This window comes from Nuphar pumila, chromosome 17 (assembly GCF_984573655.1).
Source record: "Nuphar pumila chromosome 17, dmNupPumi1.hap1.1, whole genome shotgun sequence".
Classification (NCBI taxonomy): Eukaryota; Viridiplantae; Streptophyta; class Magnoliopsida; order Nymphaeales; family Nymphaeaceae; genus Nuphar; species Nuphar pumila.
The window spans coordinates 82889158-82943828 of NC_143265.1; the positions used below are offsets into that span (position 1 = coordinate 82889158).

The 54671-nt window shown below is 37.9% G+C and overlaps 3 protein-coding genes across 3 annotated transcripts; 1 reads left to right on the forward strand and 2 right to left on the reverse strand.

Annotated features, from left to right (window-relative positions):
- Window positions 1-17407: 17407 nt before the first annotated feature.
- On the reverse strand, window positions 17408-17917 carry LOC149812527 (uncharacterized). Its single transcript, XM_089993070.1, has one exon. It carries the CDS (start codon window positions 17915-17917, stop codon window positions 17408-17410), a length of 510 nt encoding a protein of 169 aa, XP_089849196.1.
- A 3743-nt stretch (window positions 17918-21660) lies between these two features.
- On the forward strand, window positions 21661-24194 carry LOC149812528 (DELLA protein GAI-like). The gene has a single exon (XM_089992525.1). The coding sequence runs from the start codon at window positions 22218-22220 to the stop codon at window positions 23991-23993; it is 1776 nt and encodes a 591-aa protein (XP_089848651.1). The 5' UTR covers window positions 21661-22217; the 3' UTR covers window positions 23994-24194.
- A 7718-nt stretch (window positions 24195-31912) lies between these two features.
- Window positions 31913-46461, reverse strand: LOC149812529 (outer envelope protein 64, chloroplastic-like). Its single transcript, XM_089992745.1, has 13 exons — window positions 46145-46461; window positions 44706-44858; window positions 44243-44367; window positions 43177-43302; window positions 40280-40462; window positions 40040-40184; window positions 38581-38749; window positions 38326-38460; window positions 37806-38006; window positions 34197-34324; window positions 34065-34116; window positions 32667-32736; window positions 31913-32409 (listed from the first exon to the last, which is right to left on the reverse strand). The coding sequence occupies exons 1-13, from the start codon at window positions 46339-46341 to the stop codon at window positions 32330-32332; spliced, it is 1764 nt and encodes a 587-aa protein (XP_089848871.1). The 5' UTR covers window positions 46342-46461; the 3' UTR covers window positions 31913-32329.
- Window positions 46462-54671: the final 8210 nt, after the last annotated feature.

A 54671-nucleotide genomic window follows, 5' to 3' on the forward strand; every position in this document is an offset into this window, starting at 1 on the left:
ATCAGGCCTTCTGCTAGCACCTTAAAATTGGTACCCATCTGGGTGCAGTGCAAATCTGACCCAGTGACAACCCAGCCCTAAGAGAACGACACCGTTTTTACTTCTCTGAAAAAGGGAATCCTCAAAATTCTATGGGGAAAGAAAATTCAGCATTTTCCAATTCCCTCCTTTCAAATGGGTTGGATTCAGGATGGGGGTTTTGAAATTTTTGGTTGTTCCGGATCCGATTCCAATCCAAATCCCCATGTATTAAGTTGTTCTAGATCTGAATCGTTTGCATCTCTCCTTTCATTTGATGTCAAGTCCTTCATTCACTCCTTAGAACTAGGGGTGTCAATGGGTCGGGTTTGACCAGAACCGACCCAAAGCAAACCCTATAGGGTCATGGTTTGGTGATAAATAAGAAGGTCTGGTTAGAATCAGGGTCAGACCCAGAGGGTCCAATTAATATATGGTTTCTGAAATTTCATACCATACCCAGACCTGACTCGAGTTCCAATTAAGATCCACAATTTTTCAATGCAAAAATGATAAAAAATATTATTTTAATGGATATGGTCCAGGTCTGGTTAATGTAATCCTTATAGGATCTAGGTATGGTTTCTCTTATGGTGGGCCCGATTAGACCTGAGTCCAGACCCAGTACCATAATCTCAAATCAGGTTTGGGTCTGGTTCCACCTGGATTCGAATCAAACCCTACCCATTGACACCCTTAATTAGAACTAAGGCCCCTCAACAACAAAGTGAGTCACTACGATCGTCCAATTCCCCTTTATGACGAACAGAATGGGTAGCTAATGGCTTCTTGCCCAGGTTGGCATGTTTAGTACCTCAGACCCAACCTTATAACTTGAAGCTTCAAACCCATTTCAACTGAATTAAATAAAAGAGTAATTGAGAGAGAGAGAGAGGAGGTAAAATACTAATTCTCACCAACTAGTTCACGAATAAGAATGACTAGGGATGGCAGTGGACAAGGTCTCCACCCCCGCCCTGTTTCAAAATCTGAACCTTCATCCCCGCCTTCATCCCTGCACGGGGATGGACTTTAACCTCCACCCCCGCCTCCATCCCTGTTTCATGTCCTCCATCCCCGGTCCAAACGGGGGTGAGGTGGGGCGAGGCCCTGTTTCCCCTCGGTCTATAGTCATTCCTTAAAGGATTGGGGACGGGGCGGGGCAGGGAAAGGCAGAGATTGAGACGGGGATAGGGCGGGGCAGGGGGAAGCGTAAGTCCGTCCCTGCATGGAGATAGATTTTAACCTTCATCCCCGCCTCCATCTCCATTTCATGCCCTTCATCCCCGGTCCAAACGGCGGGGGCCGTTGTCCCAAAGTCCACTGCCATCCCTAAGAATGACAGAAAGAAAAATGTGAACAATGGATTTCACTTTATGCACAACAACCACTGGTGAGAAGGCTATTACAAGCATTATAGTGTGCATGTTGCAACGATGGGACTTCCTACCTAAAATGCGACAATGCATCATAATGCACTTCTCTTATTTTAATATTATGATGCATTATGCATCACAACACACATCCATTGGCTATAAAATTGTGCGTCAAAAAGGGGTCCAGTGTAACTACTACATAGAAATTTAGATGTGATCTGCAGTCCATTCTATTAGACTATTACTACTCAACTTAGTCCATGTACTTGCGGGAATGAATCAGCTCATGCACCATCCTACATGAATGTATGTGTTTGTACTGGCCCAAGGCAGGAAAGCAACATATCCAATTATGGTGTCTATTCGGTTTGCTATTAACACGCATATTAGCTGTTGCTTACAGCAAAATAATCTTGATTGACAGTTTTTTTTTAGAAGTGGCAAATATTCATATTTTATAGTTGACGTGAGGAAAAACTATTTTATTATAATCAAACAGTCTGTCGCAAAAGGGACATTTGTGATTGAGAGGTGCCTGTTTTTGCTGGTTAACACTTGTTATTTAATTCCTATTATGCGAAATTATCTGGTTTAATAATCCTGACCATGATCGAAAACCTAATCAAGTGCAATTGCATGTTCATTGATAGCTTCAAGACCTTTACTTTCAAGGGACAATTAACAGCATAATCCATGTGCAATGTCACTAATATCACGTGATCCGAGATCCAATTTCCTCTCTTTATTACCCCCAACCAGTGATTAGCGGTTCTATACTAGTTCTGCAGCAAAGTGGCTTATGTTGTGGGTGCCTCACGTCAGCCATTTGGTCAGGCCTCATAAAACTACAGATTATATCGATGGACTCACCGTGGAAACTTGTGTGGTGCTCAAGCTATTCAGTCTCTTAGTGTGTTTTAGCTCCAAATTGCTTGCATTGTGTCATGACAGAAACAAGGTCATTTATAATAAATTCCAAAGTCTCCTTTCAGGTATCTGAATAAAGGAAGATACTTAAAGAGCACTTGCAGGTTTACCAGGCTCCATGCATGACTGGCCGAACAAGAATAGTTGCAAACTCAGAAACAGTGATTCATTTATTTTTTTTGAAAGGCAAGCTGAGGTTAGGCAGAACCCATCAATTATTATTCAACGTACCACTGGGTTTTGAACCTCCAACGTCCCACCACAAGGAGACGTGCACGGACAGCTCCTACCCACCACGCGGAGCCCCCGTTGGTAACAGTGATTTACTTTTAGGTTTTGCAAACCAGGGTCATTGATTGGTGCAATGGTAAAGTGCTGGAACTGTTAGCGAGGAATCACAAGTATGAGTCTTGAAAGCGACCACTTTTTGCAAAAGGCAGAAGGTTAGGTCTATCTCCAGCAGGCCTCTTTCCATCAACCAGGAATATGAGATCGCACTGTGTATGACAACTTTTCTTATGTTTCATAAAGTTTTTTTTTCCTCTTCATGAAGTGAAAATCTGAAAGATACAGCAAGATGAAGATGGCTTGAAGCATTAAAATCACATATTTCATATCCACAACTTAATTATTACTCTTGGACCACTTGTAGCTGCAATATCTTAAACTGCACATGACGACCTGGAGAATTCACAAATTCGTATGTATTATTTGTTCAAGTTACTAGAAATTTCTTAGCGTACGTGGTGTTCAAACTTCAAAATCCAAAATTGTAGGATGCCTAGCAACATAGGACCCTGAATGCTCAAGGTTCAGTTTGTGACAAATTTACCAAAATCAATCAATTCTTATGGTTAAAATTCAATATAATTGCATTCAATATCCATGGCATCAATCAACCAGCCAATAGACGCGACACCTTACCTGAAAAGTTTTGCCTTTATTTATTTTCAATCAATCATTGCATAATGCGCAATATTCAAAAGAAAGAAATTGCAGAGGTTTTGAAGAAAATGAAATCAAGAAGGGCAGTTGGCCCAGATGGTATACCTATCGAGGCTTGGAAATGCTTGGGAGAGAAAGGTTTAGAATGGTTGACAAATCTTTTTAACTTGATTTGGCGAACAAATAAGATGCCTAATGAGTGGAGGAAGAGTACTTTGGTGCCTTTATATAAGAATAAGGGTGATATACAAGATTGCACAAACTATCGTGGTATAAAACTCATGAGTCATACTATGAAACTTTGGGAGAGGGTGATTGAGTCTAGGTTGAGGAAGGTTGTCATGATATCGGAGAATCAATTTGGTTTTATGCCTGGAAGATCAACTATGGAAGCTATACATCTTCTTAGACAACTTATTGAAAGATATAGAGAGAGGAACAAAGATTTGCATATGGTTTTTATTGATTTAGAGAAGGCATACGATAGAGTACCTAGGGACGTTCTCTGGTGGACAATGATGAAGAAAGGTGTTTCTCTCAAGTACATTAGTATAATTAAAGATATGTATGAAGGAGTAGTAACCAATGTCCGCACTTGTGGAGGGGTGACAACCAATTTTCCGATAACGGTTGGGTTACATCAAGGATCTGCTTTAAGCCCTTTCCTATTTGCGATAGTGATGGATGAGCTTACGAGATCAATTCAAGAAAATGTACCGTGGTGTATGTTGTTTGCTGATGATATTGTTTTGATTGATGAGTCTAGAGCTGGGGTTAATGCTAAGTTAGAATTATGGAGACAGACATTGGAAGCTAGAGGTTTTAAGTTGAGTAAGAGTAAGACTGAATATATGGAATGTCGGTTTAGTAAGCAACGAAGTAGGGATGGGAGTGTAGTGAAGCTTGGTGAGCAAGATATACTGGTGAATGATTATTTCAAATATTTGGGATCCATCATTCAAAAGTATGGAGAAATTGATGGAGATGTAAATCATAGGATAAAGGTTGGGTGGATGAAATGGAAAAGTGCTACTGGAGTGCTGTGCGATCGTAGAATGCCATTGCGGTTGAAGGAAAAGTTTTATAGGACGACTATTAGACCTGCTTTACTATATGGTACGGAATGTTGGGCTGCCAAGAGACATCATATTCAAAAAATGAGTGTAGCTGAGATGCGGATGCTTAGATGGATGTGTGGAAATACAATAAAAGATAAGATTCGGAACGAAGAGATACGTAAGAAGGTAGGTGTTGCACCCATTGAAAATAAGATGCGAGAGAATCGTTTACGGTGGTTTGGACATATTCGGCGAAGGCCTAATGATGCTCCAGTTAGAAGGTTGGAGAAATGGGAAAATATATTAGTTAAAAGAGGTCGGGGTAGGCCTAGGAAGACTTGGATGGAGATGATAGGAAAGGATATGAATGCTTTGAACCTCACCGAGGACATGGCGTTGGATAGAAATGATTGGAGGAAAAGGATTCATGTGAAAGACCCAAAATGAATTTCTTTTTTGGTTCATATCGCTGACCCCAATTGTTTGGGGATGAAGGCGTAGTTGTTGTTGTTGTTGTTGTAATCATTGCATAATGCATTTCTATAATTTGAAACTTTTCTTTTTCTTTTCTTTTTTTGTTTTGGGGGAGGGGGGGGTCTAACTTTTTCTGGAAGAAGGGTTTTTTCTAATAAGCCAATTGTTATTCATGTTAAGGTATAGAGCTCTCTATAAGAATTGCTAATGGAGGAATTGATAATCTTTTATCAAAGTTTTAAACATCAAAATCTAACATCTTTTTGGGCTTTTTTGTTATCTCTCTCTCTCTCATCAAACTAGGGTTCGTCCTATAAAACCATGGGCTTTTTTTTTCATTGAGAAAATGTGCCTAGGGCGTCATAGGAACGGTCCGTGAACCATCCTCTTATTAGGATAAAAAAACTCAAGATTGCTCCATTTCCCACTTAGGTAGATGCTCCCAGCACTTTAACATGGGTTAAAGCATGGGGAGCATCTTTTTACTGGGCAAAAAAATACCGTTATTCTAGGGTTAGTATGGTTATATTTCAAAAAAGAGAAAACCACTTGCTATAAACTGTTTTTTACGACAAAGAAAACCGTCACAAAGAACTGGCCCACTTAAGGAGCTCGCCTCCCTGTAGGGTAAAACTCCAAGTTGAAGACACGATCACCCAACCATCATAAAGCAACGCAGCCCCCATGCGACCAGCACGCAATCCAGGTTGTGGCGATGTTCAGGAAGGAAAAAGTAGAAGAATGAATGAAAGGAAGATCAAAACCCTCATAGTGTCAAAATTGAAATCAATCTAATGATTAGGACTCTCATTGCTCTTCATCTTTTAAGCAGTATCTTCTCAAAGTAACTCCCCGACCGCCCAAGATACCATTACTTTGCCTGTCACACCTATCTACTTTGTTTATATAAAACATCACGCAATCTGCACTAGTTTCTTTTTCAACAGCACAAATTACTAATGGCGTCCTCATAAAAGCTCAGATATGATAACTTTAAATATGCAAAGATATGACCATTTTACAATTTTCAAATCTGGGAAAGGCTGCAAACTATTCAAGAACGCCAAAACTATCAGAAATGATTTGGTAGAAAATTGATAAATGCATCTAGTATCATAAAAATTCCACAGTGAATGGAGGGGCTGGTAGGTAGAGAATGACACGATGCTCAACAAATTAATTTCATTTCATTGCAAAGTGCAATGGCTTCCAGCCAAAGCATTTTGGGACCAGGCCTACCCAATCCGCAGATTCATCACCTCATGTGCTCAAATTAAAGGCAGGGCTTTTACCTGCTGAGTAAGGAGAAATTGGTGATACACTTGTTAGTGAACGACCCTTCGACCTATCGATGGATCAAAGAAACAAACACAAAAAAAGCAAAAAGACAAAATAACCATACACGAAAAACAAGAATTTTATGTGGTTCAACAAAAACTATTTATGTCTAGCACCCCACTGAATCTTCTTTTATTGATTGGGATACCTTAAATAGGAGTCCACTAATTTTACAATGAGACTATTAGTGTTGTTGGATACAACAAAGAGTCTAAGGTAAAATTACATAACTACCTTAAAAAAAAATTTGCCTGAAGGCTCACTCTCCCGAATTCCCACCTTATGGGCAGGGGAGTCCACCCCCATCCAACTTACCGCGAAGTTGGATCCGCGGAGAAACATGTTCCACACTCCACCAACAACACTTTGGGAGTGCACCTCTACAAAAGCCTGTACTTCAATTAAATTTGGCGCCCAACAGACTTTCTTTGGGATAAAGCTCTCGATCTAAGGGCAGTCATAATTAAGTCACACATCCAACATCGGAGGCAGAAACACACTTTTCTGTGGCGTTGCTGGGTTCTTATACTGTGATGCCTAATCTGGCTCCAACAGAATGGACGCATTCATAAGAAAACGCAGCAGGACCCACTCACTGTTGCAAACACTGCACGTCATGAACTGATTGCGAGAATGAGGTTCAAATGGGCGGACACGTCTCTCCCCCATCTTTAGCACTTTTGGCCTCTTATTTAGTCTTTAATGAGTGACCTCTCGTCACTCGTATCCTAAATCTTAATGTAATTCTTCCATATATATATATATATATATATATATATATATATATATATATATATATATATATATATATATATATACACACACCATATTTTCCCTTAAGAAAATAAATCAATTCCATTGAATGGCTTCAATGAACCTACTAACCAAAATTATGCCTCTACTAGTCTTATGATAGCCTTGCTAAAAAGTAAGCTAATTATGACTGTTTTTTGAGAATTTCATTTCCAGAATTGCCCACTACACGTTTGCTTTGGGTACAGGTGGGATGAAAAATCACAGATGACAATCCTAAAAGTTGCCATTGTTGGTCACAACATTAATCGGGTGACCAACTTTCACAAGACAAGGAAGAAGTGCTCCCAAGTGAGAATCACAATCATCACTTTCTCACGTTTCACTAAACTTAATAAAGCGGCATAATTGTGGTTTGTAACTAGCTGAAAAAAAATCCAAGAATAACAAGGCACTGCAAATCTGCACACATATATTTTTAAGTTTGGTAGAAAACAATGGATATCCACGATACGGCATTTATCATAGTGTTAAAAGTTTAAAATAGCAAAATATATAAGCTAAAACTTGGTAAAATATGTAAGAAAAAAAATAAAAGAAGTATAAAAGTACAAAAAAAAAAAAGACCATTTTCTCGAGACATATATAGCTGGTAATTAAAAACATGAACACCCGAAGAAAACCATGATGTTTAAAGAAAATGAAATGTCAGATATATATTGGACGTCTTAAACAATTGACAAAATACTGTAATACTTCATGATATTTTCCAAAAAACCTCAATATTTGTCGCAAGGGGGTTTATCTGCTCAAAGGCCAAAGGAGATTGTTGGATGTTTGGGTTGCACTGTCAAAACCAAGGATATGGGTTTGAATCTCACTTAGGTTATAGTGTTCGGGTCAAACACTTTATAAGTCAAGTGCTCAAAGCAAACAGTATTTAAGTGTTCGCCCCAGCAGGCAAGGGGCCCCCTTTTTAATAGGGGCAGCCATTACATGGCGCCAGTCGCTTGGGCCTTAACACCTTGTTAAGGTGTTCGGCTCCGAACACAGGATCTGTCTTGAGTTATCCCCAAGTTTGCCAATCAAAAACATTTTAAAAAGAAGGAACAACCAACTTTAGCAGGCCGCGAATCAGGACTAGGGCTCCCACATTATATAATGAAATCTTGTATGAACTATGAAACAAAAAAAACGCAACTGTTCTCGATAATATTATGCTTTATGCGGACTCAAATGATGAACCGGCAACTCCCATCGGGGCCAATACTTTGTGTAACCCGAGTGTCCCCTGACTATCACTTGTTGAGGAACTGGAAAACCCATGATTAGGATCTTGTTCTCATCCAAACATTGGATGGTTGGTAAGCGCAATCATTTTTCTACAAGAGGGAGCCCACACACCACTTTTATATGTGGCCACTTTAGCTTTCACAGCAATCGTGCATATAATGGAAGCCATGACAATAATTGCATGGCGCCTATTCCGTTTTGGGAGACTTCAAGATTTTTATGACTTTCCAAGACTTAATAAAGGATTAGCATAGGTGACCAAGAGCTTACGACTCCATGTTATCCACCCCCTTCAGCGGCCTTCACTTCCTCAAGACCCTGGCTGATCTCTATGTTCTCCTATTTTTATGTTTGCTTTCGTGCTTTCGGCCCTTTGTTTTGGGTCTGTTGTTGTTTTTTTGTTTTCGTGGGCTCAACTTTTTTGCTGATCTCCTGCCTTAGTAACGTTGATATTTCTCTCTCTCTCTCTCTCTCTCTCTCTCTCTCTATATATATATATATATATATATATATATATATATATGTGTGTGTGTGTGTGTTTGCTTAATTTTTTAATATTTTATGTACATTTAATCCTCTATATGTGCTCTACATGTTTGGGTTAATAAAACACAGTACTTGGATCATGTTATTCTAATACGTACTTGAGATTTTTTCAAGGAATTAAAAAAATAGCGTTACACAATGTACTGAATTTTTAACCCTTATAAAAGTATATTTTTGTGTTATCTAAAATTAGGATCAAGGAGTTGATTCCTGCTATTTTGACTATATTTAACACATCAATGATGTTAAATTTGGTCAATGATCTCCTACTATGAGTTCCAACTAGGGTGGATTAATAAATAGTTGGGATTAGCATTAAATGGATTCAACCTTATGAAAATAACTAAAATACCCTTAAAATAATAGTATTTTTAAAATAAAATATTACTTTTTGGGGGCATTATAGGTCTTTTGAACTTGCACGGAATTGAAAAGTCAAGAAGCTATCAAAGTTACATTTTTTACCTCAAAAAGTAACATTGTATTTTTTAAAATATCACTATTTTAAAGGTATTTTAATCATTTTTATTAGATTGAATTCTACTAATGTTAAACTCAACTAATTTAATGTTAGATTAATTCCTTAAGTTTTGGTGTGCCAATGGGGTCAAGAACATCTCAATGTAACTCTATAAATGTATTAGGCATGATTTGTTTGCTAAGAGTTATACCCTTGATAGTATTTTCTTCAAAGCAAAATCAAATTTTGTATGCGTTTTGTGAGCCATTGATTTTTTACTCTCATTAAAATCCTCCTGCATATAACAATAATATCATTCAAAATGTGTTTTTTATTAAAAAAAGAAACATGCACGTCACATTTAGATGACTTTTTTTACCATTCCATTTGATTGTATACATCCAACCTCTCTCTCTCTCTCTCTCTCTCTCTCTCTCTCTCTCTCTCTCTCTCTCTCTCTCTCTCTCTCTCTCTCTCTCTCTATATATATATATATATATATATATATATATATATATATATATAATGTTGTAGCTACCTACCACTTTTTCAACCTATCACCAGCCTACCATCAGCAAATAGGTATGTCTAGGTTATTTTTCGCAAATATGACTGCAGATGTGTTTGGCATGGTCTATTTGCTAGGAAATAACACTTGAATAGTGTTTTTTTGATAAAAACATGATTTTTTAAGCATTGAATATTTATAAAAAGTATAGACCATTAAATCCTATAAAAACCTACATGATGATTTAAAAGCTGATTTCTATAAAATCAAGCATGTAAATCACATGTCTGTTTAAAAAAAAAAACTTCAAAGCTTAGAAAAGTTAAAAACGTGGTACAGCTACCACCCATACTCTCTTTCTCTCTTGATATATATATATATATATGGTAATTGTCATCATTACTTTAATCATTATTATTATTATTATGTTGTGCAAGGCATGTCAGGTGCACATTGGATTGATTGCCTAGCTAGTCTACTTACATATGAGAGAGAGATTGTTTTTGTCCAGGAATCGGAACTAAACCAGTAATCGAGCGCCATGCACCAGTAAAAACTATAAAATGTTTGTGTGGTAAGTGGTGATATGAGGAGACCACATGGTGGTGCATGAAAGGTTACCGTTTTAGTCATGAAAAAGAAATATGTTGAAGCCATTTAAAATCCATAACCCATTAATTTAAGTAAAGGGCTTAGGAAGGCATGAGGTCCATGCATGAGACCGAGAGGGACCCGCATGCTGCAGGTCTTCTCACTTGGTGTCGTCATTACTAAAGGGCGCATGGCTTGCAAAGACGCAGCGTATAGAGATGATCTCATACTCAACCTAGCAAGCATGCCTTGTCCTAACCATTTCTTTGTTTTTTTTAAACACCAAGTGGAAATACAATATGGTTTCTTCCGTAGTTTTGTCATTCTGAAACCAAGAGAAATATATATTCCACAATATTCAATGCCATTATCTTATCTTCTCCCGGTACCTAAATTTGGTTCCTCACGTAATAATGTATAAATACTCAACGGGGATGATTTTATTATATTAGTGGCCAGCAGCTGGTGACTATCAAATACCATTAGTGAAATTGAAAAAAGAATATTGCTAGCAACTGTATCTACTTTTTTGTTTTGATGGAGACAAATGTGGCCTTCCAAGGAGGTCATCCAGACATGGGGGATCCACCTGCTGGAAATTCAGAACTTTTCTATAGTAGTAGGTGAGACTGAAGCTCGGAGGCACGCAGCAATGGCATCTTCTTAAAAGCGACAATTATCCCACCATGGTTGAACCTGAGTGAAATAGGATTGAACACAACCTCGCTTTTAGGATACAACCAAGCTTGCATATCACCTACAATACTAGCTACTTCTAAAACTAAGTAGGCTAGTCACCATGACACATATACCCTAAACAGCCTCGCAAGAAAAAGAGAGAGAAGATGAAATTGACCTAAGACAGTTGGGGTTTATATAGATTCCAGTATGCATGAGTTTATAAAAGCCCATTATGGGCCAAACGGATAGCATGCACCCATTATAGTTCAAACGGGTAGCATATACCCATTAAGGCTCAAACGGTCACCTACAGCAGGCTGCCTATGCCCACTAACATCTCAACGTTCTTGGGCATGTTGAGGCTAGTAGTTAAAACCAGGTGGCACCTCCTAAAAAGGTCATAATGACCTTTGACTACCTTGGTCAACCATCAAATATTTAAGAAAAATAAAATCTTATTAAGTGGTTTTATAATGTATAAATTTGTCGAAAATAAGTAATAAAAAGTTGGTAAAAGTTAAACCAGACAAAGCCCAATCCAAAACCAATGCCAAATCTAAATCCAAGTCCAATGTATAAAGTTTAATTGACAAGCCCCTTGAGAGCCTTGCCCTCTAAAGTACCTTCACATATTTTAAAGTCAATGTGTTTTTCAAAAATGATCAATGTGAGACTAAACACTTCTCATAAAGTGGGTTTTCTCTTTCAAAATGCATTCCCAAAAAACTATGCAAAGGGAGAGTTATTTTGCCAAAGACCTTAGTTAAAAAAGTTTATAATTTTGAACCAAATAATAAGAATCTCATGTTCTTGTCTACGTATGCCATGTGATAAAATTATGAGACAAATATTCTCTACCTCCATATGATCTTATTAAAGCATTTTTGCAATTGTGAAAATTCTCAACTTCAGTATTAAAAACTTTGAATTTTTCAAATGACTCATCTTTACTTTTTATAAAATAAACATAAGAAAACTTTACAAATCCATCAACGAAAGTTATGAAATACAGATTACTCATCAGATTTGAAAATCTATCTAGGGAACTCATCAGATCTTGCAATTTCTTTAATTTTTTTTTTATTTAGTTTATATTAAATGCCTTCTCTAAGGCCTATATAAAGGGCTTGTAGCCACTTTGTGTGGGATATAAAATTAGTTGAATAAAATTGCACACCCTCTCTCTCTCTCTCTCTCATTTGTCTCCCTTTCCCTACTATCTCTCTCTCTCTCTCCATCTTCTTTCTCTTCTATCCTTTGGCCCCTAGGCCATTGTCTATTTTTAAGTAGGCTTCCTCCTTTGATCCTAAACCTCTTGAAGGTCGACTCCAACCGGACTTGGTGCAAGCCAAATTATGGATCATGCCTCACATCAAGCAAAATTAGTGGAACCAACTCGCATCACCTAAGTCGACTTTCTTACCATATCCAAGTTGTGGACCCTTAGAAGACCATCTAACCAACCTCTTAAATCCCTGGTAAGTCATATAAATACAACCCTCAACTCTGATTCAGTATTAGACTCCCTAAGCCCATTAACCCAGCAACAAGTTTAGCATTTTGTTGTTGTTAATTGTTAAAACTGTCATGATTTCACTCGAACGTTTCTCCCAAACCTGACTTAGTCCAAACATGAAAATTTAATCATAAACTAACCTACTTGTCCTTACTCTACCTACCAATAATAAGATCAAAACGCATTCACATTGAAGAGAAATCAGCCAAATCTCAGTCTAGACTTAAACTTATTTTTTGTGCTCTCTTATTTTTATCTTGCTGACCTTCAAGACTCTAAACCTCAAATTTTAACTGAAGTTTCTCCAGCCTATCTTAAGCTTACCTTGAATTTTTCATAATTTTTTTATTAGTATTTTTGAGAAGAATAAATTAATTTCTCATGGTTTGTAAGAATCCAAATAGAACCTTGTCCCCAAAAAATCTTAAAACTTGCAAGAATTTTATCTTCCAAACGACAACTCTCAAAAAATTTAAATTTTTATCCAAGTTTTCTTAACGTGTCCCAAAGCCCCTTCTAAATTTTCATCATTTTATCTGATGTGAATTGAAAGAAGTGATTTTTTTTATTAAATCTTGTCTTAACTCAAACTGAAACTGAACTTATTTTAGCCTAATTGACCTAACCTAGACTTAAGTTCATAAGTAACCTACCTGTGGGCTTAGGAACGAAACAGGTTCCTGTTACTGAGTGGAGTAATTGTTGATAACATTAACTCTGATCATGTGTTTATGCTACAATATTGCCTTTTCCCTTGTAGGTCCAAAATTATGTGGTGTAGGTTGTTTCAACTTTACAGGTTCATTCCCAGGAGAAGGATCAATTGATATGGAGGAACAATGTGTAGTTTTGTGCGAAGGAAGCCTGGGATGTGGTGCGGAAACATGGTTTGGGTTATCCATTGCATAAGCATATATGGATGGCAAATCATTTTTCAAGCGTAGCATACTCTTTGCGTCTAGCTTTGGATCGAAAATTGCTTTTGTGGGATGGATTAAAGTGTATGGGTAGTAGGCATATGCCTAACAGTGCTCCCTATGTCGGGGGTGGAAGAAGATAATAATCATTTATTCCTACAACATGGTGTGAGATAAGGTGGGGGAGTTGCTTGGTATTTGGTGGGCTCTTAGAGAGAACCTCAAGTTGTCATTAGGAAGAGTTGGATTTTAACTTTCCAACTTGTGGTGTGATTCATATGGGAAGCTCGCAACAGGGTCACGTTTCAGGAAGAACAAGTTCAAGGCGATGAGCAAGTGATGGGTATTATGAATAGCATTTGTAAAATGGAAAAAGGATGCAAGATACATAGAGAAGGATCATTCAATTTCACCCTTACACAAAACCACAAGCATACGTCGCATGATATACAGCATTAGAATCAGAAAAGCAGTTACAACAGAAATTACTTTACAACAAATAAAGAAAAAAAAGCTTCACATATCACGTAAGAGATAGGCTTTAATCAACATCACTTCCGATAATCTCTGAACTGAAAATACGATATTCAACACTCCCCCTCAAGTTGGTGCTTCTAAATTAACCAGTCCCAACTTGCCAATCAAGTATTTGAAGGTCTCTTTTGCAAGAGCTTTGGTAAACACATCTGCACGTTGATCTTTGCTTGGTATATACTGCGTGCAAACACTTCCGGCTAGGATTTTTTCATGAACAATGTAACAATCTAGTTCAATGTGCTTTGTCCGTTCATGAAAAACAGGATTTGCTGCAATGTGCATCGCAGCTTGGTTATCACAATACACATAGGTTGTGCTTTCTTGTTTACAACCAAGATCTGCTAATAAATACCTCAACCATATTACTTCACTTGTTCCTGCTGCCAAACTTCTATATTCAGCTTCAACTGGCGACCTTGAAACAACAGCTTGTTTTTTTTATTTCCATGAAATAATGTTTTCTCCAAGGAATAAACAATATCCTGTTGTTGATTTTCTACTTAGTGGACAACTTGCCCAATCAGAGTCAACATAACACTTTAAAATAAGATCACTATCTGATCTTAGCAATATTCCTTGACCAAGTGAACCTTTCAAATACCTTAAGAGTCTAGTTACTGCCCCCCAATGTTCTTCACATGGTTCATGCATGAATCGGCTAAGAGTGTGAACAGTATAGGTAATGTCTGGCCTCGTGATGGTCAGGTATATCAGTCATTCCACAAGTCTTCTGTATTGAGCTCCATCCTTAAGTTTTTTACTACTGTTATCCCACTTCTTTTGTTGCTCCATATGCGTGTTGCATGGTTTTGCCCTCAAAAACCTTGTTTCCTTCAACAAATCTATAGTGTATTTTCTTTGATTCAAGAAAATTCCATGTTTTGAGCTAGCCACTTCAATGCCTAGGAAATATTTTAACTCTCCTAGATCCTTGATACGAAATTTTTCATGTAAAAATGTTTTCAGTTGATCAATGGCTATAGTATCGTCCCCAGTGATAATAACATCATCGACATAGACTAACACAAAAAACTTGTCTTGTCCCATTAAATTTAAAAAATAATGAATAATCTGCGTGAGACTGAGTATATCCAGCTTGAATAAGAGTGTTAGAAAATTTGGCGTACCATTGTCGTGATGCTTGCTTAAGACCATATAGAGATTTATTAAGACGACATACTCGTGTCTCTCCCTATCGTCCATATCCTGGAGGCAACTTCATATAAATTTCTTCATCTAAATCACCATGAAGAAACACATTGTTGATGTCTAATTGATGTAATCACCATTGATGCGTGATTGCAAGTGAAAGTAAATAACGCATGGTGACCAATTTGGTGACTGGGGCAAAGGTGTCGTGATAATTCAACCCCTCCTGTTGTGTGTAACCTTGGGCAACCAAGCGTGCCTTATAACATTCCACACTGCCATCAGAGCAAAATTTGGCTTTATATACCCATTTTGAGCCAATTGCATGTTTCTCAGCAGGAAGAGGGATGAGCTCCCATGTATTATTATCTTCTAATGCTCGCAATTCAGCATCCATAGCATCAAGCCAATGTTTGTCGTGTTCGACAGTAAGATAATCACTTGGTTCTTCATGGGCAAATATGGAAGCTAAAAAGGCTTGATGGTGTGGAGTGATGCAAGAAAAATCAAGAGAATGAGTTAAGGGGTGTGATGTAGAAACGATAGAGTGAGGGATCGGGTGACCATAAAGAGTGGCTTGATGGCACTCATAATCAGACAGATAGGCTGGCTTGGATCTGGTTAATTCGTCCAGATCTTCTTAAACCCATTTCAGCATGATTAGGATCATTTTCAACATTGTCAAGACCTTGACCATGTACAGGATTCAGGATTCAGATTAATTTCTAAAGGACTAACTTGAGAATCATCTTCAATTGGTTTAGGCAAGACAATTTTATTGGTTTGAGCATCAAATTGTTTAAAAAAAATAAATCTTTGAAGGGAAAAATTTCCTCATGAAAAACAACATCACGACTGACAAATATCTCTTTGAACTCGAGATCAAATACTTTGTAACCTTTTTTATCAAATGGATACCCGACAAAAACACCTTTTCTTACACGGGGATCAAATTTATCATGAGAAACATGTCGTGCAAAACAAAGGCATCCAAACACTTTCAAGCGTGTGTATTGGGCTTGGGTATGATACAAAATTTCATGAGGAACTTGACTTTTTTTCATGCTCAAATTAGGTGTGGGTGTGCGATTGATCAAGTATATCGTGGTAAGAATGCACTCGCCCCAAAATTGAATTGGCATATTGGCTTGAAACCAAAGTGTGTGGGCCACTTCTAAAAGATGATGGTGCTTCCTTTCAACTATTCCATTCTGTTGGGGGGGTCCTAACGCATGAATGTTGACGAAGAATCCCGTTGTTACGCAAGAAATTTTGAACATCATTTGAAAAGAATTCAGACCCATTGTCAGATCTGATTTGTTTAATATCATATCCAAATTGCCTTTTAATAAGTTTGACAAAAGATTTCAATATCTCTTGAGTTTGTGCCCTATGGCGCATAAGGTAGATCCAAGTGGCCTTATTGTAGTCATCAACAATAGTTAAAAAAAACTGAGCTCTAGTAAAAGAAGGTACAGCATATCCCTCCCAAATATCGAAATGAACCAAATCAAAAACTTGTTTTGAGACTCTTTCACTTAAAGGGAAAGGTAAACAAGTGAATTTGGCAAGAGAACAATCATCGCATTGACACTTTTCAAGCTTTCCTAAACTATAATTTTGTAATAAAAAATTAATACGTGAATATGACACATGGCCTAAGCGCCAATGCCAAATGTTTATTTTATGACCCTGATCAGCTGAAACGGTGACCGCCACCCTATCATGAAAGGTGTAGAGGCTGGAGAAAATTTCACTTGATCTAATCATATCCTTCGTCTCCAGGTCCTGAATGGAACATGATGAGGAATCAAAAATTACTTTACAATGAAAGGACTGAGTTAATTTGTGAACTGAGATTAAGTTAAAACTGAATGAAGGAACAAACAACGCGTTGTTAAGAGTGATGGTGGGAGACAGGACGACTTGACCGATATGAGAAATAGCAGTGGTTGTGCCATTGAGTAACCTAATAGGTTTGGATTCAGTGTTTTTTTGAACATTTTGCATTAAGGACATGGAGGAACAAATATGATATGTGGCACCAGTGTCTAATATCCAAGTATGGAAAGCCAAAGAAGTTGGTAAAAATTTTACCAACCATGTTGACCTTGGGATCCTCTTTACCTGACCCGAGAAGAGGCAAAAGTTGATTATACTGCCCAATGGTTAACTGTAGTGCAGCATTTGGCTTCTCATGTTCAGCATAGACATTAGCAGTTACTTTGGAATTGCCTCCTCTTAAAGGAAAACCATGCAATTCGTAGCATTTCTCCTTAATGTGACCTAATTTCTCACAGTGGTCACACTTTGGTCTTTCTCAAATTTTAAAGCATCCATCACGTGCAGTTTTTGCATTGCGAGCAAACTTTTCAGCTGCTGTCGCCATATTATCTTCCATGTTGGAGGAGATACGCAGGTCCCTTTGGCGCTCTTCTTGCAACAAAAGACTATATGCCTTGTTGACTGATGGCATGGGATCCATAATGATAATCTGACTTCGGACGCCTGTGTATGACTCGTTCAGCCCCATGAGAAACTGGATGAGCTTTTCTTGTTGCTGATAATCAGAAAGTGCCTTTGATTCACCTCCAGAGCAAGAAGGTAAGGAGATGTGGGAGCTTAACTCGTCCCATAAAAGTTTGATCTTAGTATAATAGGCTGATATGGATAAATTATCATGTCGGAGAGTGACGATGGACCTTTGAATCTGAAATATCTGTGGACCATTTGATTGAGCAAACCGCTCCTGAAGATCAGACCAAATTTTTGCTTTCGTGCGTGCATATATAACACTCTCTGCAACTTCTTTGGTGAGAGCATTATACATCCAAGATATAATCATATTATTGCAATGCAATATGTAAGGTGTGATTTGGAGAAGATGCAGTGGGTTCAGGTAGCGATCCATCAACAAATGTCATTTTATTTTTGGCGGATAAAGCAACTCTCATTGCGCGGCTCCATGATGCATAGTTTTCTCCTGTGAGGGAACTAGAAGCAGAACATGACCATACAAGAATAAGGGGATGTTGGTATTGATCTCAGATGAAGTGCTTTCAGACGTCTGAGTTGTTGTTGTTCCACTCATGTTTAAAACAGAGGATGATCAATACCATAATGATCACAATGAGAATACTCAGCAGTAGGAAAAACTGCTGCACCTTCTTAAATAGGAAGTTGACGACTTGAACAAGAGAAGGGTAACACTTAGAATTTGAACCAGCTCTGATCATGTAAAATGAAAAAAGGATGCAAGATACATAGAGAAGGATCATTCCAGTTTGGAGAGTGGGGTTTGCAGTGAGCAATGAAAAAGGTGAGTTTCTGAAAGTTGGGTGGATGGTTTGTTAGGCCAGTAGTGAGAAGAGAGATCTAGTGGGCTTGGTGGAAGGAGATCCTTGAGGATTTGAGGATAAGAATCTCATGATAGAGAGCACCAGAAAAGACGTGATTCACATGGTGAAAAATGCTTTGAAAGGAAGAATAAATCGGCTCTCGATGGACAGAAGCATAGTTGTTTTTTAATGAGATTTGATAGGATCAAATGTGGTTGGACTTGTAGGGAGTGTATCGCTAATGTGATGAACCTTGAACAACTTGGGTCATTGGATTGGATCGGTGTTGGAAGGGTAAACCTTAGGATTAGTTTTCTTAATAGGGTGCAATGTAATTGATTCTCGATGTAACTGGTAAGAGTCTGCCTAACCCTAGTTTGTGTATAAAAAAGAAAAAAGAAATTAAAAAATGTTGCCATGCCGAGGAAATTTTATGCTGTCAAGGAAACGCCTCGTGATAAATTCCCACGGATTGGATTCTTTCCCTGAGAGACGAGGACCGATGGGTAGCTGCAAAAGCCTTTTGGCAAATGGGTCATGTTGATCGCTTCAGGTTTTACTCAGAAAGGCGTGAATGGTATCCACCAGTGACAGAGATGGCCCTTTGTTCGAAATTACTGACTCCTCCCTCTTCCCATCTCGCCCTTTTCTTGTGAGAGACTTAGAGAGAGATCTGAGGTATGCAGAGAGCTCAAACAAGTTGAAGGGGATAGAGTGGTCATTTCATTAAAAAAGTAAAAAAAAAAATTACATTGAAGTTTATCTTTTGGTGTGATTTGGCATTCATAATTGGTAAAAAGTACCCTCCCTCTCTATCCCAATTAACCTCCCACCTGGCTTTCTCTCTCTCTCTCTCTTATCTCGACCTTATCACATGCTCGTCAATTGTCATGATGTGTCCTATCGTACGGTCTCGACAATGTGTGCAAATGGGGGTCTCTTCCCGCACCTTTCTCAGTTTCCCCTTGTAATTTTTGCCCAACTGATTTGACGCCATGATGCTTTTTTTTTTATCTCACCGACCCTTCTTTTTACCAATGAATTGGCCGGTTACTGCTGCTATAGCTAAGATGTATTGGCCAGTTAATGCTTCTTGACTTGAGGAGCTTCAGATACGATCGCTCATGTTCTAAAACTTCTTTGATCGAAGAGCTTCAGATTCTAGCCACAGGGCCTACACCAATCAAGCCAACGAATTGCTAGTCTTGATCTTGGTTGCTCTCTACTTTTCCTCAACAAATAGTTGATATTGATTCGAGAAAGAGTTAAACAAGGGGGTGTCACTTGTGTAATGCAAAGTTGCCTTATTAAGAACTTCATGGTTTTTCTTTTTATAACACATTTGGTTTAGACATCCCCTTTGTTGATCAAGCCGTTTCAGCACTCATGCTCATTGCAGAGAGTTTTTCATTGGTTTTCAGCCTTTTCGCAAGACAAGGAAACTCGATCTTCCAACTCTGGACAACCTTCAACTTGAACCACTTAAGCCAACCTACCAATCCAGGTTTGTGAAGCTCTTCTAGATTAAAACTTAGAACAACTTTATATTATGATACGATATGCATGGGATCGTTATTCGAAAGGCCAAGACCAAGTTGGTTCAGCGGGTTTTACATGTGCAAACCAAACTCTAGTGTAGTGGGGCAGGAGCCATGAATTTGGTGCAATTAAGTGTGGTTTACTTTTATTGGTAATGGTCTGCTTTTCACAATATCGAATATACTATTTAAAAAAAAAACAAGGGCCATGGTCACTTAAGTTTTAACTCAATAAGTGGTACAACTGCGATTATACCATAATAGGAATTTAGGGCACCAACGAGAAAGCAAGAAATTTTATTTAAAAAAAAAAAAAAAGTATAATACAGATGAAGATGAACAATTATGGCCTGCTGTCATGGCAGTTCCACATAGGTGCACGTGGCAATACAGGATAATGGAAGGAGGGTACATTGTACCTCAACTATTTTCCCCCACATTATTTTAGTCTAACATAAATATTTTATTTTTTTGGGGAATAACAGAACCAATTGAATTACAAGTTTTTTTTTCCTTTTCCTATCGATTGAAATGGCCTTTGCCAGGTACCCGGGATTCCGCATCGACGGTGCTAACTCACTTGGTTCAGAATCAGGGCCTCCTGACAAAGAAAAATATATAATATTATAATAAAAGGGATTTTTTATTATCAAGGCCTAAAAAATCGAGAGGGAAAAAAAAAACTTTTCATGGGTGGGAAAAGTTGATGTACGGACACTCATGCCTGCGTTTCCAGCTAAAATCTTTGGAAGAACCCTCTCCGGGTTCGAGAAATGCCGGACGCAACCCTTTGCTTCTCTCTCTCTCTCTCTCTCTCTCAGCTTTTTAATTATTATCATTGTTTCAGATGAAATTGATAACGCTCATTGACTTGGTTTTGACCGTTGTTGAGAACAACTTACTTAAAGGTTTTTAACGTAACAACAAATCGGTTTCACGCGATAAAAAAAGCTTCCGTCTTATTACGCGAGAAAATAGCAAAAAACTGTGATTTAACTTCATTTTCTGCCATTCAAGTATTTTGATTAATGGTAACGATACTTTTATTTCTGGTATTTTTAAAGTTTATAAGTTATTAAGAAGAACATTAGTAGGTAAGCTCATACCTAAATTAGCTTTCCTTTTTTAACCAAAAAAGTTTTTCTTGATTTATCCACTGGGGCCAATTCAGCATAAACGGGGTTCTGTGCTAAGCTGAAATTCAGGTTCGAATCCCTCTGCCACATGGAGCTTAAGAGATATCTGGTAGGGGTTTTCCTAACGCAGCCCCAACCTGCCTTTAAAAAAAAAATCAGCATAAGCTGAAAAAGACAGAAAGGTTATGAAATAAATTGAAAGGTTGAAAGAGAAAAATGAAATGTGGAAAAAAATTTTACTCTTGCAACGGCCTCCACAGGTGAAGGTGGGGGGACTACACGCCCACGATAGACACCAACGATGTCCCACTCACATGACCTTGTCAGCGTTACGTCTCGGGTTAGAGAGAGAGGTAATAATGCAGACGTCACGTCCGGATGTGGATGGGCTTTATGAAAAGAAGGCTAAGCCGTTGGCGTTCCGTCACCCTTAACGGAGGGAGAGAGATGGGTCTTGGTAATCAGTGTGTGAGAGTGAGCAGACGACGTTGACGTTCTTGGGCTGCTTCTGTCAGAGAAAAAGAGAGAGAAAAGAAAGAGAGGTCTCACTCGTGTGGGGGCGCCCGCCGGCCCTCTCTCTTTGCAAAAATCATAAAGAGAAGATTTTACCGAAAGTTGCGGTTGTGTTACGGAACTAGCTAGACCTTCACTCTCTCTCTCTCTCTCTCTCTCTCTCTCTCGTGTTTGCATATTTGGGTGCCCCAACGCAAAGCAAACAGGGCGGAATCTCTCTCTGCAGCTTCGTCGCTTGTTGGAGGTAGTAGAAGGACGATCGACCTTGCAGGAAACGGAATAGGAGTGGCGCCCTTTCATTTGTAGTGATATTAAAACCCTTCCCCCCCTCCTCTTCCTCTCTATCCCGATCTTTCTCTGTTTTTCTCTTTCATGTTCATTTGTTTATTAAAATAGATTATTTTGTAATTTCTTATCATTGGGGAGTGAGCCCTTCACGAGTGGTTCTTACGGCAGACCATCAGATTACCGGATCTGGAAGATAGAGGGAGAGGAGACAAGCTCCATGGAGGTACTGGAGTCCATCGTCTTCGTTGTTAGGAGGGCCAAATAAAAGGGTTCCCGGAAAAAAAAAACAGACAGGAGGAGAATAAGGAGGGAGAGAGATGAAGAGGGAGCATCAGCAGCATCGTCCCCAACACCAACACCAGCCTCAAGGAGGAGGAGGAGGAGGAGGGGAAGAAGGGTACCCGGGGATGGCTGCTAGCGGGAAGAGCAAAATGCAGGAGCCCGACGCAGGGGTGGACGAGCTGCTAGCGGCCTTGGGGTACAACGTCCGGTCGTCGGACATGGCGGAGGTGGCCCAGAAGCTGGAGCAATTGGAGATGGTGATGGGCAACGCCCAGGAGGACGGCATCTCCCACCTCTCCTCCGAGACCGTCCACTACAACCCCTCCGATATAGCGACGTGGATCGAGACTATGCTCACAGAGCTCAACCCCCCTTCCCCCAATTTGGGGGGTGCCGCTTCCAATCTCTCCACCATCACTACCACCCGTCCGGTTTGGAATTCCGACCACCGTGTTAGTATCCAGCCAGCAGAGTCCTCGTCCAGCGCCAGCGTCAAAGAAACCACCCTTCCACCACCACCGCAAGATTTCGACGATGATATCTCAGGCATCGAGAGTGTTGTGTACGGGCGTGAGGGTGTCAGAGAGAAGAAACGGCTGAAATCAGAGCCGGTGGTAGCGGCACCGTCACCGGCGGAAGCGAGGCCGGTGGTGGTGGTCGACTCGCAGGAGACAGGCATCCGGCTGGTTCACACCCTGATGGCCTGCGCGGAGGCGGTCCAGCAGGACAATCTCAAGGTGGCGGAGGCCCTCGTGAAGCAGATCGGCATCCTGGCCACCTCTCAAGCGGGCGCCATGAGGAAAGTGGCCACCTTCTTCGCCGAGGCGCTCGCCCGCCGGATCTACCGCCTCTACCCGCCGGATTCCCTCGTCGACCCCATCTCCGACCTGCTCCAGATGCACTTCTACGAGGCGTGCCCCTACCTCAAGTTCGCCCACTTCACCGCCAACCAGGCCATCCTGGAGGCCTTCTCTGGCCGCTCCCGCGTCCACGTCATCGACTTCAGCATGAAGCAGGGGATGCAGTGGCCGGCGCTCATGCAGGCACTAGCCCTCCGGCCGGGGGGTCCTCCGGCCTTCCGCCTGACGGGCATCGGCCCGCCCCAGCATGACAACTCCGACCCCTTGCAGGAGGTGGGCTGGAAACTGGCGCAGCTCGCCGAGACCATTAATGTCGAGTTCGAGTACCGCGGGTTCGTGGCGAGCAGCCTGGCGGACATCGAAGCGTACATGCTCGACCTCCACCCCTCCGACGTCGAGGCGGTGGCCGTCAACTCCATCTTCGGGCTTCACAGGCTCCTGGCTCAGCCCGGCGCCGTCGACAAGGTGCTCTCCCTGGTGCGCGACCTCCGGCCCCAGATCGTGACGGTGGTGGAGCAGGAGGCCAACCACAACGGGCCCGTCTTCCTGGACCGCTTCACCGAGGCTCTCCACTACTACTCGTCGCTCTTCGACTCGCTGGAGGGGTGCGCCGGCGGGGCGTCCCCCGCCACCAGCCAGGACCAGCTGATGTCGGAGGTCTACCTGGGCCGTCAGATCTGCAACATCGTGGCGTGCGAGGGACCTGAGCGGGTCGAGCGCCACGAGACGCTGGCGCAGTGGAGGTCGCGCATGGCCGCCGCCGGCTTCGCCTCCGTCCACCTTGGCTCCAACGCCTTCAAGCAGGCCAGCATGCTGCTTGCCCTCTTCGCCGGCGGCGACGGTTACAGGGTCGAGGAGAACAACGGCTGCCTCATGCTCGGCTGGCACACCCGCCCCCTCATCGCCACCTCCGCCTGGAACCTCCTCCCATCCTCCTCCTCATCACAGTGAGCCCACTGCTCTCTCTCTCTCTCTCTCTCTCTCTTTCTCTCTCTCTCTCTCTCTCAGAATCCATCCCGGTTACGCTACCCACCTTTTTTTCTTTCTTTTTTCTGGACCCCCTTGTTTATTTTGCCATGTATTTCGGTGTTCCTTTTCGCTTCTTGGAAATGTGTATTCAATAACAAGAAAGTAATATTTTTGTATTGAGCATATAGTTTTTCGTTGTTGGTTGGGTTCATGAATTTTGATCATCATACCAATGCCATCATGGAATCCATAGACAGGGGATCATCCTACCCTTTTTTTCTCATTAGGATCTTTATAAAAATTGCTGTTTTAGGTATATTTTGCTCAATCTGAACACTGAAAAACAAGCTTTGTCTCTCAAAAAAGAAAGCTTGGTTTCAAATCAATATTATGTAAAAACAAAGGTGAATATTTTGTTTCATATTTCAGTGACATATCAGCCATCCAATTTTTATCTCTAGAAGAAAACACACCTGACATAAAGAATACCTAATCAAATACATGTTCTCTATCGAGTAAACAATGAAAAACATATTTAAGGGTTTAGATGTACCAAAAAACATCTACAACTATAATCTTTACAGGGTCTTTGTTTTCCTTTTTACAAAAGAAAACTCTCACTGAGAACCGGGTCACTGAATGGGCCGTAGAACTCAGGGTTGAAGACGCGACCACTCAGCCTTACCTTATGTGCCTCACGTGCCCCAACTGTGATTTTTGCAGGGTCTTAATAGTGACCTAACTAAAAAATGAGTAGGATGATCCCCTGTCTGTAAATCTGTCATTAGGTTTTATCTTTGACCAGAGAGAGAGAGAGAGAGAGGGGGAGAGTGCATTGTCGAGTCACATCGCAACTCTTGCTTTTTATTATGTAACAATAGAAACTTTGAAGGTAAATATGGTTTTAAAATGGATCCACTCGGCCTTTCTTTATGCTGCTAGGAATGGAGGGGAGGCGTATTTGGTGATCAGGATTAATGTATTCAATATTCCACCCTGGTATTAAAGTATCCACGTAAAATTGATGAAGCTGGCCCCGTGATCAACGACTTAGTAGGAGAAGGGCGGTGTTTATTATTATGGCTAAGCCAACACAATTAGTCGTATTCCAAACCGGATCTTTTATCCTTTTTCTTTACTTTCAGGATGCTAGAGTCACAATGGTGCCTCTGCTTCTTTTTTTTACTGTAGTATAGCAGATAGAGTCATAGGCCCTACACTCTCTTTTGAAATGAAATGATTTGAGTAGCGGTGGAGGTGATGGGTCCACGCGGATGTGTTGACTCAAGAGTGTGCTGCTTTGGTTGCTGTTTGACTTTGCCTGCCTTGGGTCATTTGTTGTGCTTGGTTGCAGTCCATGGTCAGCACTTTTCCGTCTAAAATGGCCTTGCAAGTTGCAAGTAGACTGTGGGGTTGAGAACACTACTTGTGGGGTGCTAGTGAAGTCTATTCCTAAACGCAACAACATATTTGGTCTTTTCAGAAGAAAAAGCATTTATTAGCTGTTGTTGGTGATTGCCATGTTGACCTAGTTTGTGCCCACAACAGCTCAGCTCATCTGGTAGAGGCAACTTGTTAATGTCATCAAGCTGAAGGGGATCTGTCATGAGTTCGATACCCAAGGTAAGCATCCATTTGCCACAATGTTTAAATTGGGTGTACTCCCTTATGTGCAGGAGATCTCAAGGTTTTACCAACCAGATGCCTGCCAATGTGTAGAAGAGTTTTCCCTTACCTTAGCAAAAAAAAAGGTTTTGAGTTTAATTGTCAGGTTCACATGTTAGAAATCTGGTCTAAGCAAGTTAGGTTCACTAGCTTTTTTTGTATAGGATCATCCGATTGAACATTTGTAGATGGTGATTCCTAACATCGCAAGGAAAGGAGATAAATAGGGCTGCAAACAATTAATTAATTGCGCTCTCTCTCTCTCTCTCTCTCTCTCTCTCTCTCTCTCTATATATATATATATATATATATATATATATATATATATATATAGGGAAGGGGGACCATCCAAATAAAGGAAGATCCTAAATCTATTACCAAGGAGGACCTCCAATATTTGTTTATAATTTATTTAGTAATAAATATGCTTTACACGAAGACTTTACCAGATATAGGCATGTTTTTAGAAACTTAAAAAAATTGACAGCTCACAATGAATTTAAAACTTTACAATACAAAGTATTGTAGGCCATTGATTTTTAGCACTTAAAAAAAATGCATCGAAAATTCATAATCCAATACATGTATCTCATTAAATGAATGATAAAAATCCAATATGTAAGGTTCGATCCATGAAAAAGTCTATCATTAGAGAAGAAACGGCATCATTACCATCAGTTGTAGATTTTAGGCCTTTGATCCGACGATCTCTCTCTCTCTCTCTCTCTCTCTCTCTCTCTCTCTCTCTCTCTCTCTCTATATGCACTTTGTGGCATTTTAGCTGTGACAAATGGCAATTACTTTTGCAGAATAAGAGCCAACCACAATTTTCATGGACAATAAAGGGTTTATGGCAAAGAATACCTAACCTACCCATCCCTCTATGCTTCGCCTTTTTCGGCAGACTATTCCTAGCGTTGTCATATAAAAATTTATGCCCCTTAATAATTTCAATGCTTTATATGGTACTCACCTTCAGATACAACCCACGTGCATTCTGTTCATCAAAATGCCTTCAATTACTCTGCTTTAATTAGTGTAGGTTGACACAGACCCGAGCCATTAAAATGAAGCTCTGTTCATGAAATGTGCATTACACCGGATTTGGTAAATTGGCAACAGTGTAAGTATGTTGACAACCTGTCACTTCAACAAAATGAGCAGCGGCCAATTTTATAAAAGTGGTTCTAGTTTTTGAAAGGGACTTGGGATAAACCCACTAGATTACAGTGTGAAGGAAGAAAATAAATTGTGATTACTGAATGCAGACTGATTACAGTTCTCCACATTCATGTCTATCATTTTAAACATATAAACTCTGAAATATAAAATGCTAAGTAGGAAGCAGACTGTAGGATATGCACATTGAAGGACTTGCATCATTTCTGCTTAAAGTGCCGGAATCATCAAAGACTGCTAAGTGAGAGACTGGGATAACTTACTGCTTCGTCAACTTCTTAATATGTTCCAGACTTTTACTGTGTTTTGGTCATTGAGAGCCTGGTAAAAGTTATGGAGCTTCTCCAGCTGCCAAGGACAGCTCTATAAGATGCAGCCATACTAGTACTTACAGATGGGGACCAAAATTTACCCGGAGTTATATCGTATTTGCAAGAAGAGGCAGAGTGGCAGACTAGGAGGACCACATGGTCTGTTTTTAACTCCATTAAGAGGTTCATGCTTCACTTGTCAACAACGTATAGACAAGAATACATATGATCCAAGGGAGTTTCTTCATTTGAACTATTCTCCAAAGGATGCAGCTGACGCATCACCATGATCCATAAAGGGGACTGCGTACCAGTGACCAATGTCACAGATATAGTTTTAGGGATTTTCTCTGAAAGGGAATTTATTCTCAAAAATTTTGAAAATTTTTGTTTTCCAAGAAAATTCTTGGGAAAATATTGGCATATGTAACATTAAGGGAAAAAAATACAAAATATACAATTTTATAAAGAAAAATATAAAAACATAAAAAGTTGAGAAGAAAAGTGCTACGATCCCAAAAAATAGTTGTGAATGGGTGATATCTTGAAAATATATATCATGATTTTTTCGTAGTTGTATTGGCATTGGTAATTATTGTGATCAAATTGCAATATTTTCAAAGTATCACTGATATTTGTTGCATAGATGTGGACCATGACTTGGGAGGTACTCTGAATATACTCTTACCTATGTGAAAGGTAGAATGCAGGCTACAATTAAGTCATCCGGTCCGAGCTAGCTAGGTGCAAGACTTCACAACTATCACAGAAACGCGTTAAAGGATTTGATACCAAGACTTGTATCAATTGTAGTTCCCAAAGAATTTGTATCATTGACTATCAAGCTTTAAATCCATTCAAGAATTCCGATCAAGTGGCTTATGTAGATTAGGACCAATCACTCACAGTGGGAAGCTGGGCTACAACTGTTGCTGTTTTCTCTGGAATGTTTCTTCCTACTTGGGCAATGGCGCATTGCTTGCAAGCCCATGTGCCACTTTCGCATCTGAAAAAGTAGTTGGCGAATGGTTTCCCTGTAAGGGAAGGGTGGGGAAGAACTTTCACAGAAAAAACGCTTTCCACTGTAAAAAAAAAAAAATTTGTCTTTTTACGCTTGCAATCCTTATCAAACACCTTATCACCTTGGAAATAGGACGGCCTTTATTTTACTCCATGTCAGAGTGTGCCCCATAGAATTACAAAACGTGTGCCTGATTTCGTAATATTTTCTGTATCATGGTCTATCACCCATGCGATTTGCGCTAGTCTGATGAGGCAACCAGATCAACTAAACAAAATATTTATGCATCATAGGTATGGTTTATCATTACTGACTTTGTTTAATTAAGAAATTAATTGTGGATTATAAGGCTCCACGTTTATCATTGTGCGCTTCCATTAAAGAATAAGCAATAGCGCCTCTACGTGTGGCGTATAGGTTGGTCAAGGAGACAACATTTATCGTGTATTCCAAAACTAATTTTTTAAAAACAACCTAATTTATAGATTAGCTTGTAGGAGCCAGGGATGCCTGCAACCACCCAAGGCAAATGAAGAGCTGGTGGTCCTGTATTCTAAACTATATTCCTTTTTGGTATGATCAAAATGCCCCTTCCCATGTAGTGGAGAGAGAGGTTTAAGGTCCATGGTAATTGGGTAAAGAGCCTCCCCACACCTGGTCAGGTGGGTTGTGTTTAAGGCACTCAAATTATAGGACGTCAAGAGTTCAATGCTTAGGGGCGTAAACTGCAGCAATGCCCCAAGGGGTTTGGCACAGTGGGAGGTATACTTGGCTGGTAGGCGGGCGGTCAAGGTTCTATTCTCACGGGAATCACCCCCTTCGCAGCATTACGACGAAGCAACACGACTCCATGGGGTGAGAGGTGTGCCAACTATTTACTATCCCCAGTGGGTATGGTGAAAGCACTTGTAGAGGAGCTTCGCACTGTGAACACAAAAACAAGGGTCACATCAACATAGAACCTTTTTACCCCTAATAAGATGCCCAAACCAAAGCAGTTGTTTCTCCCCGAGTCCCTGTTATCGGGGAAAAAACGAAGAAGAATAAAGAAGTAAAGAACTGATGAATTCATTCCCAACCATAAAGTCCACATCTGGATAAAGTTGGCTATTGGTAATTTTATTCCTTTACCTGTAGGAAAAGGTTTGCACCTTTCGGTGTATTCAAGCTTTCACCTATAGTGTGTGGCCACCCATGATCCAATGCAAGTCAAACAAGGAATCCCGGTTGATCGATCTGGAACTTCTTACCATGCAATAGTCAAGGAATCACTTCTTTGTTAACTCATAAATGCTCCTTAACATTTGGCCTTCAATACCCTTGTGCAAATTTTATCAACAAAATGAGAGGGCTAGGAGTTTTGCTTTCTCTTTTCTCTTTATTCCCTCTTCTTTTGGGGGTGATGTTAATCCCCACCCATGGACTTCCCTCATCCATAAATGAGCTTAGGTCCACTGCATCTTTGCAAGGGACATCAGTCCCTTGCGTCTCTGTGAGTTCACATGCTTGTGACTATATTCTTCCTGGACCAATCACCAGAAGTTTATGACAATGGTGGGACCCATATGATCCCAGCTATCGGATCATATAACACATCTCAGTGAGCCCCATGTGGTGCTCTGTAATTAGGTGCGCCCACCAATGAATGATAGGACCTGCCGATATGAGTGGAGTGTCGATCTCCGCGATCAAGTGGTCAAGTACATCCCAGCATCCTGATAAATCGTAAAGCTTGATTTGGCAGTCGGATCTTTTACTGAGCAAATTCATGCTGGTGAGATCTTATGTGTTCATGGCCACCACAAGATACTACAAGCAGTATGAAACTCTGCTAGCAAGCTTTGGGAACACCTGTTGCTGCAGTAACCAACATTATTATAGACAAACCTGACCTACACATGGCCTGCCCATGTGCCCACAGGTAGCCCACGAAACAGGATCCACTCATCCACATCTTCATATCTTAATGTTGTAACCATCGTGAGATCCCTTTGTTGCAAGTTGTTTTCATCAAATCTGAAACCGCAGATGAATTCAGCAGGTTAATTTGATAGGAATCAACCCTCGGAATGTACATTTTAACAAAAAATAATAATTTTTGAATTATTAATTTTTTAGTGTTTTTACAGCCGTTGATTATTGAATCGCTGACAAATCCTGAAGACAATTCCAGTGTTTAAAATGGGGACCTTCACTAAATGGAGCACATAGATCACATCTACAGGATCAGATTTGATGAAAATCACCACAGCTGGGTCGGATTCAGTATGGAGCTTTTGCAAAATTTGGCTGTCCTAAATCCAATCCGATCAGACTCCACCAATGGATTTTCTGACCCAAAATCCAAACGGTTTGCACCCCTAATAGCAGGGTGGGCACGAGAGTGTTCAGATGAAGACACTAGATCAAGATTCACTGGTGCGCCGGTGTGTCCATAGCTTTTAAAGGTGGATCACGTAAGTTCAGGATGATTGTGGACCCTACCCTAGGTTTACCTCGCAGGAGGGCAGGCCCATTAAGTAACTTGGTTATCGGTGGGGGTTCCTCATCATCAACAAAAGATTTGATGAAAACCTGCAAAAATGAAATCTCACAAAAGCTGTGTTATTAAGGTATGAAGATAAGGGTGAGTGGATCGCATTCTGGTAGCCCACGGAGTCACAGTGTTAGCTTCTGATTTAGTGAGCCATGACTAGTTGTTGTGTGGGGTAGGTGAGATTCTATAGTCAAGCTGAGGATAACCCCCGTGAGCTTAGAAGCATAGATGAAACGTGACCTAACCATCCAGCAGACTCTAAATTCTTGAGAATGCCTAATACATGCACCCTGATTCATTCAAATCAAATTTTAGCTCGAAAATTTACCAGTCGTTTTCTAGGGTGTTTTTTGGCCATTCTCATTGAAGGGGGTTTACATCTAGAAATTATTTTTAGCTTCTAGTATATTAACGACTTTGATATAGGATTTATGTTTGCAAAGTCGAGTCTTTCTCAGCTCAGATGTGGCCATGATCCAAGGGCAATCTATAGTTTATTAACCAAAGGGCCCATAAGGTGGCCGACAGGAGCGAGCTACCAACCAACCATCGAGCCATTGAAAGTATCATGAAAAACAGACAATTAACTAAATTACGGCCCCATCCAAGTCGGATGAGGTTGAACTCATGTCATTGTTATTCAACCATGAGATGCATAGGGGCGAAGTATCCAAAAGAATAAAAATACACAACTTTCTTGACCATCTTATTTTATTGCCCAAAAAGAGACGCAAGTTGTACTGCATCTGAAAGGAACCTATCATGGCAGTTTAATATGTCTACCAAATCATTTCCTTGGAAAGAATGACCCATTTCCCACAGATTGATTCCCCACAGAACCAGCTAGGGAATAGCATTATGCAGTAGTCAGAAATTCTCAGCTGGCATAACACAGAAGCTCAGTTTACCCAGTTTTTCAGGATAAGTAGGTGCGTCCGAACACACCCTAGGTGCAAACTCTTCTTGACCCAGTTTTCCCTGATAAGCTAAGTATGATGACAACAGTGGTTTCACATGACCTTCATGTTTGTACCATAGATTGAAGAACATACCAGCCAAGTTTGTACCAATCTTATTATAGAATCGAATCAGTTTCCTCCACACAAAAAAGAGAGAAAACTATGAAATCTAGTTCTGGAAGTGATCGTAATAGACACAAAATTGTAGCTTTGAATGAAACTGCACAGCATTGAGAAAGCCAATTAGCAGCCTAGCAATTTAAAGATACCTCAAAACAGTTAAAAGGAATCAACCAATATGTCTTGTGCAATTAATAAACTAACAAAAATAACTACGGTGAGAAGAATCGTAAGCCTCAGTTAAGTACAACAATGAAAGCCGGAAGACCACTTTTGATTTGAATATGGAAAAAATGACAAAACTGAACTTCCCTGATTGCTGAATGCAAATCAAAGTATCGGTGGGAGCCAATTTGTACAATCTTCAGACGTCCCTCAGTGCTGCACAAGCAATGATAGATTTAAGGATTGAACCTCTCAGCAATCTAGCCCTTGCCCCATCAAGAGTAGAACGTGAGTCCGCTGGAACCCCCAAGAAAAAATATGTAGGCTGTCGAAACCTTGAATGTTTATTGTTGGTGGCACTACTAAAATAATTTCTTCAATCTATTGACAGCAAGTTGTGCAGTCTTATTTGTGGGTTCAAGAACAAGAGCATGTCTAAAATCTGCAAAACAATGAAACAAATATATTGAACCATAATGCTTTTTAGGTGTATCATCAGCAGAGGAGGCAACTATAAAAACGGATAGCAGTGTGTATGAATCGACTACTACACGGCCAATCAAAAGCAGAAAATTTATGGAATTTTGATGATATACAGGAGCCACTACAGTATCTGGCACTTGCAATGAACAAAATGGCTAATCAAAAGTCTATCACAAAGCTTAAAAATGGTTTTAAAATTTTATCATGCAAGATTACCTTCAATGGATTCTTTATAATAACCAAGCATCTCCCGTGCAGTTCCCCTTCTCAAATAGGCCTTCACATTCTGTAAAAAAAAGCAAAAAAGAAGTCAAGGAGACTTTTCACTACATTCCACAACCAATAGTAAGCTGCAGAAATTTACAAAAGCTTAAGCAGTAGAGATTTAAAAACATATGAATCCAATTGTGAAAAAGGTGAAACCTTGACTAAGATCAAGCCATCAAGGTATAAACCAAAGTTACCGGAAGCGCCTATACCATAGGGGAAGCGCCCCGATACACGTTTCAGAAGCGGGAAACGTCGCGCTTCCAAAATGTGCGGGGAAGCGTCCCTTTTTCTTGGGAAGCATGCTTCCCCCTCACTTCCATCTTTTTTCATTTTTTATTTTTTTATTTTTATTCTCTTCTTTTTCCGCTTCCTAGGTCGCTTCCGGTTCGCTTCCTAGGTCACTTTTGAGATGGTTCGTGATTCGCTTCTAAGTCTGCCCACGCTTCCCGCTTCCTAAAATTTTGAAAGTGCCTCGCTTCCCGCTCCCGCTTCCCGTATCGCTTCCTCGACTGGCAACCATGGTATAAACCAAATACAGATCCAGTTTAATATCCTCCATTGTCTGCCCAAGATCTGTGTTGGCCTATCCAAGACTATAAGATAAAGTGGAGACGGCCCCATAAGAGAGCCATCAGCTAAAAACTCTCCCAGTCTCACTTGACGTCTATGCTTTGTAAGAAGCTTGATCTTCATTTCTCGAGTTTGCTTTAACAGGACAAGAGAATAACTAAATTTTTGAGTTTTTTATTTACACATGGTCTGCTTTAATCCAAAAGCATGACCAGAGGACTTCTATCCAAATTTGTTTATGGAAGAAATCAGACGCTTCAATTCAAAGCTCTAGGATTCAAAAATACAAATGGCAGCAAATGTTTTAGAAGCAGTTTTTAGTTCAAAGTCTTTAACGTCACATTCTTTTTTATAGGGAAAATTTCTATGAGATGTAACCATGCTCTCACACCCGTGTTATTTTACAACCAACGTGCACAATTTTAACAGTTATTAAACACTCATACTGTAGAAATATGTCAGTGTCCCATCAAATATTCCCAGTTATTCATAGTGAGTTTCCTTGCGGTGTATTATTCCATCAACTCTGGCATAAACACTATTGCAAATATGCGTCTGTATATGTGTGTGGGTGTATATGCATGCTCATCATGTTTCTCCTGTTCAGCCACCTATTCAGGAAAAAGACAGAAAACAGGTAGAAAAACAAAGAGAATCCAAATCTTATGCAATCAATTCCAAACATACAAATTCAAGTAGAGCAACCTGAACCTTATCTTAATTCATGGCCATCAATGCATAACCAGAGAAATATATGATTGATTAATCACCCACCTTTTTATCAAGGGTGATGGCTGTGCTACAATCAGCTTCAGCTTGCAAAAAGCTACATGAGAAGAGAAAACTGTCAAGCAAAAGTGTAGTGAACAGTTATTTTAATTCCAAGAAACAGATGCAATATCATACCTCCCCAACTCCAAATAAGCTGCAGCCCTATTACTGTAGTATGTTGCATTCTTCACATTGAGTTTAATCGCTTCTGAATAGAAGCTGATTGCCTTCTGCCATTGCTTCTCTTTGTAAGCAGTATTTCCCTGCACAAGGCAACAATAGCAGAAAATAGGTGAATGAGAATGTGAAAATAGCAGGAAATAATTTGTATTGACTTTCTTGAAATCAGACTCGAGTCAAGTAAAAAACGTGCTTGAATAAAAATGGAAAACTAGCAAGAACAATTTGTATCAGCTCTCTTGAAATCATAGGCTCAAGAGTCAAAAGTATATATCGTGCTTGAATAAGCCTGGACCAAAGAGCCACTGGCTCAGTGGAAATTACCATGTCTGGAAATGAATTGTAATACCTCTAGAGTAGTGATAGGGTGACTTCTAACAGAATCCAAAAGTCAAGCCCACATTATCACGCTGCCGTGTGTTTGTAAGTCACGAGAGTTTTTACAACTATGAGATTTGGATCAGAAACTGGCACACCTTTACATGTGGCAGCAGGACAACATTGGGTCTTCTCTTTCACATTCAACAGGTTTGAGCCATGCAATTTCATGTATTCATGACTAGTACCACGTGGTAAAACTAAGCATATTCAGATGGACCAACATTCCATGCATGAAAGTGTAGGTACATAATCGGTTCAGACAGACATTCACTAAGAATTAACCAAGAACGATGATCAAATCAGACAAATATTCACAAACTTAATAATTTGTACAAGTTCTGACTAGTATAATAATGTGACATATTTGAAAGAGATCAGCACACACACACACACACACACACACACACACACACACACAGGTTTGTGAATTCACTAATACCAATTTCCCAAAACTATGACCAGGTTTGAGGAGCATAGAGACAAGAATCTAGAATATATGGATATGGACATCATCCAAGATAGCAAGTTTCAATTTAAATCCTGTCAGACCAAAGTCATCCCTGAATCAAGGTGTTCAAACTGAAATTCGGATGACTTTGTAATGGAAAACATGTTCCAAAGAAGATTTGGTGGAGCCAATAAAAAAAATGTAGGCTAGATAGAGGTGGCCTGGTTGGTTCTGCCATAGAGAGAAGTTGGCTGAGATAAGTCAAAACTCAAAAGTTGTACTGGGTGGGACTCTGGTGGGTAGGTAGGACCAAAGAAGGTCCTGCCAAACTTAGGCAGCTCCACTTAGATCAAGGCTCTATTAACATACACAAATGAAGAGAGATGCATGGAGTATGGTAAATGGATGCCAAATTTGGAGAAATTCTTTATTAAGAGTGACCTAATACATAAGATTTGGCAATCGTGAGCTCCCTATACTAACAAGTGATTGCTAATTGGCAATTTTGAACACATAAAACATAATGGAAACAGTTGTTTCCTCATAATACTATCTCCTAATGACTAATGTTCAAATTTTGATGATTATTCCTTAATTGCTAAAGAAAAGGGCAATAGATAATATATTTTTCTATTTTGGGAAAAAATGATCATATGTGCCTCTAATGATTAGAGGCATATCAACTTTAATTAACATTCATCAAATCATCAGAAGAAACAAGATTTATGCAAGATTACCCATTGTTCTAGCTGTATAATATATAGTAATACTTTTACCCAAAATATGATTGACTGTTTGTGACATGTTGCACAAGCAGCTATTAACATCCTTCACACCAACCTTACAATATATACCAACTTGAATTTATCACTTCGAATGCTAAGGCGGTTGCATCAGCAATACATCATGATGTTAAAACACATTCTCTGTTGTCAAAGGTTATGCTGCATTGCTCTACTTTCCAAGGCAAGGCCAAGATAAAGGGCATAAATGAATAATAAAAAACAAAGATCACTATTAGACAGAAAACCTAACATGTAATGAAGACATTGCCTCCATAACTTGCCCTTCTAGCACTTAAATTTATCAAAAAACAACTAGATAACTAGACTCTTATCTAACAAATAAACTGAGAAACTTTATGATGAAATAGGAAACACTGTACAAGATAAACTGATCTTTGTATAACTCTACCTGTAAAGCGTTTATTCTTGTTTTGAACTGCTTATGCCCTATGTCCCATAGGTACGAATGCAGGTGCCGGTACATAGGGCACACAACACATGAATTTCTAAAAGTATGGACACGGGGTTACGACTATCATATATGTGCAAGTATGCTATTTTTTAAGAAAAATATCGTATATATACACATATATGTATGTACACAAGCATGCACATGTGCATGTGTGTGTGTATCAAATGCAATACAAGAATGGATGAACAGATAAGGTAACCGGTCAGGTCTGGATCAAGTAGATATGAAACTGGCCTAACTCGAACCTATGAAGTACCAGTACTACTACCAGCGTTGACAAAGCTAGACAAAGGTAGGGAACACTTCTAAAAGTACCCATATTACATAGCTTATACCAAACAAGATGGACAACTTAGCTTTTTTCTCTTAACAGAGCTTTCTGAATTGCTATTCTGGGCATGATTATCTAATGTTGTGTTTGCATATGCATTAGCAAACTCTGAACCACTAATAGGTACTGCTGAAGCAGTGGAAGCACACACACACACATGTATCAAAGTGAACAAGAACGCTCATGTCAGGTCCTCAAGAGACTTGCAACAGTTTTATTTCCTTGAAGTTCCATTGGAAAGCTAAGTCAGATCAAGATCTTTCTGCAAAAGAAAGAGTCAATGTTTCACAAAGAAGCAGATGACAATGAGATGCCATCATGATATTACCACTATAAGATTAAACAACAAGGTATTGTCACTTTCTTGCAATATTTTAAAAGTTGTCATTTCTGATAATATAGTCGAAATTAAACAAAACATGACTTGTCGCATTTTTTCATATAACCACCTTCTTTTTATGTAATTGCTTTGAACAACCCTGCTTTTTCTGATCCCACCCAAAAGACATGCTTGGAATGAATTAACTTTTCACCCTTGGCCAATTAATAATGATGTTACCAGCTTTCTCTAAAAGAAAGAAATGATATTTCCCAAGGAAGCGGATAACAATGAGACATTATTATGATATTACCACTATAATATTAAACAACAAGGTGCTGTCACTTTCTTGCAATATTCTAAAAGTTCTGCAGCTTCTGATAATATAGTAGCAATTAAACAAAACATGACTCAGAACATGTTTACATATAACCGCCTTCTTTTTATGTGATTACATTCAACAGCCCAGCTTTTTCTGATCTAACCCAAAGACATGCTTGGAATGAGTTACTTCACCCTTTGCTAATGAATAATGATGTTACCATACAATATCTTCTTCACTAACGATGCCAATGCTAACAGCATTAACTTATTTTAATTGACTAAAACGTAGTCAACTGAACAATCATAAGACTCAGCAATAACTAGTGGTTTATGTAGAAGCTGACAGAGTCAGTAGCATGCTTTAGGCAAATTGAATAAGCATGTTGTTCTAATGGACATTTCACAAAACATGACATAAACTAGTGAGTTCCAAATCTATATTTGTCGTCTCAAGGCTTAGATTTGTTTCATATATGAACAAAGCAAACCACAAAAATAAATCACCTTTTCTTTAGCAATCTCAGCCTGCTCTTCTTGACTGATGGCATTAGTCGATGATTTGCATTTCTCAGCTGTATTGGCCTCCTCCTGAAGAGAAGCATACATAGCTTGAACAGTATCCAGCAAAAATCGATCAGCTCCATGTCTGGCAGCCAATGACACTGCTATAGGACACTTGTCATGAGATCCTAGCGGTACCGTAACCTGTCAAGAGACAATAATCAAAACAAAACTGAAATAATCCATTACCCTAGTAAAATTAAAGATACAATTTCATCAGAATGTTGACTCCACAATGAACGAATGTTTTTTTATTAGTGTCAATAGTTAAGAAAAGATAAAGCCAGTTCCAGCTGAAAGAAAGTGATGGGGGGGGGGGGGGGGGGGGGGTCAAAGATGGAAAAATATAGTATAAAAGGGACCAAAATAAAATAGCTGAACTCTTACAGTAAGTAGAGAATAAACAAGTCCACTGACTGACTGGTAGATGCTAGCATAAGATTAAACTGACAAACTATCATACCTGACAACACCCAGACATACTTGCTATAGCCAACAAACTGAAAGATCGAGACTGATATTCCTTGGAATATATTTCCTTTGCTCCAAGTTTTGGTGGTGGACCAGGAGCTGTAGGGATCACAAGAATACCATCCTCCTGCAGGTAGAATTTGAAAAATATAAAAGACGAAACAGCAAACAATGAATTGGAACTCACAAGTGACTATGAAATTCAAGAACACATTAGAATCCATGTTTTTTCCGAGGAACAATCTACCTTCAAAAGGGCCGTAAGAGCAGATCGTGCTTCATTCCTGATTGACTGGCACTGGGCGATGCATTCATCTGTTGTGTCTGATGTCATACACACATATGACAAAATGGTTGGACTTAAATCAGGCTTGTGAGAATTAATCCAATCCTCATGGTTGTTTTTGAATTCGTTCCTGCATGAAGCACTCGAATCACATCAGACAACCAAAAAAATATGAAGCATAGGAAAGCTGCTGTAGAATGATGACTTGTTATCTTTAGTACCCCTTTTTCCTCTGTACCTATTTCTTCATTTTAGAAAACATATAAAAGCTTCAACATTTGTTCAAATTCAGCACCAGGAACTGTTCAATTTTATGACATCAACCACGACGTATAACATGTTATGAAACTATATTTTTTTTACAAACAAACTACCTTCAAAAGGTAGTAAGCACAGATCCTGCTTCATATCTCTTGAAATGCAAAGCACCAACAACTCATAGCTGTTAAGAAATTTATTTTTGTAGCATTGACACTTCATATAATAAATATATTCCAATCAAAACTTTGCCAATTCAAAACAAATCTGTTTAGCTTGTCAATAGCTATCACATTTTCTTTTGAAAGCACAAGTTGATCTTATTGTTGTTCCCCTCCTTTGAATAGCCAAACAAAGAGAGTAGCACTCATGGTTTGCAGCTGAAACCTCTCGGATAAGGTAGTGAAACCTCTCAAGTTTGACAAGAGATATACTACACAGACACACAAAAGAATAAATAGATAAAAGCTTATCAAGAAGTTAACATAAGAGAACAAGGGGGAAGGTTATGGGGGAAGGTTATTACTTCATGCAATGAACAAAATCTGTGACCAGAACAGGGTCCCCAGAAATACAGCCCTTCATTAACCAGGGACACACAAATTGCTTATTGTAGGAAAAAATGAATAAATAGCCTCCTGACTTTCCAATTAATCCACAAAGCCACCAAAAATTATTCACAAAAACATTTGCAAGGAAGAGGATTTTCAACTCTTAGTTGTTTCAATGGTGAGCCAAGTCTCCAACATCAAGAGACCAAACTGCGATGAGATAACAAAATTACCATGGGAAGAAAGAGAGGAATGCACAAAGTGAATAGCATATACAAAAGAAATGTGATTAGTCTGCCTGTTTGATCAAGAAAACCAAGCTTAAGTTAAAACGAGGACACAGAAAATCCAAAGCAACAAAAGCCATTGAAAACATGCAACCATGACTCGATAAACACAGAACATTGAGAACAAGAAAGCTTAACATGCAAAAGTGATCTAGAATGCTAAATTGCTAATTAAATAAACCTTCTACAGCTATTCCATGGAAGAAGAAGTATCAGAAACATTGATAATAACTGCAAATTTCAATATAATATTTTGATAAAATCAGATGAAAACCTGCCATAAAAACAAAACTTTAAAAGAAATCCCATACAGAAGGTGCACACCTCTGCAGAAACAACATAGCTTCTGCAAGTGTCCTTAAAGATGAAACTTTTAATTCCCCATTTCCAGACTCCTTTTGAAAATGTTTCAAGCTTGGAACTTTTGACAGTAAATATTCTCCCAGATTTGCATGCCTTATAACTTGTCCTGTAAAAAAATGACAAGATCTTCTTCAGATGAGCAGAAGGCAACCAACAGAATTTCAAAGAAGAAAGAGAAACAGAAGTAGCAGAAATACATACTTCCATAGAACTTCTCTGTGGATCTAATGACCACCTGAACAATCCGGTCTGCAGGAGCTTTCACAAGTTGAAAACAGTCATCAGCCACAATAACAGATCTAGGCTGCCGTGATTCTGCATATGGAATCTGCAAAAGCACATGTCCCACACGACGCAATATACTAGGATCTTTAGCAAACCATCCTGCATGGGATAACAAGTGTTCAATAGAAATGTTTTAGCTTTTATGCAAAAACACAATCAATTCAGATTTCAGATGAAGAGAAAAAAACTATAATGCTCTACATCCTATTGTTCAAAAGGGAGAACTGGGAAAAGTTGTTGCAGGATGCATTTCTTCTCTATTGCTATGTAAATCAAACAAAAAACTTCAAAATACATGAGGTTGCCTTATTAGAGAGGAGGCACTCGCAATACAATAATACATCCAACAAAACCCAGTCCCACCACTAGCATTCCTTCATATAACCTTAGATCGATCTATACTAAGGTATAGGCAGGATAGCATGAACGTCCCTTGAGGAAATCTTTAGGATATCAAGGTGCTAAGGTGAATGCAGCAGGCCCATTCTTCATCTTACCCTCAAATATGGAGAGACCCTTAAGTTTCCCAAACTTCCGAGAGACACCCAAGGAGGCTTAGGCTAATGAGCCTCACCTCCCATTTTTAGGTTCATGGCCCTTTAGAGCTCCCCAAACTGCATGCCCAAATGGGTTAGCCTGGATCTGGATCTGACCCTGTTTCCTCACACCTGATCCAAACCCAAACCAAATTACAAATGGATCTTAGGACCCATACCCAATTCCTTATACCTACTCTCCTTCCGAAAAGGGTCACGACCCATTATTACAAAGACCCACAAGACTCAACCCAACTAGATTTGACTCAAATACAACCTTACACTAGGTGAACTGTAACAATATCGAGCGAGACTGAATCTAATCATAATATAGTTTCTTTTATCACAATGATTCTGATTCTATGATCATATCACAACACTAACATTTTGCTGAATTCTCTTGTTTATGTTATCAGTGATTGACTCAGATTGCAAGAATAACTTTGCTTGAGATTGGGCACAAAAAGAAATTCCATGAGGTCTGGGTAGGTTAAGAAAGCAAGCAACAACCATCATAGACTAGAAGTCCAAGGTTTAGACATCAAAGACTCTAGGCATGTAAACAAGCTAGGTAGAATTTAGAATTGGTTGCTCAGGCTTGACTCGCTATGATAATCATGCTTGAGCTTCTCGCCTAAGCTTGACTTGTTGAGCATGGTTTTGTTTTGTTCCAAAAAACAAGTTCAAACTTTTTATCGTGTCAATTCCAAACTGAACTCTAGTAACCTGATATGATAATCAACCCCGGATAACTCCAAGGTGATTGGTTAAAAAGAATTATAGATTTTATTACTATCTAAAATATTAAAATTGAAAAATAACTCAAAATGAATACAAGTTACATGACAAGATCATTTCCTTTATCAATCAGAAACTAGCTTTGTATTTCACTCTAGTGAATACCCATGGTTTGTATCATCATAGGTATGAAATGAAAATGAAGAATCCTTCTAACATAGCCATAATAAGGTTTATGCTAATTTAATTCCCCTATGAGAACCATTAAATTGACATCATATGGTGATAAATGAGAAGTTACTTGCAATTCTCAATCCTATATATTTTTATCAAATGGGAACAAATGAGAAGCTGGTAAAAAGTTCAGTTCAAGCATAATCATGATAGTAGTGTCGCTAACCCTTGATCTCAGAAGAATGCACAACACAGCGTGCTGCTAACTGTGCATGCCTGTTTAGTTAGCCTTTTGAAACGTCACATTAGGTGAAAAACACATAGCCTAACCATATCATGCAAAAAAGCATCAGACTGTAATGCACATAGCATGTGTCATGGGCTAGATAATGATATAGATAATGATACCACACAGTATGGGTGGTATGATACAGGAAATTTTCACAAAGACTACGAATATATACATAGACATAGAATAACACGAAAAAATAAAATATCTATCTGTGGATATAAACTTTTTTTTAATAGTATCCAACAGTACATAATAGCAGTATCTAGCCATTCTAACATTAAAAGCGAGGAACCAGCCATCTCGAGTTACCAATCCAACATAGTTATTTAACTAGGTGGACTTTATTGCTTACAGATTTTGCCATATGTATTAGAGTGCTTATCAATGATATCAAATGGAAATTATGCTATTAGATAAAATGAGCACTGGCAAGGTTTTATTGTTACTTGGTTCTTCAATAGTACAAATAAATCTATCATTTAATTATAGCGACAGAAATGACTAGTCTGGAAATTTTCTTGCTTCTAGAAAAAAAATGACTGATCTAGGAGATCTCTTATTAAAACAACAACTACGCCTTCATCCCAAAACAATTGGGGTCAGCTAGGAGATCTCTTATTGATTGAAGAAATCAAACTTCATCACTACTGTATCATAATCCATCTCCCTGAGGATGACCACCATTTTACTCTATAAATCTGAATGTCATCTTTGAAGGGAACAAGGTCCAAAACAAGAATAATAAATTTATAAAAATGTTGCCATTTTCATGCCACCAAGATATATTATGGAAAAACAAACAAATACCAAGATCCATTTTACTAGCATCATGATATCATTTGTCATGTAAAAGCAGGGTGCATGTGTTGCAAGACAACTCTCTTGCTAGACAAGTATCATGTGTATTGTCTAACACAACATTTTATCTGATACATGCTATCATAGAAAGAGGTCGGATAGTAACATTGTTGGGAATTAGCACAATGGTTAGTCGTTTAATTAAATGTATTAAATATTAATACAATTAGTATCCAAGAGAAATAAAAGAAAAGGTAAATCTATCAAATACATACCAACAGCATCGAGACTTGGAGCAACAGGAATAATGCCCATCCCAGATACAGCTCCGTGTGAAGAGCGAAAACCTAAGATACCACAGAATGCTCCTGGTATTCTTACTCCCCCAGCAGTATCAGTACCTAGCATTGATTTACAGCAATACATAAGATTCATCATCAAACAGACAACGACATACAGAAATGACAATCCATAAAAAGCTAAAAATCATATTTGAATTGTCCATCCATAGAATCAATTTTTACATGATTCAATTACCAAATATCAACTAATGAAGATGCAACCCTTCAGTGTTTGCTAAGAATCTAGGTTGAGAAAAAAAATGAAGAAAGAGGCAACCAAAAGAGGGCCAAGTTCTCGTTAAAAAAATTAAAAAAAAAAATCACTGCTTCAAACATTTGATTCACATGGATATTTCCTTATTCACAGTCAAACAATGACCAGCCTAAATAATCTAATATGTTACTAAATATTAAACAGCTTAAGGGCTTCAGCTTATATCTTAAGTCTTAACGGCAGACTGAGGAAATCCAGATATCAACATCACTTAAAATATAGAACTATGTGAATAATTATTACCTTTTCAAGATTTTATGGCCTCATTGAACATGGGATAGGAGTATGGTGAAGTGCTCATATAATACAATCAAATAACAGGGCCAGCATCAATAAAAAGTTCCATTGTGTAGAACCCTTGAAATATAAAATATGGTAGAAAAACAAATGATTTCACATGAATCCAGAAGTTAAGAAAATACATGATCATTCAGCAGCAAAAGTTAGTTAAAGTCATGTTAGATCCTTGAATATTATGAGTTTATACTTTATATTATATTCATTTTATGAAGGACTAGATATTTCTCCTCAGGCCGCATAATTAACTATAAGTACTTTATCAGAAACTACAGAAGAGAAATTAACCCAGAGGGACAGAAAAAGCTGCAGGTTATTGGGGGGATTATTCTTCAAAGCTCAAGAAGAGAGCTCATCCATTCAAGGTCAAATACAGTTACGCACTTACGCTTACATAATACATTAGGGACAGGTGAAGCAAAAACTCACCCAACGAAAAATCCACAAGTCCAGCAGCAACTGCTACAGCAGACCCACTAGAAGAACCTCCAGGCATACGTGAAGGAACCAACGGATTAGTTGGTGTATCAAAATGCTTGTTTTCTCCACTGAGACTGCATCACATGTTAACATAATGCACATTGATCAAATAAGTGAAATTTGCAAGTGCCTATGTCAAAGCTCCACAAGGTATTGGAATATAAACATATGCATGATAACACTGGCACAACAGAAAATACATATGGTAAACAAAAATACCCCACAATAATAGATAAAGAATGTAGTAAAGAGTCCAAATAAGCTTGAGGACCAACAACTCCATCTTGCGTCGTATCATTCCAGTGGAAACAATAAATTAGCAAGTAAAGTTATAAAATGCAAAGTGCAGAAGAACAAGTATAGATCTAAATTTTTCTCAAGGACAGCACAAACTTTGATGGAGTTTATATACCTATATGCCATTTCATCCATGACAGTTTTTCCAATACAAGTTGCTCCTCCTTCTATGAGGGCAGAAACCACGGGAGATGTTTGTGCTGCAGCTTCATGTGTATTTTCCCAGACCCAACTACCAAAACCCGTACTGTATCCACCAATATCAAATCTGGTAACCAATTACATAATCAAGATTTCATTAATTGCATAAGAAAGAAGATTTACAAGACATATCATCAAAAAAAAAAAAAAGATTTACAAGGTAGCACGGTAAATCATAAAATATAGAGAAAATCACAAGAATAAACAAATGAAGAGTACATGAACAGCGCTTCCATTCTTTGGTACTAAATTTTACTCATGTCCGACTGCTCTCCTGCAGTATATCAAGATGTGGAATTCTTTCATTCTTTTTCTTTTTGGTTTTACTGCTGGGATGCAGGTTAACAGCTTTGCATCTCTTCATTTTCTCTGTCTTGATAAGTTTGTTCTCGAATTTCTATAATAGTTAAATGCTTTTCAAAATGAAACAGAAGAAAACAATGGGAAGAAAATCAGTTTGAACTGTAAGGATGTTATCTATGTTGTATTACGCTATCACCAAATCCAATTTGATGGTTGGTAGGATGAAAGCAGATGCTACCACAAAAAGCCTAATAGGTTGATATATATATGTGCTTCCTCACAAAAACCACCAACAAAGACAAGCCTCTTGTGTCAAAGCATGAATATACCAATATGCAGAATAGATTAAGCCCTTCATCCAGTGCAATGAGCTGCACTCCATCACAGTGAAATCAAGCAAGGATCGTCCGCTATCCAGATCTGGGGGCACTCAGTGGCGAATTCCACAACTTGAACTTGAAAAGGTTATTTTTGCTTGGAGTGTACCTAAGCTTGAACCCATTAGCTCTCCAGATTCTTCGTATGGAATATAACATGCAAATTATTCAATCACAAAATCGAAAAAGCTCATTGATACGGTCGCACCCTTCCCGTATGACACAAAATGAAGAATCATAATAAGAAATTTTCGCACAAAAAATAAACAAAAACGAATTCAAGGTTTATTACGAGAAACCTATCCACGGATGAACCGCAATTCAAATTTCTAGAAATCCACATAGGAAAAAGTAGAAAAGGAACACAAGGAAGAAAATTTGTATATACCGTCACTAATGAACACCAAATAAATGAGGTACCAAAACCAAGTGACTTCGCTGCTTTGGCCTGATATACCCAGGCCAACTAAGTATTAACCAAGAAAATTAAGGAAGATAGAAGGAGCAAGTAGAAATAAGCCATTAAACCCACACCAACTAAACATACACCTCATAATTCGATCGACCAACAAGGGAAAAACTCTCGACATAGTGAAGAAAAGAAAAAACCAACAAAAAATCGGCGGATAAAAAGAACACAGAAGGGTAGGAGGAGAGTGAAACAGTAGAATACATGTCTTTAACTGCGAAAGAGAGACCCGTGAGCGGGTGGGGAGCCTTTGGAGGCGCGGGCTGAGGAGGAGGAAGCAGCTGAAACCTCTCAACGAAGGCACCAAAATCCTCTTTGATAACCTTCTTGAACCTCCTGCTCATAAGGATGATGCCTGCGATGCCCAGCCCAAGCAGAACCCATACGTTTGCAGAAGACATTCTTTGCAATCTCTCTCTCTCTCTCTCTCTCTCTCTCTCTCTCTCTCTCTCTGCTACGGATGAGAGAGCGGAGGGGAAAGAGGATAATATCGAGAGGAACGCCTCTTACAAACCTAAAAGCTGATTTTGCAAGATATCGCGTTAAATATTATATATGACATGATGAATTTTACCCAAACCGACCTCCCTTCTCTTTTTGTTGCTTGACAACTGACAAGGTTGAAAGTTGATTGAATCTAAACATCAAGCCCATAACTACAATAGAGTTGAGAGACGAACTTAAGGTTCCCGTGGGCAAGGGCTGGGAAACATGGCGAGCCGCTTGTTTGCATCAACTCATGAAAGGCCAATTCTTTTGACAGAGAAAGCTGGGGTTAGGCAGACCCCTACCAGTTCCATTGGGATTCGAACTTGCAAGCAAAGCCTCAACAGAAGGTGACGTGCACTAACAGGTCCTGCCAGACAAGCGGAGCCCCCCCCCCCCCGCTGGTAACTCACGGACCATTGTCAAGAAATTAAAGAAAAAGTTGATCGGAAACTTGCTGGATAGGAAGTCTCGAGCATTGTTTATATGCGGTAGTATATGCCTCATCAAACATGTTCTCTTCAGTTTACCTCTGCATTCGTTGTTGGTCTTTTAAGATTCTCACTTCAATTCTTGATGATGTTATAGAATTTTTTGTACTTTTCATTGGGATGGCAGTGATACGAGACACCATTTTTTTTTCCTTTTTTTTTTGACGTAGCTGCTTGAACATGGTGAGTCATTTGATGGAAGTGTAGGTGTAATACCTGCGAATTTTTTGATAACTATTAAATTAATAAAAATAAATTTCATGTCACAGTTATGGATTTAATTTTATTTGAATTTTCATCCGAATTAGAATTGAGTGAATGTTAATTCAAATTTAAATATCAAGTGAATTTGCATTTCAATTAAGATTTAATTCAAAGTGAATTGAAATTTCATTTAGAATTGAATTTAATTTGGAATTAATTTAATGTTAATTTGAATGTGGTATTTAATTTAATTTAGATTTAATTAAAAGTAAATTTAGATTTGGCATTTGAATTTAGATCTGAACTTGATTTAGATGTAAATTGGATTTGAATTTGGAATGTGAACTTAATTGAATATCATTTAAATTTAAATTCAATTTATAATTGAATTGAAAATTCAAAATAAGAATTTAATACATTTAATTTAGTAATTAATTAAATTAGCATAAATTAATCAAGAAGGAATCCCAAGAAGGTGGGACGCCCCTCCCTATATGAGCTTATCCTCCTTGTCTGAAATTTTTCACCTTCTTGAATCAAATTACATAGGATTCTACATGAAATTAAAGTCAATAGTTTCCTAATTAGAAAATAGGCTATGTAATTAAGGTTTTTAAGTGTTATTTTAAGTAAGAAGGGGCGCCATGGTGGGATGCCCCCTAAGTGGGCCCTACTACCTTGAAGGGAGTCTATATGATATGGATCCCATATGCAAATAATCCCCAAGGAGGTGTGATTTCCCCACCTACCTTACTTAAATAAAAAAATTAAATAAAAAAATAAAATCAAATAAAACAAGAAAGGATTGAAAGTCCTAGTTGGCTTGGACTTTTCTAAGCCAATTAGGAATCCAACTAAAAGAAAAGATACTTACCAATTAAATCGGGAGGCCTAAGAGGGCCCACTCACACCCCTGCCTCGCCTCTCTCTCTCTCTTCTTTTCTTCTTTTTTCTTCCTTCTCTCTCTTCCACACCCTTAATTAGAGTTCTTGGAAGGTATGAAGCTGATATTGGAGGTCTTTCATTGTCGGAGCAACTAAGAGGAGGAGGTGCTCATCAAGAAAGAAGAGCTTGTACGGTTTCGGAATTAGTTTTGGTGTTTTTTTCGATTTTCAATTTAAGGTATGTGTATTCTAACTAAGAATGTATGTATGATGTCAAGGAGCATATGAGTTATATGGGAGGATTCTCATATGCATTTAAATGTATATATCAATCACGGTCCATGCATGAACTGATATCATATTGAGGTTGAAGTTTAAAACTATTATTTTTGGAATTTTTTGTATGAATCAATAGATGCTTTTGTACAAATCATTTTATGGGATTTTTTACTCATGGTTTGTATTAGATTTTTTATGTACAACATGTGTTAAATTATATTCTTGATGATTTGATATTAGATGTGCATGATTGGTTTAAAAATCCAAGTATAGAATTCATATTGAGGTTGAAGGTTAAAATTGTCATTTTTGGGATTTTTTGTATGAATCAATAGATGCTTTTGTACAAATCATTTTATGGGATTTTTTACTCATGGTTTGTATTAGATTTTTTATGTACAACATGTGTTAAATTATATTCTTGATGATTTGATATTAGATGTGCATGATTGGTTTAAAAATCCAAGTATAGAATTCATATTTTTGTGAAAACCAATTTTTGGTTTGTAATAACTTTCTTTAGAAAATCAACTATAAGAAATCCTTGATCTTTGTGTTGGATCTTATGTTGATTTCGTGATGAATGTGATCTCTGAGAATGTTATGTGCATTCCTATATATAGTGTGTTATATTGAAATAAAATAAATATGATGCATGGTTATGTTAAATACATTTTTTTATGAAAAACATGTAATTAAATGGTGTGTTAATTGAAATTATATTATGTCTTGAATTTTCATGTTGATCAGTTTAGAAGAATATAATGGTTCTCCCAAATGATAACTCAAAAAATTCTCAAATTTTATAAGAATGTTCCTGACACATAGAGAAAGTTACAAAAATAAATTTAGGTTTGTTTGACGTCTAGATTGAAAAATAAGGCATCTTCAAGTTAGAACATAATTGTTGTCCTAACAGTAGTTCGATAATGACTGCTTGTGAATATTGATTTTATTTCTCCCATTCTACTTATGACAAAAAAATTTATCAGTATTAGTTTATATATTAATTAAGATAATATAAAAAATTTAGGCATAGATTCATTGTGGTTTGTGAAATAAAAACCACGAAAGTTGGCTTCATAAACCTAGAATTTATGAACTGCAGTTTATTCAAGAACAGGAATAAGCTATAGTGCATGAATTTTAATTTTCAGATGACATGGAGTTTATACCTAATTTTTTTTTAAGATATTGTCAGACATACCCATCTAACTACAATAAAAATTTCAAAATTTGATTCATTATGAATTTTTGTTGGTTGATGCCTCTTCGGTAAGAGCGAACCGAATAGGTTTGTTCATTAAACAGAAAACTAGTTTTAGTAAATGATTTATTTCTCTCTGTTTCGGATTAAGTTTGAGGTAAGGTTTTCGGTTATAGTTAGATCACACATCTGAATATCTACTATAAAAAATTTAGATTTTATTACCACGTATTCTAACTGTGACAGAATTTATACCGACTGATAAATTTTGTTCATGCAGTTTCGAATTGAAACTCATGTTTACATTAATGTTATGGTTCAAAAAGTCAATCAGTTGGATATGAATGATATACATAACTGAACCAAATGAATACATTATTGGTTAGAGCACAATGTGCATTCCTAAGTATGATTCATATTGATGTATTCAATTATAAACATGTGATCATGCATATGCTGAAATTTTTCGGTTACAAGACTAAATGAAATACATGTGTTTACATGCTTAAATGAATTGTGATATACAACATGAGTTTATGATATACAATGTGATATCATGGTATGCATCTTGTTAGTTTATGTATTATTCTTATGTATTATTAGGCAGTAAATAAATGCTTTCACACATGAATGCTCATGTATGAACTTATGGTTCAAGGAACTGAATTAGTGCTTGAGAGTATGAATTTAACATGTTGCATAATTTTATGTATGATATATTACAAGGCATGAAGTGATATGTGCACACATTTTTGAATGAAATTATGGTTCAAAAAAACCACTATGATGCCATGGGTGCAAGAATGAAAGTATTTGTGGCATGTAACATCATTGTGTCGTAAGGCATAAAAAATATGCATGCATATGAGATCACTCCTGAGTGAGCAAGGGGTTGTTGAGAACCCAATATAAGTGATGTGAGAGCACCGAGTTATGATTATAATTACATACCTGCACACATAATAATTTGGAATTGTTTTTACAAGCAAAATGCTCAAATATTTTTAAAGGTCTTAAGCATAATAAATGGGTCATGAAATTGTTAAGTTAATGAATTGTGTAACTACTAAGATGGGTAATATGATGCTCATGCTTGGAGGACAATATGACAAGTTACTCTGGAGGGGTACTTGTTCTTCTAGAGCTTTGTAGTGCTATGTGGGTACCTGTGATGAAAATGTATAAAATCTTGTTTTAAAAATACTTAATAACATATTTAGATTTAGGTTTACCTTGGAGAGGGTAGGTAGTACAAAACTCGGTTGGACCGTCTTGTGATTATTTTAGAGCAATGACATCTCACTTGGGTCATCAGTTCTCAGAGTTAGGGGGGCAGGACTATCAATGAGTCATAGGTGGTAGTTTTATGTCTTATGCAGAAGTGTTTAGGGTGCATTCTCGAAATCTTGGCCGTTGGTGCATTTTTTTCGGTCATGGACCACCCTTAATGGATCAGTCTCAGTAAGTTACTCGAAGAATTAAAATATATGGCATAACAAACACCCGAGCAGTCTCCTATGAGACTATGATTATATTGCAACTATCTGCATGAAGATAATAAAAATAAACATAAAGCCTTAAACTTGATCACATTTATGTTTGAAAACTTGTGCAAAAATATGCCCTAATAATTCAGATGTATAACCATAGCACTATTCTTGTTTTATGGCATATTGCATAAAAATATTGTGTATGCATGCTTAGTTAAATTTCCTACGATTTATTTGTGCAATAGAATTATTTAGAATCATGTTTGATATTAGGTGCACTTGAATTTCGTACATGCATACATGTTTAGTGTGTTTCCCACTAAGAGTCAGTGTAGTCTGACTCCTATATTTTATAAATACAAGTATAATACCATTATACAAGATGTTGTGGGGTGCCATGTAAACCAATAATTTTGAATCTCAGAAACATTTATTTTGGATTGATTTGATTATTAAAATTAAGACTATTTATATAAACATTTATTTACTTAATAAATGTTTAAAATTGACGAATGTTGATGTGTTTGAATACCAATAACTCACTTAACATTTTTTTTAAAAACAAAACGCTGTTTTCAGTGTTATAAAATAATTTTCAGTATATAATGTAGTAAAATTGGTTTTTCTTTGGTAGTTCCGTACTGGATCTGGTATTAAGAGGTTAAGATACTCTTGCGCTTGCAATCAAACAAATCATCTAGTACTTGGTATGGTTGGAGTGTAGCCATTGGTAGGTTACATCATTATATATTAAAATTAATGTTTAAAAAAATTCTGATATTAAATTTTTGGGGTGTTACAACTTTGGTATCAGAGCTTAGAGATAATATTTTGTAGAATATTGTCTTTGATAAAGACAACTTTGGTATCAGAGGATGGATAAAATTCTTGGTTAATGATTCATCAAACAACCAAACATTTGTATGTTTTAATTTAAGTGTTTGATGTTGACATATATGTTATGCTTATGTGTTTATGCTTATATTAATAGCATCATTTTTTTGCTTAATAAATACTTTCAATTACATATACATGTCTCTTGTTCAACTGAGGTACAGGAAAAAATAAAATTTGTAATAAAACCATTTTCTAGCTCAATATGTTAAAGTCTAATGAATATCTTTCATCCACGCAAAGAATCATATTGACACCATCAAGTCAAAAAATAAAATTGTAATGTAATCTACCTCTAGCTCATCTGCATTACTCATCTCAAAAGGCACAAATAAAAATTGTTTGTTGGCCGTATTCATTTTTACTAACCCTTATTTCATCTAAAAAATAAAACTTAATGCAATCTGCCTCAAGCTCACCCACATTATTCAATCTCAAAAAACATATATGAAAATTGTTTGGTGGCTAAAATCAATTTTACCAACCTCTGATTCATCACTAACCACCATAAGATTGCATACCACTTTTAAAATGATAAGCATGTTATATAACTATAAGTAATCTTGCAACCTATCACCCTGCATATAGCATTCTGAGCAAGGCAACATCAAAAGAGAACCCTTTCTACTTGAACATACCTCTTTTTCTCAGACAATATATGCAACGAAATGAAAAGAAAACCCTTTCATTTTTAAGAAATAATCATATGGTGTTGCTCAAGAGGTGATGTTTAACAAAAGCCCAACGAAGGCTCAAAACAAATATTCATGCTTAAGGGCACATTTGGCACCCCATCCTGAATTCAGGAAGGTCTTCCACGACATGGGCCCCATATTTTCTAGATGGGAAGGTGTTTAGAAGCCTTAAATAAAACTTACCATCTAAAATTTTTATTTTAAAAGCAATTTTTTTTATGAAGAAAAAAACTTCTTTCCATAGGAATGAACGAGATGAGTGTTTTCTTTATCGTAGGAAGGATGCGCTTAGACATTAATATCCAAGCTAGTTCTATTATTTACAGTATGTCATATATAAATATCTGGCATTAGGATTTTATCGCTATGTCACGGTCGACCTAGAGACTTCTTTGTCACTTTTGTCGATTCCTCCCTCCCTCCCTATTCGACACCATTCTTTAGAGCAATCGCACTGGTGGTTGTGTGAGCTTCAGACTCTCTTTCTTTTCTTTGAATTTTCATGGATTTTTGTAGATTGTTTTAAGGGAGAGAATTTTTTTTTGTTCGATATTCAAGTTTTGTTAAACGATGATCAAAAGAGATGTTGCATCCCTTGGTGTCATCGTTGGTGGTTGGGATAAACTTTAGAATTTGGAGGCACGTTTTGGATGTCGTTCTTCTTGATGGTTGAACTTTTGGAGATTGAGAAGTTGCACATAAACTTTTATTGAAATGCCTGAAAGATATGGTATGTTATGAATTGATATGATTTTATTCTTCTGAGCCAAACTAGGTAAGACTGCATTCCTTTTGGATCAAATATTTTTATGTTGTTTCACTTGGTTTGTATATCATTCCAAGTCCTCATTTTTTATGTTTTTTTTAAATAATTGTCCTCATCATCATTGTCTTCTTCTTATGCATGTGAATTTGCTTCTTTGATAGTAGAACTCCCCAATTCTTATTTTGTCTTACTAGTATGATTCCCATTTGAAAAGTGAAGAGGTTCAGATTGAATGCTTCATAAATAAAAAACCAAGTTAAAAAATGGGGCCACCTGCTTTATAGAGAACTCTCATTTTCTTTGAACAAAAATCATTAAGATGAAAGGGTGAAATATATAAAAGATCCAACCACGAAGTGCATCTGCTTTTTAGCAAGATGGGTCATGCTTATTGCTAACAATTTCTGGATCAAATATTTTTAGTTCTAGCATCCATTCATGGTGATTTTATCACTCGTATTATTTGTTTTTTTTTTACACATGATTATAATAAAATCTTGATATTGCAGCTATAATTGTCTGTAGGGATGGTAGTTAAACCTACTCTTATTAAGAAGAGAATCAATCATCTTCTTTTTTAAAACCTTTATATTTTTCAAGGAAGTGGCATTTTAGTTAAGGTTCTGTAAGAGCCTTAAAGACACATATCACTACACTTGCAACTCTATATGTTGATCTCATTACATAGATCTATATGAAACATTGAAACCTATTTGTTATAAGCCTATAACCTCAGTGTAGTTCAACTATATCCAAAGAACTCTTTATTCTAGAAGGCTAGAGTTTTCATAGTTGTAAAATATTTATACATGTTTTGGATTATATAGTGGGTGTTCCCAATATAACTTTTCTCTCACAAAATCATGACTTTCTACCACAGAGATTTAAGTTGCTAAAGACTTGATCTTAGCTTGATCGGCTTATGTGTAAACATAAAATTATTAGATAGGATTAAAGGTCTCTATTTTAGTAAGAAATATTTGTATATTTGCATTTGCATTTGCATTTGCATCTTTATTTTTTTTCTTTTCAATGGAATATCACTGTTGGATGGTTGTCTTTATTCATGCATTCGTGTGGTGCTAGATATTTATTTATTGTTGGATGGTTGTATTTATTCATGCATCGATGTTCTTAATGGTACTATAGTTTGGATGTTGAGGACAAGTCTTGCATCAGTGTTCTTAATCTAGGTTTCTTGTTGCATTTTTTCATTTTTCTTGGTGTTTTATAAGTTATTATGCATTTTTTCTTGAATTTGATCAATCATTTATTGTAGGATGAATGTTATGGTCTTACTGTAGTGTTTAGGTGAAGATTATGGGTCTTAAATCA

Bases quoted from the DNA above. Each gene is read 5' to 3' on its own strand.
- LOC149812527 (XM_089993070.1), bottom strand. From the start codon at position 17,917: ATGTATAATGCTCTCACCAAAGAAGTTGCAGAGAGTGTTATATATGCA.
- LOC149812528 (XM_089992525.1), top strand. From the start codon at position 22,218: ATGAAGAGGGAGCATCAGCAGCATCGTCCCCAACACCAACACCAGCCT.
- LOC149812529 (XM_089992745.1), bottom strand. From the start codon at position 46,341: ATGTCTTCTGCAAACGTATGGGTTCTGCTTGGGCTGGGCATCGCAGGC. The intron at 43,303-44,242 runs GTGAGTTTTTGC...AATCAATGCTAG, and splicing joins ACTTGTGGATTTTTCGTTGG to GTACTGATACTGCTGGGGGA. The intron at 32,737-34,064 runs GTGGGTGATTAA...TTTTTTTTACAG, and splicing joins CCATCACCCTTGATAAAAAG to AATGTGAAGGCCTATTTGAG.